Consider the following 69,507-nt stretch of genomic DNA (forward strand, 5'->3'; position numbering starts at 1 on the left):
ATTCATAAGTTAGATAAAACTTCAGGACAGAAGTACAAGAGAGATCATAAGGCAGGACAGGCTAAAGGCCAAGTCAAGAGCATGAGATATGTGTGTTTAGAGAACAGCGAGGATGTGGCCAGATGGGTCTGCGAATGCTTCCTGGAGGAAGTGGGCTTTGCATCAGAACTTGGAGGACACACAAGGAGAGGAGGGAGGACTCCATGCAGCAATGATGGCATAAACAAAAACTGGGGCAAGGAAATTAGATAAGAAACATAAGTTTGATCCAGACAGTGACCCTTTCTGTAAGATTCTGGATTTTTGGAGGGCAAATGAAGCATCAGTGAAAGTTCAAGATTTTCTAAATCTAAAACAAAATCAAGGGTAAGTACAGATGAAAATGTACTTAACCGTATCACAAGCATTTGCATTTCTTTCAATTTTGCTCCAACTTTGGTATCACTTTTTATGCAGGGCATTTCCCATAGGGAATAGTTCCATGTGTTTCTACTATGTATATTTAGATTGTCTGCTTTTCCTGTTCAATGTGGCTCCTGAAGGCAGGGGCTGTATTTTATCGCCAGTACATTGCTGGTGCTTGGCATATAGTGAGCACTCAGTAAGCATTTCATTGAATGAATTACTTTTATATTTCTATTTTACATAAAAGCATGAAATTTTGAATTTGTGCTAAAATTCTTAATCCTGGCCTAGGGCAAGTATAATATTGATATGTATAAGGAAAGCCAGGCAGGATTGTTTAGCTGGAGACAGCTTCTAGAATGACCAGCCCAGGATCCAGTAGGCCTTGCTGGAGCCACACAGAGGCCTTGCTAAACTAAAATTATGAATTCGCAGGCTGTGCTATGAACCCATTAGGCTATGTTGCTTTAAACTCGGGTCAGCCAACCAAAAGGTGGATGCAAAAGACTTTCTTTAAACAAGCCAGCAGCTTGAGGCTTGAAATAGAACAGAAAGGGAATTCACAGGACTCAACCTTGTCTTCTGTTTGGAGCTCTTGAGACCCAAGGATACTGGCCAGGCGAACCACACTGCGATAAGAAACAGCAGCTGAAAGTTTGTTTTTGGAGCCACCAGATCCAGTGGGTGGACTGTGTCTTGAAATAGAAGCATCTCAAAGGCCTGTGAATCATTTCTTAGTGCCGGCCTGCAAGGTTTCATATCCTGTTCTCAGAGCTACCTTGGGTGCTGTATGTATATGTATGTATGTGTGTGTATTGTTTTCAGGGTTGTTTGCCTAGGATTTGGTTTTGAAACTTTTACTTTCTTTTAATAGCTTTTTTTTTTTTTTTTTTTTTTTAAGCTGGAAGAATTTTTCAAATGGTTTTTGCGAGAAAGTTCAAACCCTGGAATGACTAAGTCGCTGGAAGAATTTGGACTTTGTGAGGGGAATTTGCACTTGGTATGAATCACCCAGTCACTGATTCCTGCAGCGAGAAGACCTTTCGGAAAGCTTCTGGGTCAGCCCCCTCGTACACATGGGGAAACCGAGGCTCAAGGAGGGGAAGGACTTCAGCCAAGGTCCCACAGCATGTCTGTGGAAATGACAGGACTGGAATCAGGTCTAGCTCCTGGAACAGCTTTGGATTTGCAAGAAGCTCTCAAGCACCCAGTCTCCATAGGTGGGCACATTTTCCAAACAGTAGAGGAACAGAAAGAACAAGAGGGTTCTGAGGAGTTAGAACTCACCATAGAGTTATGGAAGGAATGGGGAAGGGATTGCTGGAAGGTATTTTATATGAAATAGCTCATTTAATCCTCCCCAGGATCCTATTAGGCAGTGGTTCTAAACTAGGGTTGATTTTGCCCCCAGAGGACATTTGGCAAGATCAGGGGACATTTTAGGTTTGTCACAGCTTGAGTGGGAGTTGCTACTGGCATCTCTTGGCAGTGAATACCCTATGTGGTAGAGGCCAGGGATGCCGCTAAACATCCTGCAATGCACAGGACAGCCTCACAACAAAGAATTATCCAGCCCAAAATGTCAATAGTGTTGGGGCTGAGAAGCCCTGCTGTGCAGAGGGCGCTTGTATATACATATCAATTTAACAGCCAAGAAAGCCGAGGCTCAGAAAGTGTAGCCACTCGCTAGCCACGTGGTCTTGGGCAAATTAGCCTCTCTGTGTCTCAGTTTCCTTATCTGTAAAATGGAGGCAACAGTACCTCTGTTACCTAAATAAACATTTGTAAAGCACTTAGAACGGTGCCTGGCACATAGTGTTACATGAATGTTTGCTAAAAATATATAAACAAGCTTACCCAGGAAACACGGAAAGTAAAAGAATTGTAATGAAAGCCCAGGTGAAAAAAATCTAAGGAGACTTAAGGACATGGGGGCTGGAATATGAGAGACCTCCTGGGGATGTACGGCCCTGTGAGCAGGTAAGGCTGTCCACCGTGTGACATCCTATGTTCCCTGCCACCCCCCACCACCAGTAGCCATGAGGTTTTCCTTCTCAGACACTGCTACCTTAAATGCACTTCATCTTTTTAGGTTAAAATGATATGCACTTCAACATGAATCTCCTTGGCAAGTATCTGACACAGTAAGCCACTATCAGTCACTAAGAATAATTCAGGATAAACTAGTTTTTCAGTTGCCTCCCAACAAATAGGCCGAATGCAGGTTATACTGAGAGTGGAAGGTAAACAGAGGCTGACAGCTTAGTGTTCAGAGGCAGGCTTAGGACAGTGCTGGCAGGTGCACAGTTGTCCTCAGCAATCCTAGACCATCAGTCATTCCCCTACCAGCCAGCACCACCTAGAACAGGCCTCAAGTCTGGGCCCTGCCTAGCTTTGCACCCCCTTTCAGAACCTGCTCCTGACCCTCCCCCACCTTCAGCTCTCCTGGTCTTTTTACTCAGTCTGGGGCCTATTCCCTACTTTCCCACTTTGACCTCTAATCCTGTCCTCAGTCAGAGCCCAGATTCCTCCACCGGCTGCTGAGACCTGCCAACTTGCTAAGTGATTGCCCTACTCAATGCTGAAGGCCTGACATATCAGCCCAGCTCTCTCAGCAAGCCCCAGGGCTGTGAAGGAAACTGGGCAGAGGGTGTCACAAGAGTGGAGGGAGAAAAAACCAAAGCAAGGGTCACCCATATCTCTACTCTGCCCAGAACCCGCCTGCTACGCCTATTCATTAGAACATTCATGGCCATTTACGGAGCTCTTTAAGCTATGAGTCTTGCACACTTACAACAGCTCTCACAGCTGTGCCCCACTCCCCCATCCCTGGAGACCTACAAGGGCCCATATTAACTGTATTACTTCTCTATTGCTGCTATAACAAAATGACTACAAACTTAGTCACTTAAAACAACTTAAGTTTATGCTCTCAAACCAACCTGATCTCACTGGGCTAAAATCAGGGTGTTTGCAGGGACTTCCCTTTCGGAGAATCTGGAAGATAATTGATTTCCTTGCCTTTTCCAGCTTCTGGAGGCTGCCAACATTCCTTGGGTTGTGACCCCTTCCTTCATTTTCAAAGCCAGCAACATGGCATCTCTCTGACCTTGTTTTCGTGGCTGCCTCTCTTTCTCTGACTCTTTTCTGCTGCCCTCTCCCACTTTTAAAGACCCTTCTGACTCCATTGGACCCACCTAGATAATCCTGCATAGCAACCTTCATTCCATCTGCAAACTTAATTCCCACTTGCCGTGTAACAGTACATTCACAAATTATAGGGATTAGGACACAGACATCTTTGGAGGTGACTATGATCCTGCCTACCATGTTAACCAACACAGAGTGGCGGGGACCATACAACCCAGAGAGCTTGTGCTCCTTCTCAAGGGAGCAACTGCTGCTCAGCTCCAGCTGTCATCATCATGCATCAGTATGGGTTCAGTGTGGCTGAGTCTGCCAATATTTCAAGTGAAATCAGAAAACTGGACTTTCAGGTGAAGATTTCCAATTCTGACATCACTGTACAGACCAAAAAAGAACAAAAAATCTCATAGGCTAGATATAGCCTGAAGCCACCCAGGTGTGACCTCTGGGTCCACCTCTACCACATCAGCTGTGTGAGATGATGAGATTTCTCTGGCATTTACAGGCTCTGCAGGTTCTGGGGGATGGAGAACCAGTCAGGCCTAGAGGCCAGAGAGAATGTGGTCAGGAGCATAGCGGGTACTGAAGGGGGTGCCTCAGGGGAAAGTTCAGAGGGAGAAGGGACTGACCATCTCCCTAAGGGACTAACCATCACCTGCAGGAAGCAGCAGTGCCTCAAAGGGTACAGGAAATCAGGCTGAGGCCGACCTGAAGAAATCAACCAGAGTAAGGTGGGCTTTATGGCTTGTGACCTCAGAACAAATCAAGCACACTCTTTCTACTTTCAAAAAGTATCAGTTCTTCCCCTCCCCACAAAACTAGCAACATTGGCTGGCTGTGAGAAGAGGATGGCAGGGGCCGGGGTGAGAAGGAGGCCTTTCACTTTATGCCTCTCGAGCTTTTTGAGTTTTTAACCAGGTGAAAGTATTACCTACTTAAAACATTAAATTCAAAAGCTTTTATTCATTTAAAAATATTTTAAAATACAATCGATTACATTAGAGGTAAAAACACAAAAGTAGTTGTCATGGTGATGCTACTGCACTTCCATGAAGATGGTATGTGTGGTCATATAACAGGATGGTTTAGAAATGGTGAAATCTTCATACATTTGGCTAATTACTCCGGACCCATCGCCTGTCATTCAAACTGACGGCTGCTTTTCCTTATCCTTACATGCCAGCACTTGAATAAACCAGGTTGGTGTCTTTTGGAGTTCTTTTCCATTCTGACTGGCACAAAACTAAGGCTCTGGAGTCAGTCGGCTTGCCTCTTCCATGCTGTGTGACCTTGAACAACATGCTTAGCCTCTCTGAGCCTGTTTCCTCATCTGTATAATGGCTTCATAGGCTTTTTATGAAGATAAATGAGTTAATGTGTATAAAGCCCTTGAAACAGCACAAAATCAGTGCCCATAAATGTTGACACTTATTATTAACTATTTTCATTATTCTTTTAATCTTGTTTATTTTTGAGTGGGGGGATTATTAAAACCATAACTTAAGACATGTAACAAAACATAAGTAATGTAGGTGAACTAAAATGAAGTGAATTTAACCTCTGGTCCCCCAAATCCTTACAAGCGCCCTCTAACAGGAGTATCATTGTCTATTTCATAGATAGAAAAACTGAAGCTTGGGGAAAGTGAGTGAGTTGCTCTAGGACACTGAGTTTGGAAATAGAAAAGATAGGAGCTTGAACCGCGTTTTCAAGACTCCAGATCCCATGGCTTTCAACTCGAGGTTGTCCTACAGTATGATTATAAAGTAACAGGTGCTCCTTCCTTATTTGGTCCAAAAGAAAAAAAAATTGCAGGGCTGAGAGGGGAACTTGGCTTTTTGATTTGTTCAGTTTGGGGTCAGCCCTTCCCCGCTCCTGGCCCCAGATTCAGTAGATTCCAGGGTGGGGGGGGGGGGTCAGGTCAGCAGGTCTCTGGCTTATATTCTGGCCTCAGCTTTGGAGCCAAGTTATTCTCTCCCCTGGGAGGGAGTCAGGGTTGGGGAGGGGGTGTCAGAGCCTGGAGACTGCTGTGGATGACCCTGGCCCAGCTGTGGCCTGAGCTTTCTCACCAGGAGGCTTTCCCAGCATCCCCACTCTTCCCCAGGCCTTCTGCCATCTCTCCCAATTCTCACCATCCAAGAAGTAGTTGTTGCAGCTTGAAAACATGGCTGCTAGCAAACTTGTGGGTTAAATGCCCCAGGAAGATGGAGCGCACTGCCCAGGCAATTTCCAGGAAGCAGGACAGCCCAGAGGTCAGGAACACTTTGCAGTTTTGAAATTTGGCTCTTTTGCTTCTAGCTCTTCGGTCTTAGGCGGGTGGCTTCACCTTTCTGATGCTTCCACAACTGTGAAATGGGATGATAATAGTATCTGTCACAAAAGTTGTTTGGAAGCCTGGGCAGCATAGAGAGACCCTGTCTCTACAAATAAGTACAAAAAAATTGGGCCGGGTGCAGTGGCTCAAGCCTATAATCACAGCACTTTGGGAGGACCAGGCAGGCAGATCACGAGGTCAGGAAATCGAGACCATCCTAGCTAACATGGTGAAACCCCGTCTCTACTAAAAATACAAAAAAATTAGCTGGGTATGGTGGCAGGCGCCTGTAATCCCAGCTATTCAGGAGGCTGAGGCAGGAGAATGGTGTGAACCCAGGAGGTGGAGCTTGCAGTGAGCCGAGATTGCACCACTGCACTCCAGCCTGGGCGACAGAGTGAGACTTCATCTCAAAAAAAAAAAAAAAAATTTGCCAGCTGTGGTGGCATGTACCTGTGGTTCCAGCTACTCAGGAGGCTGAGGCAGGAGGATTGCCTAAGCATGGAAGGTTGAGGCTGCAGTGAGCCATGATCAGGCCACTGCACTCCAGCCTGGGCAACAGAGCAAGACCCTGTCTCCAAAAAAAAAAAAAAAAAGTTGTTGGGAGAATTTTTAAAAAGAGATTTATTGGTGTTTAATTTACATACTAGAAAATTCACCAATCTTTATGTATATAATTCAATGATTTTTAGCACATTTACAGAGTCGTGCAACCATCACATCAATTCCAGAATACTTTCATCACCCCCGCATAAAACCCTGTATCCATTAGCAGTCACTCCCCTTCTGTCCCCCAGTCCCAGGCAACCATTAATCTACTTTGTCTCTATAAATTTTTAGAAATTTATAGAAATTTCTTTTAGAAATTTCACATAAATGGAACTGCACAGTATGTGGTCCTTTGTGTCTTGCTCCTTTCATGTAAGCATATTTTTGAGGTCCATCTATTTATTGTGTAGATTAGTAGTTCATTCCTTTTTTATAGCTGAATAATATTCCACTGTATGAATACACCACATTTTGTTGATCCATTCATCAGCTGATGGCCATTTGAGTCATTTCCACTTTTTTGCTATCATGAACAATGCTGCTGTGAACATCCGTGTATGAGTTTCTGGGTAGACTTGTTTTCATTTCTCTTGGGTAGAGATCTAGGAGGAGAACTGCTAGGTCATGTGATAAATTGCTGTTTAACTTTTTTTTTTTTTTTTTTGAGACGGAGTTTTGCTCTTGTTGCTCAGGCTGGAGTGCAACGGAGCGATCTCAGCTCACTGCAACCTCTGCCTCCTGGGTTCAAGTGATTCTCCTGCCTCAGCCTCCCGAGTAGCTGGGATTACAGTGGGATTACAGGCATGTGCCACCATACCCGGCTAATTTTGTATTTTTAGTAGAGACGAGGTTTTTCCGTGTTGGTCAGCTGGTCTCGAACTCCTGACCTCAGGTGATCCGCCCGCCTCGGCCTCCCAAAGTGCTGGGATTACAGGCGTGAGCCACCACACCCAGCTGATATTTAACTTTTTAAAAATGGCCAAGCTGTTTTCCAAAGTTTTACCTTCCCATCAGCAGCATATGAGGGTTCGCTGAGATAATTAAACAGGATTATTAACACAAAGTGCTTGGCATAGCGCCTGGTCATAGTAAATCCTCAGTAAATGATAGTTAGCACTAACAGGTTTCAATAGAAACAGGAATAGTTACAGTACCCAGAGAACGGCTGCCTTCTTCCCTGAATAAAGTGGATCTCATAACCACAGTCACTCTGAAAAAACTGACCAAATTCTTTTTTTTTTCCCCTGGAAGTATGCTTACATTATTTGTGCTCTTTAGCCTGGCATTCAAAGCTCTCCAGATACCCCACCTCCATCTACTTCTGCAATCCTGGCCTGCACCTCTCCACCTCCTCGCTCCTGCCCAATCAAGTGATCTGCACCTGAGCAGCTTTGTTCATACCATTCTCTGCCCCCTTCCCTCCAGTCTTTCTCCTGCCCTGTCTTCACGTACCAAAATCTCATCTGGGCTGGGCATGGTGGCTCATGACTGTAATTCCTTTGGGAGGCTGAGATGATAGGACTGCTTGAGGCCAAGAGTTTGAGACCAGCCTGGGCAACATAGCAAGACCTCATCTCTACACAATTTTTTTAAAAAAAATTAGCCAGGTGTGGTGGCACACATCTGGAGTACCAGAGTTTTCCAATTGGTAACCACTAGCTATGTGTGGCTACAGGGCATTTGAAATGTATCTAGTCCAAACTGAGATGTGCTGAATTAAAGACACGAGATTTTGATGACTAAGTATAAAAAATAATGTAGGAATAATAGTTTTTCTGTGTTCATCACATGTTGAAATAATGTTTTGAATATATTGGATCAGGTAAAGTATATTACTGAAATTAATTTTAAGGCCAGATACAGTGGCTCACACCTGTAATCCCAACACTTTGAGAGGTTGAGGTGGGAGGATAGCTTGAGTCCAGGGTTTCGAGACCAGCCTGGGCAACATAGTGAGACCCTGTCTCTACAAATAATTTTAAAATGAGCCGGGCTTGGTGGCACGCATCTGTGGTTCCAGTTACTCAGGAGGCTGAGGTGGGAGGATCACTTGAACCCAGGACATCGAGGCTGCAGTTTGAACATGATCACACCACTGCACTCTAGCCTGGGCAACAAGCAAGACCCTATCTCAAAAAAAGATTAATTTCACTGTCCTTGCTTTTTTAACTATAGCTGCTGGAAAATTTAAAATTACATTTGTGGCTTGCATTATTGTTCTATTGGACAGCATTCGTATAAAGCATCAACATCCTAACTCTCATTGAGCACCTATTTCTTAAATTTTTGTATCTGTTATCTGATATAATACCACAATTCTGTGGGGGTGGATATCATGAATATTTCTTTTTTCCAGATATGAAAACTGAGGGAGGGTGTGTGTGACCTCCCCAAGGTCACAGCTGGACACTGGCAGAGTCAGGATTCAAACCCAAGCTGTCTGACTGCAAAGCCTGTGCTCTTCCTCCATGGGATTTTGCTGCACAGACTACTAAAACACCAAGAGCTTTTGGGGTCTGTCTGGGGTGTCTTTAGCTGGAATTGGGGTATCTCTGTTCGAGAGTCTGTCTAGGGTATCTTTGGCTGGGGTGTCTTTGTTCTTTGAATTAGACCAGTTCTGCATGGTAATGAAGCATGCTAATCAGAAAGCCTGACTGAATGCTTGTCTTTCATAAACACAAAATATGAAAGCAGATTCATTATATAAGCAATGCATTTGGAACAAATCAGACCTTAGAATCTGAGGGTGGAAAAAAAGGCTGAAGGCCACTGGTCCAAACATCTCATTTTACAGGTGGGGAAACTGATGCCCAGAGAGGAAGAAGGGATTCGCCCAGGTTGTCAGGGAGTGGCAGAGCCCAGGGGAAAGCTGGGATTCCAAGATCCGGGGCTGAGTTCCCCACTGTACCACGCTGTCTTCACATGGAAGGTCTCCTTCCTCAGCCACCTGGAAGCCCTTTGTCTTGAACCAGCCCCCTTCCTCCCACTAGCCTGTCCCAAGGACTAGAGAGGAGGGGGTCAGGAGACCCAACTCATTTCCCATAAGGGTCCCAAGGCCACCATCCGGTCCTGGGCCAGGAATTCCTTTCAGAGACTGAATTATACCGGGCCAAAAATAATTCCAAACCCTTGGAGGCTTCCACGAGTCCCCCCATCCCTGCTCCATCCTGGTCTAGCTGGCCAGGCCTCCCCACAGCTCCTCCCTGGGTGTTCCTGGGCTCCCCAGACTTCCCTGCCCAGCGCCCACCTGCACTCACACGTGTGTGGCGGGAGAGGGACATTTAAACAAACTGCCCACACCCTGGCTTGCTTTTCCCAGCCCTTCCAGATGGGCAGGAGAAAGGGCGACAGCGACGGTGCTAAATCCACCATCCCTGGGACCCAACCCAGGAAAGCCACCAAGAAATAGCAAGAGACACGGAAACAAAGAGGCACAGAGTGTGTCCCAGACAAAGAGAAAAAAAAAGAATGTATAGATCAAGATAAAGACCCGGGGAGGGAGACGAGGGGAACAGACTTGAGCAAAAGACAGAGAGAAAGAGGTGGAGGGCGAGAAAAGGGGACTCGCGAAAAGGAGAATTGGAAGGGAAAGTGAGAAGAAAGTAAGGAAATTAGAATGTGAGGAAATTGACTAGGGGAGGAAAAGCAGGGGGCGCGGGAGACGCTCAGCTGGCGGGAGGCGGCGTGCAGGGCGCTGGCGGCGTGGGGCGTGGGGACGCCGGGGCCGCGGGGGTCCGGGAGGTCCTGGGGGTCCCAGCGGGGGAGGTGCGGACCCTCCTCCCGGCGCCTGGCCCCGCCGCGGCGGTCCTAACAGCCACATTCCTTCGGGTTTCCCACACACTCGCTATCAAAGAGTCCCCAAAGCCCCAGCTTTTCCCGCGCCCCTCCCCCGCCAGTGGCCGGAGAAGCTATTTTTCACCCCCTCCTGGTCTTTAATCTGTTGTGGGGAAAGAAAGCGGCTTTTGTTGGACGAGGGGCTGCGCGGGGGGCGGAGAGGGGGCGCCGGCGATTGTGTGTCCCGCAGCTGCGCGTCCGGGACCGCCGGGGGTGGGGGCCGCCGGGCGCGGGGCGCGGGCGGGGAGGGCGGGGTAGGGCCAGGGTGGGGCCGCCGGGGCGCGGGCAGGGAGGGCCGCGGAAGGTCGGGCAGGGCCAGAGAGGGGGCAGTCAGGGCGCGGGGTGCAGGAGGGGAGGGTCGCGGTGGGTGAGGGAGTGGAGGAAAAGGCCACCCGGGCGCTCGAGCCTATTGTCCTCTTGGCCCTGTTCTGCACCTGGCCAGGAGATTGGGGGAAGATGGACATACACTGAAGCACGCACATAGAAAGCCGCACACCCAGGGAAGATCCTATACTAGACCCGGGGACACAACACACACAACAGGCTGAAACACCCAGGGAGGAAGACACATAGGCGCACCCCGCGCACAGCCCTCAAGGAGAGCCCCACACTCAGACAAGGGTGGACAGCATATTCTCCGGTAGGAATACACTCAGAAACTGAGGTCGGGCGCGGTGGCTCACGCCTGTGATCCCAGCACTTTTGGGAGGCTGAGGCGGGCGGATCACTTGAGGTCAGGAGTTTGAGACCAGCCTGGACAACATGGCGAAACACCGTCTTTACAAAAAATACAAAAATTAGCTGGGCGTGGTGGCGCACGCCTGTAATCCCAGCTACTCAGGAGGCTGAGGTAGGAGAATCCCTTGAATCCGGAAGTTGGAGTCTGCAGTGAGCCAATATTGCGCCACTAAAGTCCAGCCTGGGCAGCAGAGTGGGACTTCGTCTCAAAAAAAGAAAAAAAGAAAGAAACTGAGACACACACACACACACACTGCCTGACACCATAAAGTTCTGTGAAACAAAATCCATGTCAAATACATACTTCCTTTTTTTGAGACGGAGTCACTCTGTCACCCAGGCTGGAGTGCAGTGGCATGATCTCGGCTCACTGCAACCTCCGCTGCCCAGGTTCAAGCGATTCTCCTGCCTCAGTCTACTGAGTAGCTAGGATTTTAGGCATGAGCCACCACGTCCAGCGAACTTATGTTGTTGTTGTTGTTGTTTTGAGACAGAGTCTCGCTCTGTCGCCCAGGCTGGAGTTCAGTGGCTTGCGATCTCGGCTCACTGCAAGCTCCGCCTCCTGGGTTCACACCATTCTCCTGCCTCAGCCTCCCGAGTAGCTGGGACTACAGGCGCCCACCACCACACACGGCTAATTTTTTGTATTTTTAGTAGAGACGGGGTTTCACAGCGTTAGCCTGGATGGTCTCGATCTCCTGACCTCATGATCCACCCACCTCGGCCTCCCAAAGTGCTGCGATTAGAGGCGTGAGCCACCGCGCCCAGCCGAACTTACGTATTTTTAGTACAGATGGGGTTTCACCATGTTGGCCAGGCTGGTCTCAAACTCCTGACCTCAGGTGATCCGCCCACCTCGGCCTCCCAAAGTGCTAGGATTACAGGTCTGAGCCATGCCCAGCTCCCAGTTTCTTATTAAGACAGTTCCCATTCTCCAGCATTTGATTCCTTTCTCCCTCCAATTGGTGGCCTGGCTCATGCTGCAAACCATAAACTCTGGACTCTGTTCTGCCTCCCAGTTGCTGTGTGACCTTGGGCAAGTCACTTCACCTCTCTGAGCCTCAACTGATATGAGAATTGAGGGAGATAATACATGTAAAATGTCTGGTTCATGACTGGCACTTTGCAAAAGATCCTCCTAAGCCTGCTGATGCTTGGGCCACTTGATTACACTCAGGGATAGCTGTGGCCAGCAGGAGGCTCTCTCTGAGCTGCAGCCCCTACCTCTGCTTTCTGGCACCCCCGTATCTCTAGCTCACTGCAGAGCTCTGGCCCGGTTAGGGTCAGGGAAGCCCTTTCCTCTCAGGCAGGGTCAGCTCGGTCCCCAGGCCACATCCCTCCCTTCCCGACCTCTCTACTCTCTCAGCCATTGAACTACTGCTGAGACCTAGGCCAACACATTTGGGCAGGTGAATATTGCTTTTCAAGGCCTTTTTTGGACTTCATCTTTTCTTACCTTGGACCCCATCATTCTAAGGCCTTTCCTGAACCCTGATTAGTGGGGTCCCAAATCCAACCATCAGCATCTGTCTACAGCAAAGAACATTATGCCTGGGAGTCATAGAATCAGTCATCCAGCACAGCCTGCATTTGAGTCTCAAATCCCCCCTCTAAGTTGTCTCCCAAAAGCAATTAATGGGGTGGAACTTAATTCAGTACAACTTTACTAAGTGCCTACTTGGTGCCAGGCACCGTGAAGGATACTGACTCCAGGGAGACAAATAAGACTTGATTACGAAGCAGGTGAGCTGTGTGCCCCACAAGGTGGTGGGGAATGTTCAATGAAACTGAATGAAATTGCTTTGGAAGTAGTGAAACGCTGCATTATGAGTTCATAATTCTTTTTCTTTTGCTGTTTGTTAAGTCTGAGTTAAATTCCTACATAACCTATTGATGCTCTCCAAAGTCTAGAAGTTTCAAACTTTTCCCTTAACAGAGAAATGAGGCAAAGGCTGTCTCTGTACTCATTAGCCTAGAAGTGCAAGGATGAGGGAACCAGTCCTTTTGTGTCTGGTCACTGAGCAGCTTGAAGATCTCTGTTTTTGTGTGTATCAATGTTTGAGCCATAGGCCTGGATTCAAATCCTGATTGTTTTCTCCTTTTCCCCGTCAGCTGTGTGGATAAATCTCTTTGAACTTCAGTTTTTGTTTTGTTTCATTTTTGTTTTTGTTTTTTGTTTTTTTGAGACGGAGTCTCGCTCTGTTGCCCAGGCTGGAGTGCAGCGGTGTGATCTCGGCTCACTGCAACCTCCGCCTCCTGGGTTCAAGCGATTCTCCTGCCTCAGCCTCCTGAGTAGCTGGGATTACAGGCACCCGCCACCACACCCGGCTAAATTTTGTATTTTTAGTAGAGATGGGGTTTCATCATGTTGGCCAGGCTGGTCCCAAACTCCTGACCTCAGGTGATCCGCCCACCTCAGCCTCCCAAAGGGCTGGGATTACAGATGTGAGCCACCATGCCCAGCTGAATTTCAGTATTTTTGTGGAGAAAATGATCATGATAATACCTACCCAAAAAAAACTCGAGGGCCAATTATTAAAATTTATGAAACTTTGAACACATGACAGTTCCTCAGAAAATGAATTCCCTTCCTGCTTCCCTGTGGGTGCTCAGCCCTCAATCCCAGATGGTCTGTGGGCATTCTGTAGTTACTGCCTGCCTGCTGAAGTAAGGGGTTAATTAACTTCAGGGCGGTGTGGCTGACTGAAGCTAGGCTGACTCTGGGTTAGAAGAGGGAGCTCAACTCTAAAGCTGACTCCTCAAAACAGGAATAGTTACTGTGTACTTGCTTTAAGAATAATCTGGCCGGGCACAGTGGCTCACACCTGAAATCCCAGCACTTTGGGAGGCCTAGGTGGGTGGATCACTTGAGGTCAGGAATTTGAGACCAGCCTGGAATTAGCCCGAGAGTGTGGTGGCTCATGCCTGTAATCCCAGCTACTCCAGAGGCTGAGGCAGGAGAATAGCTTAGAACCCAGGAGGCGGAGATTGCAGTGAGCCGAGATCATGCCATTGCACTCCAGCCTGGGTGACAGAGTGAAACTCTGTCTCCAAAAAAAAAAAAAAAAAAAAAAAAAGAATAAACATCTCCTAAAACATAAGTATGGATAGGAAGGTCTTTGAGGGAGGAAAAGCTTTAGATTTCCAACAAATTCCAATGCTTTCTGAGTCTCTCTGCACAGAAAACAATGTTTTCCCCTAGTACCCCAACACTTCAGTGTGTCTCCCTACCTAATGGATTTACCTTTGCTTTTCCCTATCTGGTAGAATAAAACCCTCTCAGGTCCAAGCTACCTTCCCAGGAGGTCCTTTGTGAGGGCAGAAGGAAAAGCACAGGTGCAGGAGGATACAGGCTTTGGGAGACAGGCAGACCTGGGTGCAAATCTTGGACCTGCCACTTATCTAGCTATGTGACCTTGGGCAAACACATTCACCTTTCTGAGCCACTGTCTCTCTGTCTATAAAAGGGATCAGCGGGAAAATGTGTGAGAAGGCAAACAGGACTTGGCAAACAGAATTCAATGAATGATGCTGGTGGCGGTGGCGCTGAGTGCTTCTGAGCTAGAGAGTAGCCCATCCTGGAGGCCTTTGAAATCCCCACCCCTGTAAGGACTCATGCCTTAGATCCTGATGCTCCTCACCTTCCTGACAACAGCCTCAGCAGGAACCATTCAACTCACTTGGTACCACCTATCCCACTCAACAGGGGCTACATCACATTACAGCACATAAAAATAACTGTTTCCCACACCATTTTCCATCCCTTGTCCCCTTTGACTCTCCCAGCTGTGAGGTAGATGGATGCTATTTTCCTCCCAATTTAATAGAAGAGACAGCTGAGGCAGAGTGAAGGTAGGAGAAGTCTGGGCAAGGATTGAGCCTGGTCTTGATTCTGAATCCCCTGTGCTTTCCTTGTATCACCTGAATCTCAAGCAATCCTTTGGGCTCCAGACTCTCTGAGGGGAGGAGGAGAAGGAGAAGGGATGTTCTATGTGTGTGACTGCAAAGTCCTCACCACACCTTCTAGGCACTTATGAGCAAGGAGATACATATTATGAAATGTGGCATTTGGGAATGTTCTGAGACCACCCTAATGCTATTAAGAGTGCCGGGCGCGGTGGCTCACGCCTGTAATCCCAGCACTTTGGGAGACCAAGTCGGGCGGATCATGAGGTCAGGAGTTCGAGACCAGCCTCACCAATATGGTGAAACCCTGTCTCTACTAAAAATACAAAAATTAGCCGGGTGTGGTGGCGTGCACCTGTAGTCCCAGCTACTCAGGAGACTGAGGCAGAAGAATTGTTTGAACCCAGGAGGTGGAGGTTGCGGTGAGCCGAGATCACAACACTGCACTCCACCCTGGGCGATGGAGTGAGACTCCATCTCAAAAAAAAAAAAAAAAGACAGAGAGGGCAGAGTGGACAGAGAGTCAAATGAGAGGAGGTCTGGGTTCTGGCCACAGGCCAGCTACTGACATCCCAAGTAAACGTAAGCAAGTTTCTGAGGTCCCCATGATCCCCATGTCTGGAACATAAATGGGAAAAAGATGATAGATGATAGATAGATAATAAATAGAGGCTCAGTTTAGACAAAAAGGCATCTGCAATCCTTGTCATCATTACTTTGACTTTGAAATCAACAATTTAGAGCCCACTACCACGAAATTAAAAAATTCTAAAAATTTTTAAAAAACAAAACAGTATAACTTAAAGAGTTCTGCCAACTTTTCAAAAAAAAAAAAAATCAGAGAGCACAACATTGAATTTTTTTTCTTTTTTTTTATTTTGGCAGAGGAAGATTGAGTTCCTGGAAATGCTTACAAAATGATTCCTGACACTGGGAGGAGATAGTTAGAAAAAAGAAGAAGAAAAATTATACACATATATAGATAAAGGAAGAAGGTGGAAAGAAAGGGAATAGACAAAAGAAAATAAAGAACTAAAAGAGAAAGAAAAAAAAAGACTTTAAAGGGCCCCAATTGAAGCAACATTATCAAGTTCTCAGCATCTGCAATTCACAAGCCGCTCGCGGTTGGGGCGGTGCAGACCCCGCCCCTTTCTCGGGTGTCCTGCGCTCATTGGTGGGGGAGGCAGTCGCCGGCCGGTGACTGCCCGAGGAAAGGTTGCCTGGGACACGCATCCCTGTGTGAACGCATGACGTCCCACCCTGGCGCCAGGCTGTCTGGGGCTGAGTCTTAGATCAACACAGCTGTGGGACCGGGACCCACAGCTGGGCAAAGGAGCGGATTCCTCAACAAAAAATAGGATTGTGAGAAAAGTTCTGAAACAAAAACAGCGCAGACAAAAGCCTTAATGACATCCTTTCATAAAAATAAAAAATGCAAGAGGGGGGAAAAAGCTGGTAAAAGGAGCAGAACTGGGAACAGAAAGTTCAGAGGCATTTGGAATAAGAGGCTGAGGCCCCACCACTGCTAAACAAGTTGCAGAAGGCCTGAGCTAGCCTGTCCAGTCTGCTGTGGGGAAAAAGAAGTCTCTTGGGTTTAAACTCTATTCAGTGTTCCTAACCATAACCTGCTTCTTTCAGAATTAGAATCTGAGGCTAGAGAGAACCCTTAAAGGTAACTTGCTTCCTCCCAACCTCCTCCTACCTACTATCTTTTTTTTTAAAGAGAAAATGAAGCCCAGGAAGGGAGGAAATTCGTCCAAGGGCACACTGCAAATTATTGGCATGCACAGAACAGAATTTTGCTTGCTAATCCCACAGCATCCTTCTGCCTTATGTCACACAGCCCATGGGCATTTCAGCCTGGAAGCAACCTGGGAAATAATAAATGCGAAGGTGATTTGCAAACCTAAATCACTATACAAGCCTAAGGCATCAGCTGTAGTAGTAGAGGAAGGAAAAGAAGGGAGGAGAATCTGGGTAGACTGTACACCTTCCACACAACTGGCCCATGCTGGGTCCCCCAGGCAGTAAGAAGACTAAGATCAGATGGAGTGAGCACATCAAGTGCTTTGCAGAGAAGAGGCATTCAATAATGATCGAATGAATGAATGAGTAGACCCAATTAGTTCCATTTTACAGATGGGAAAATAGAAGCACCCAGGATAACTCAGCCAAAGTCTACACAGTTTAAAAAAAAAAAAAGGAAGAAGAAGAAGAATGGGCACTTGCACAGAAATCTGCCTGGCTCATGATTTTTCTAGAACCCTCTGGACTTGACCGTTTTGCCACAGAAGTCTGCAAGATAGGAAAAGAAGGATCTTCTCTTCGGTTATTCAGGAGTTCCTACAGCCCCTATTTTGCCTTTCCTGACCAAATAGCTGGCACTTGACTGCTGTAGCATATAAAGACTGACTTGCCCACTCACAGGTTTTCTTCCTCTTTTCTTACTGAAGAGCCTGTCCTTGAAAAAAACATTCCAGGAAGAAATCTTTCTTGGGCCACAGAGCCCTGTGGTTTGATGGAAAAGAACGAGGCTTCAAGACTGGCTCTGCTATTACTTGTAGTGTGACATTGGGCATGTCTTAAATGCCTTCCTTGGGCCCCTCAGCATCCTTCACCTACATATCCAAATTTCTCACAGCCTTGGACTTCTACAGTTGGAAAGGATTTTAAATAATCACTTAGTACCATCTTCTATTTTACTCACAAGGCAATTAAAGCCAGGGTACCTGGGCTTGTTCAAGATTACATGACAAATTATTGTCAGGGCTAGCATGATGAACCCAGGGCTCTCAATTCCCAGTCAGTGTCCTTTTTAACCGTTTTGAGACTCTTTGGCTCTGAGCCCCCCTTGTCCTGTTAATTAGTGCCACACATTATCAAACTCTTGTTTCCTGTGTTAATCTTGTCTCCCCAGATTTTGAGATTCTTGAAAGCAGGAGCCACTGTTTTATGTGGAGGGACTCCATAAATATTCACCAATGATTCATTAGGAAAGCAACTACTGGGGGAATCCCACTTGGTCATTTCCAAAATGGAAAGCAGCATCTTGGAAGTGCAGGTTCCCAAATGTCTAGGGAGGTGACAAGGAGGAAAGCAAAGAATCAAAGAATATTGAGCACAGTGTCCTGTTGCAATACAGGACTTAGTTTGCCGGCCCTCTGGTTTCTTTCCTGGTCTTTCAGATGGAGTTGGAGCTACTTCAGCAGGGCTAAGAATAATCAAGTCCAGGTGGCCTGCCCTTCCATAGCAGAAAGGGACAGACAATAGAGCAATGAAATTACCATTGTTTTCTGCACAGAGGTGTGTGGAAAGTGAGGAGAGGGGAAGTTAAGAAATTTGCTGACCCAATTGGGGGGGGGGGGCTCTTAAAAAGGTTTATATAGAAATTGTCTCATCTCTGCCTCCATATTTAAAACCTTGTCTAAAATTCTAATTGAACTCACAAAGCACAACTGTGCATATATTTAGTTCGTTATGGAGTTTATGGGGCAGAGAGTCCAGGCTCCTTTTTTCCCCATGCAAAAAGCATGGGCTCAAGCTTTCTTCTTTTCCCCTGTTGCTCAAATAAATAGTGTTCTTTGCTCAAACCCCCTTTCCCTCCTCCTTCTGCAATCTCAGCGCCTAGCGCAAATCTGTTTTCTTCATTGTAACCTCAGCTTCACCGCAATTAATTTTTTTTCCCTCTGGTCACAAGATAATTCCTGACGCCAGTGAGTCTGGAGGTCAGACGAACAGCAAATTGGGGAACAAGGCGGCACTAATTCCTTACAAGTTTCCCTTGAAAAATCTTTCGCTTAAAAAAAAAACGGGGGGTGGGGGGAGCTTCTTTGCTGTTCAGGGATTTATGACCTCGGAGGAGCTGTGGGCTCGAACCAGTGTTGGGCTAAAGGCGGACTGGCAGGGGGCCGGGAAGCTCAAAGATCTGGGGCGCTGCCAGGAAAAAGCAAATTCTGGAAGTTAATGGTTTTGAGTGATTTTTAAATCCTTGCTGGCGGAGAGGCCCGCCTCTCCCCAGTATCAGCGCTTCCTCATTCTTTGAATCTGCGGCTCCGCGGTCTTCGGCGTCAGACCAGCCGGAGGAAGCCTGTTTGCAATTTAAGCGGGCTGTGAACGCCCAGGGCCGGCGGGGGCGGGGCCGAGGCGGGCCATTTTGAATAAAGAGGCGTGCCTTCCAGGCAGGCTCTATAAGGGCCCGCGGCGGCGAGCGTGCGCGCGTTGCAGGTCACTGTAGCGGGACTTCTTTTAGTTTTTTTTCTTTTTGGGGCACCTCTGGACTCACTCCCCAGCATGAAGGCGCTGAGCCCGGTGCGCGGCTGCTACGAGGCGGTGTGCTGCCTGTCGGAACGCAGTCTGGCCATCGCCCGGGGCCGAGGGAAGGGCCCGGCAGCTGAGGAGCCGCTGAGCTTGCTGGACGACATGAACCACTGCTACTCCCGCCTGCGGGAACTGGTACCCGGAGTCCCGAGAGGCACTCAGCTTAGCCAGGTGGAAATCCTACAGCGCGTCATCGACTACATTCTCGACCTGCAGGTAGTCCTGGCCGAGCCAGCCCCTGGACCCCCTGATGGCCCCCACCTTCCCATCCAGGTAAGCCTCGAAGTCGGGGCAGGGCTGAACACCCAGGCAAGGATGCTGCGGGACCCTCGGAGCTCCCGATTGCCTCGCGTAACTCTTCCCTCTTTTCCTCTAATCAGACAGCCGAGCTCGCTCCGGAACTTGTCATCTCCAACGACAAAAGGAGCTTTTGCCACTGACTCGGCCGTGTCCTGACACCTCCAGGTGAGTATCTTCTCTCTTGGAGAGGGAGGTTTAAACGGCAAGTCCTGGAGTTGGCAGACGTTTTGAAAAATTGCCACTCACTCGGTTTAGGGAAACTGAGGCCAGAGAGGGACAAGTGACTTGCCCATGGTTGCATCAAATGAATGGCAGAGTCAGTTTCCATGTGATGTGCATTTCAGCCTTAAATGCGCCTGGCCCCTGCCTCCCGCAGTGGCCGAGGGTCTGGGAAAGTAGACATGGGTCCGACTAAATACAAGTCTTTCTGTTCCATGTTGTATAGGGAGCTGTCTTCGGCAGCCCCCTCCCAGCTAGTGTCAATTCCAAGTGGGAGGGGTAGCGCAAGCTGTGCCTGTGGTCTTTGGCGCCAACTGGGTGGGGGCAGCGTGGGGCGCGGAGTTATCAGCTGGAGGTAGAGACCAAGTTTCCTCCCTGGCGCCGGCCAGTCTGCGGACGGCCCCCGCCTCGGCGCGCTCGGCGGAAACTGACTGCTCCTTGGTCTTCTTTCCTCCCCCGCCCAGAACGCAGGTGCTGGCGCCCGTTCTGCCTGGGACCCCGGGCACCTCTCCTGCCGGAAGCCGGACGGCAGGGATGGGCCCCAACTTCGCCCTGCCCACTTGACTTCACCAAACCCCTTCCTGGAGACTGAACCTGGTGCTCAGGAGCGAAGGACTGTGAACTTGTGGCCTGAAGAGCCAGAGCTAGCTCTGGCCACCAGCTGGGCGACGTCACCCTGCTCCCACCCCACCCCCAAGTTCTAAGGTCTTTTCAGAGCGTGGAGGTGTGGAAGGAGTGGCTGCTCTCCAAACTATGCCAAGGCGGCGGCAGAGCTGGTCTTCTGGTCTCCTTGGAGAAAGGTTCTGTTGCCCTGATTTATGAACTCTATAATAGAGTATATAGGTTTTGTACCTTTTTTACAGGAAGGTGACTTTCTGTAACAATGCGATGTATATTAAACTTTTTATAAAAGTTAACATTTTGCATAATAAACGATTTTTAAACACTTGTGTATATGATGACACCCGTCTCCACTAAGTACTAATGATGCTTTCTCGCACATGGCCGAATTTTGGGAGCTTTGGGAAAGTGAACTTGCTTATTCCACGAGAGGGAAATGAAAAACTGCCCGGTTGAGAGGGGATGGGGTGGAGAGAGAAGGGTTCATGATGGGAGTCTCATGTCCATTGAAGGATGGGTGCAGAGAAAAGTTGTGGGCTCTGCCTCGTTATTTCAGAAATGAAGAAACCAGAGACTGGTGCAAGCTCGCCCAGCAAGTTGGTGGCTCAGGCAACTTGAGAACTGAGTTTTCATGTCCATGTCCCTTGAGATCTAGCAGTAGCTTTCCTCTTTATTGTTACTATTGACTATGCCTTTCTAGCAGGGGATGTGGTAAGAGGAGAGCCTCAAGTTTGCTTCACCTGGTGCCCAGACATGGGTGGTGGTTGATAGACCAATTCCAAAAATGAATAAACTGATAACTGGGCCTGGTTTCATTTCCTTCTTGCTCTCTGGGCGGGCTTCCAAAGTTGGAAAAAAGAGGGAGGTCTCCTGAAATGGATAAAGATTTGGATGCTGGTTGGGAAGTAGTGATAGTAATCCCTTCTCTAATGCTAGGTGGTTGTAGAGTCCAACCCTGAACAAGGAATGTGAGGCAGAGACTCCACAGTCCTCATTTCTGCTGGTATTTCTACACCACCTCCATTGGGAACCTATTCTGTAAGCATCCCTGTCCCTATTTCAGAAATGGGGAAAGGGAACCTCTGTGGGTAATGCTTCTGAACCAGGTTTTCACAGCCTTTGAGAGGTAGAGATGGGATTTGAACCGTAACTTCAGTGACTTGATTGTGGTGAACAGGAGCAGGGCTGGGGACTGGCCATTCCTTGAGGCCAGGCCTGGCAGTGGGGCAGAGAGCAAGATCCCAACCCATGCCTTCTCCCACACCCCTGGTGGCTCCCCAGGTGGGCTTCACCAGGTGCCTGGCCTTACTAGAGATTCCTGTTTATGGTATGATCTCATCTGTGTGTTGGTCCCTGGCATGAATTACTTCAATATTTCATAACAAACAGGTCACGTCATCACCTTTAGTGCCTTAACCCTGGTAAGCTTGCTGGGGTGAACAGGGGCATGGGGGAGGAGGAGAACCTCTGGCCTTGCCAACCAAACTCCCAGCCTGATCAGTGGTTCTTAACCTGTTCTGTGTCCTGGTCACTCTGATCTGAAGGAAGATACGAACACTCTCTTCAAAAAATACACACACAGTGCAGAGCAATAGCAGACTTCAATCCTCATGTGAGGAACCCTTGCCCCAAACCACATACAAGGCCTGGGTTGGGTCTATCTTGGATTGTTTTTTAGGTGTGCTGTGCTGGCTTTAGAGACGACCATAAAGGGACATAAATCCCTGCTCTGTCACCTCTTACCTGTATAACCTCAGGCTAGGGACTTTGCCTCTCTTGAGCCCCAGTTTCTGCATCTGTAAAGGAAGCTGATTCTAAGGCAGCGGTTCTGAGGTCCTAGGCCCCACATTACACCATGAACTGCAGTAGAGCCAGGCATTGAGCTCAACGTCTTATACCCTTTTCTGCCACAGCATGTTGCCTCCTGTTTGCTCGGAAGTTTCAGTACCGTGGAAGGCTAAAAAGGGCTGCGGTGGTCATCTGCCGAGTGACCTTGAGCAAGCATTCCACCTCTCTGAGCCATGCTCCTTCTGTGCCCTGCTGCCTCCCAGGACAGAAGATAATGGTGGGAAAGTTCTTTGAAATGCATCACACACCTACGAGGTATTATTAAGCTAATTCCAAGGAAATTGCCTGTCAGGACTCCCAGGACTGAGTTGTTCAGGTGGCCAGGACAAAAGAAAGACCAGCATGCCAATTCATTAGTCATTAGAGAGTGAAAGCAATTTGGCCCTAGGTCAGAAAACTCCCAGAGAGGATAGTGTCTTCTGTCATAATCACCTATGGAAGTGCCTGCCAGGTTCCAGACTATTTTATCTTCATTTTTGTTCTAATCCTCACAAACCACCGTGATGGGTAACATTCCCTGGTTTATAGAAAAAAGACTCAGGCTGAATAACTTGATCACCCAGCAAGAAAGTGGCACACAGCAAGAAACAGGTCACACAGCAAGAAAGTAGCAGAGCAGGGTTTAGGAACCCCAGCTTCCTCTAGCTTCAAAGCTCATGTTCTTGCCTTCTCTTCAGATTGGCTCTTTTCCCTCGCCATTCCCAAAACCTGGCACATGCTTGGTCCCCAGGGGGTGCTTGTCCCAGGGAGCGCTTGTCCCAGGGAGTGCTTGTGGAATGAAAGACCTAGGACTCCCCCTCATCTGTGAAAGGGGGATGTCGGTACCTCCTTTCCATGTGTGTTGTTCGGATAAACTATAAGGCGCATAAAGTATCCACAAGGCTTCCTTAACTACAAGATTCACTGCTGAGTGTCTTGTGCAAATTGTCGCATGCGATCGGATTCAGAGCTGATCGCATCGGCTGTGAAATACAGACATTTGGGAGGTGTCTTTATTTTGTAAATAAACTAGCTCAGAACAGGCGAAGTAACTTGCCGGTGGCCACACGGCTTCTAAGTAACAAAACCAGAATTCAAATTCATGTCTGTGACACCAGAAATGGTGCCCTTTTCAGAAAGCCAGTTATAGCTCTCTAGCTGTGGACGCGCCGGACAACCTTCAATTATCTGTCTTCCCGGCCTCATCACCCCTCGTGGCCACCACTCTTCCCCATGCCCCAGGCTAAACCTGAGAACCTCCTGCCGCGCTCTTTCCCGCAGCGCTGCTTCCAAGGGCTCCCCTCTGCCCACTTCCAGACCTCCCCGGAGACAGCCGCTCCCCACCGGCGGCGCTGCGGCGCCCGAGCTGGGGCAGAGCCTCGGCCCACGTGGCCTGGAGCCCGGCAGGGCGGAGCCGAGCCGGCCCCGCCTCCTCCCCGCCCCGCCCCTCCCGGCGCCCCACGCTCCCCCCGCGGGCCCTGGGGGCCGCTCGCAGGTGTTCGCTGGCGCCCGGATGTCTGAGCTCTGGCTCCGTTCTGGCTCCGGCTCCCTCCGCAGCCTGCGGGCGGGGCTCGCAGCCCATCCGGAGCCTCGCGGCGCCCCCGCCGCTCTGCCAGCAGCGCGGCCTCCCAGTTCCCAGCGTCGCGGCCTGGGGGGCCCCCCACCCAGCGGAGTCGCTGACCCCACTCCTCTCCCGCTGCCCCCAGCTGCGCTCGGGCCGCTGCAGCCTCGGCGCACCCCCACCCGCTTCCTGCCCCGGCCGCGAGGCCGCCCTGGATCGCACCCGGTTCCTTCCTTCCTTCGTTCTTTCAGGCAATTCGCATTCCTCGAGCGCCTGCGACGTGCCCTGCACAGGGCCTTCCCGGCCTTCCGAGTGTGGCCCCAGGCCCGCTGGGCTCCTCCGGGAAGCCTCTGCCCTCTCGAAGTCCTTCCCCACCTCCGCCCCTCTGTTCCATGAGGTGCTTCGCTGAGAGTCGAGCAATTTAATTGTTCTCTGATTAGTTCTCCTCTTAGGGGTCAGTCAGTGGCAAGGTCACGGAGTCTCTTTGTGGCTGAGATCAGGGGTCAGAGCGTGGCCGGATTTGGGGTTTCGCCAGCCTGGGGCAGGCTTTAGGGATAAATGTGGGTAGTCAGGCTGTGGGGGTCCGTCTGTGGGCAGTGTCAAAAGCCAAGGTTAGTGAGTCCGTGTTTGGGTAGGGTCGGTGGGCAGTCGGGATCAGGGTAGTGAGACACCTTGAGACCGGGACTCGGGGGTTGCCTTTGACAAACCAGATTAAGGAGGGAGGAGTTCTCTGAAGTCCCCTGAACTCATATTCACCTCTCGCCGTGGCTGGGGGCTGACCATAGGCGCCCCCCCGCCTCCGCCTTCTGAGCTGTGGAGCTGTGCTTCCATCGGGGGACGCCTCTCCTCACTGCTACCCTGCTTCTACTTTGTGCCCGATGCTGCAGGCAGAAGCTCTCACCAGGCCAGATTTGTCAAAGGGAGCCTGGGCTTAGAGTGAGGGTGGCCAGGGTAGGGAGGCCTTAGGCTTCCTGGGGACCCCTACCCTGAAGCCACCCAGGAAAACAGATGTTCTTCCTTGCTGTTTAAGTCATTTGTTGTAATTCTGAAGCTTGTCAGGGATGGAAGGGCGGGCCCTTAGAGGTCACAAATGTAGCCCAGAGAGGGTCAGGAACCTGCTCAGGGACACACAGCAAGTTAGTGTTCACGTCGGGATTGGAACACCAGCCTCCCACTTTACTATCCAGGGCTTTTTTCGTGATGCTCTCCCTACCCTGAGTAAGGGTTGTTTTTCCCACTATAGAGATGGGGCAGCAGAAGCCTGGAGAGGCCGAGAGACTGCCTCTTAGCTTGAGGATCTGCAAAAATGAAGTCAGGGAAGGGTGACTTCCCAAAGCATTGTCTCATGGCATTGCCCACCTAGCCCCCTCCCTGCCACCCTCGTTAGGAGCAAATAGAACAAGGGTGGCCAAGCATCGAGATGAGGCAGGGAGGGAGAGAACACTGTTAAGAACTGCTGGGGAAAAGCTTAGCTGGGCTCTTATGGAAACATATGGAACTCATTACCCGGAGTTGAGGTGGTCGCTGGCCAGCTGGCAGTTGGTCCCTTTGGGGCTAAAAATGTGCCTTGTGTGGCAATGAGGGTACCCAAGGCACGGCAGACTCCCCAGAATAACCTCCCCACTCACCGATCCAAGTTATTTCTGAATACTGGTTTGTTTCCTATGCCTGTGCCATTTCTTTTTTTCGTCTTTTTTTTTTTTTAACCGAGTCTCGTACTGTCGCCCAGGCTGTAGTGCAGTGGCGCGATCTCAGCTCACTGCAACCTCCGCCTCCCTGGTTCACGCCATTCTCCTGCCTCAGCCTCCCGAGTAGCTGAGACCACAGGCACCCACCACCACGCCTGGCTATTTTTTTTTTGTATTTTTAGTAGAGATGGGGTTTTGCCATGTTAGCCAGGATGGTCTCGATCTCCTGACCTCGTGATCCGCCCTCCTCGGCCTCCCAAAGAGCTGGGATTACAGGCGTGAGCCACCGCGCCCGGCCTCCTATACCTATGCCATTTCTAGCATCAAAAAAAGGGTTTCAAGGCCGGGCGCGGTGGCTCACACCTGTAATTCCAGCACTTTGGGAGGCCAAGGGGGGCACATCACCTGAGGTCAGGAGTTCAAGACGAGCCTGGCCAACATGATAAACCTCGTCTCTACTAAAAATACAAACATTAGCTGGACATGGTGCCACGTGCCTGTAATCCCAGCTACTGGGAAGGGAAGGCTGAGGCAGGAGAATCACTTGAACCCAGGAGGCAGAGGTTACAGTGAGCCAAGCATCTGGGCAACAGAGTGAGATTCCATCTCCAAAAAAAAAAAAAAGGGTTTCAAGACATGCCACTGTAGGTTATGCAGGGAAGAGATGAGAGATTCAGGACCATCAGGACAGACAACCATATTGCTCCATTCCCCACTCCACATACACCCTGACTCTCTTCATCAGGGCCAGGGGCCACCTGGTCTTACAGTGGTTCCATATCCACTGTTCATGATCCCAGCTTCCACTGAGGGTTCATCCAGGTGGGCCCCAAGGGGCCTAGATGTTAATCCCTGTCAATCACATTTTCCACTGCAGGTTCAACTCCATATACAAAGAGAACAGCAAGAAAGTGTTTCAAAAGAGGTCATTCACTAGTGGGCGGCATTTTACAGTCTATGTGGTAACGTGGACTGGTTGGGGGGTGCTTCCATTTCACCCCCCTCAGGGCTCATAGGTGTTAGGGGACCTGCTAAAGGTCACCCTGGAGTAACTGTCAGAGCCACAGTCTACAGGATGGCCTCCTTACCCAGTGCTTTGGATGTCTGCAGCTGCTTTGAAACTTCATGCAAACGGATGGGTGCTGCAGAATTGGCCTCTTCCAGCCACAGCAGTAATCCTGTTACGTTCTCTCTGTGAGTCTGGGAAACATACAGACACTGGTTGAAACTTCAGCTTTGTCATTTACCAGCTGTGCTATCACAGGTAAGTTTTTTGTTTTCTTTTTGTTTTTTTGAGACAGGGTCTCAATCTGTTTCCCATGCAGGACTGCAGTGGCATGATCGCTGCTCTTACTGCAGCCCTGACCTCCCGGGCTCGAGTGATCCTTCTACCTCAGCCTCCTAAGTAATTGGGACTACAGGTGTGCGCCAGCATGCCTGGCTAATTTTTTTTTTTTTTTTTTTTTTTTGTATGTTGCCTAGGCTGGTCTGAAACTCCTGGGCTCAAGCAGTCCTCCCACATTGGCTTCCCAAAGTGCTGGGATTACAGGTCTGAACCACCGAACCGGGCCACAGGTAAGTTATTTGTCGTCTCTGAGCCTCACATGGTTGAATTGATGATTAAATTAGATGACATATGTAAAGCATCTGGTACTTGGTAGGCTCCAGATGACCCCCACCACAGAGTTTGCTGGGCTTGGTGTCAGATTCCTAGCCTTATTCCTTCTTCTTCTTTCCAGAGTGGCAATGTGGTTGGCATGACCCAGTCACAGCACCCCGGGACTCTTGTCCAGCATTGGCGCTCTATATGCAGAGCCCTTTCACTCAGCCTGGCAGCATCTGATCAGCGTCGAAGCCCAGTGGCTTGAGGAATAAATATAAACAGTGCAGAGACTAAAAGCAGAGCTCTGGTCCAGCACATCTACTCCCAAGCTCTGCCACCCTGGACAAGCTCCTTCCCCTCTCTGAGCCTCAGTCTCCTCCCTGTAATACTGTAAGAACCCTGTCCACAGTTGTGTGCCGATATACTGAACGTAAAGCACCTAAAAGCCTGCCAGGACGTGGCAGGCACTCAAGAAGCATTACTAGATTCATTTCACACATGGAGAAACTGAGTCCCAGAGTGGGAAAGTGACTCAGGCAAAGATTCCCTCACAGAACTGGGGATAAAAATCCAGATCTTCAAGCTCCCAGTCAGTGCCTAATTACTACTTTCTCATTCTTGGAATTTGTAATTATTTCATGACAAGTGTGCTTTTGGCTGCTGGAGGGACAGAGCTTCAGAGGTTGTGAGCCTCCCCTGGCTCAGCCTGACCCAGAACCAGCTCACTCATGAAACTACCCTCTCTTGAAGAGAACAGGAGTTGTGGGGAGGAAGAACATAACCCAGAGGCCAGAGAACGTGGAGGCCAGGGTTGGTGTAACTGTGTAGGTAAGAGCAGCAGCTTCGTGATCAGCCAGACCTGCATTTAAATCCTTTTCTGCCACTTCTTAGCTGTGTGACCAGCTACATGACACCACCTCCCTGAGCCTCAGGTTTTCATCTGTAAACTTTCAATGCTACCTCTCCCATAGGGTTGTTGTAGGAATTAAATAAGACAACAGAGGTAGAGTACCTGCTCCCAACTGGCAGCCCTTATAATTTCACGAAGAGGAAGCAAAAGGGGAGCCAGCTACCTTTTTTTTTTTTTTTTTTTTTTTTTTGAGACAGAGCCTCTTTCTGTCACTCAGGCTGGAGGGTGGTAGTGCGATCTCGGCTTGCTGCAACCTCTGCCTCCTGGGTTCAAGCGATTCTTGTGCTTCAGCCTCCTGAATAGCTGGGATTACAGGTGGACACCACCATGCCAGGCTAATTTTTGTATTTTTAGTAGAGACGGGGTTTCACCATGTTGGCCAGGCTGATCTTGAACTCCTGACCTCAAGTGATCCACCTGCCTCGGCCTCCCAAAGTGCTGGGATTATGGGTGTGAGCCACCGTGCCTGGCCGGAGCCAGCTACTTCTTATCCTCATTCTTGTGTATAAATCTTGTTGTAAACTTTTAAACAATTTTTTGTTTTATTTTTATTTTTTATATTCGAGACAGGGTCTCTCTCTGTCATCCAGGCTAGAATGCAGTGGCATGATCACAACTCACTGTGACCTCAGCCTTCCAGGCTCAAGTGATCCTCCCACCTCAGCCTCCCAAGTAGCTGGGACTACAGGTACCCATCATCACACCTGGCTAATTTTTATATTTTTAATGGAGACAAGGTTTTGCCATATTGCCCAGGCTGGTCTCTAACTCCTGGGCTGAAGCAATCCACTTGCCTTGGCCTCCCAAAGTTGCTAGGATTACAGGTATGAGCCACCTCACCCGTCCTTGTAAACTTTTTTTTTTTTGAGGTGGTGTCTTGCTCTGTCGTCCAGGCTGAAGTGCAGTGGCGCGATCTCAGCTCACTGCAACCTCCACCTCTGAGGTTCAAGCAATTCTCCTGCCTCAGCCTCCCAAGTAGCTGGGATTACAGGCACCCATCACCATGATTTGTATTTTTAGTAGAGATGGGGTTTTGTATTTTTAATAGAGACAGGGTTTCTCCATGTTGTCCAGGCTAGTCTTGAACTCCTGACCTCAAGTGATCCACCCACCTTGGTCTCCCAAAGTGCTGGGATTACAGGAGTATGAGCCACTGCGCCTGACCCTTGTTACAAACTTTTAATTGAACAAACAATGGATAATAGAGATGTTCTAAGATTTGTCTAATGAAATGCTTTGTGTTCCCAGGCTCTTCCACATACTAGCTGTGTGAACTTGGACAAGTGACTTAACTTCTCTTCTCCGTGTCTGCTAACAGTCCCTACACAGATAGTTGTTGTGAGGCTTAGTTACCATACAAAATTCTTAGATTAGTGCCTGGCACATAATAAGAACCACAGCCCCCAAATGCTAGTTGTCATTCATTATCTTAACATACCATGTGAAGGTTGTGTTCTCTTACATTCTATAGCCCTCTGTGTTTTAATATAAAATTGTGGTGTCTCTCTTTCTTTTATTTGTATTTTTTGAGTAAAACGGACATTTCAGAAAGATGTACCAGATTTTTATCACATGGCTTTGTGAGACCCGACAGCCAGCCAACATCACACACAGTCACATGTGTGCATGCATGAGCACACATGCATGCAGACACACATACTTTGAGAAGGCCATGCTACGCCGGGCTGCTTCCCAAATGGGCTGAAACAAGTCCTCTTGCCCTGAAGAACCGCCTGTCCCCTCTCCCGCCCACTCATCGCGCTCCGTGGAGTGAGGCAGGAAAGGGTGATTGGCTCACAGCAGCAGCATAGCTCTTAGTAAACCTGACTTGGGAGAAAGGCCTGGCTCCAGCTCCTAGCCCAAGTGTCAGAGCCTGGGTCCCAGCACTGGCTCGATGCCCTCTTTTGCTGTGCAACCGTGGCCATGTAACTTCACCTCTCTGAGCCCCAGCTTTGTCATTTGTGAAAGGGAGCTAACTGTTTCTACCTCTCAGGGTTATGAGGATTTGACAGACACATGGAAAGTGCCTGGCACTTCATTCTTGCTCCATAAATGAGAGCTCTCAAAAGTCTGGCTCATTTTTTAGCTCAGTAAAAGCTATCTTTTATAGTCTTTAATAAAATGGGGCTGGCCGGGTGTGGTGGCTCACGCCTGTAATCCCAGCACTTTGGGAGGCTGAGGCGGGTGGATCACGAGGTCAGGAGATCGAGACCATCCTGGATAACATGGTGAAACCCCATCTCTACTAAAAAAAATACAAAAAAATTAGCTGGGTGTGGTGGCAGGCACCTGTAGTCCCAGCTACTCAGGAAGCTGAAGCAGGAGAATGGCGTGAACCCAGGAGGCGGAGATTGCAGTGAGCCAAGATCACACCACTGCACTCCAGCCTGGGCGACAGAGTGAGACTCTTGTCTCAAAAAATAATAATAATAAATAAAATGGGCTATGGTCTATGTGCCTTACGTAATTAATAGACTTTATTGCTTTTTGATGTATCTGTTAATCCAATAAAGGTGTTTGTCTTCTAACACTATTTTATTTCATATTTTATTCATATTTTACAATGTCTGGGCAAGTCAATGAAGCCCACTGAACCTCAGTTTCCTTATTTCTAAAATGAGAAAGAAAAAACCTTCCTCACAAGGTTGTTTGGAGAATTTAACGAGATGGTATATGTGTGTCCAGGAAGTAAGAGATCATTTTTTTTGCAGCCTGTTTTCTCTCACTAGGCTGAATTTCTCAAAGACAGAAGGGAGTTATTTTTATTATTATTATCATTATTTTTAAGACAGGGTCTCACTCTGTCATCCAGGCTGTAGTGCAGTGACACCATCTCAGCTCACTGCAACCTCCACCAACAGGGCTCAGTCGATCCTCTCATGTCAGCCTCCAGAGTAGCTGGGACTACAGGGAGAGAGTTTTATTGACCTCTGTATCCCCAGCATTGAATATGTAGTAATACATTTAATAATAGCAGTGACAGTGACAACAACTTTCATTTACTTAACACTTACCATGTTTGAGGCTCTGTGCTAAGTGCCTCTTAATAGAAGGACAAGTAATAGACATGTAAACAATTTGATTTTCTCTGCTGATGATTTAAACATGAAGGAATTGTTTTACGTTTCCCTTGGGGAAGTTTTGTATTCCATACTGGAGACAAAGTTTATTCTTGGGCCATGTACATTGTTTCGCCAAATCAGTTGGATAAAAATTAGAGCAATCCTTAGTTTACTTATCTATAAAATGGGGCTAATGATTAACTTGACTCATGTAAAGGTGTCCCATAAATTGGACATAAATGACAATGTTTTTTGCTTACTCCTTCCTTTCCTCCCCACGTACACACACCCTTCCTTGGGGAAAAGGCAGTGACTAGGAAGGATTTGAAACTGAGTGGCAGAGAACTGAGTCCCTTCGCCCTTCTGGGATTCTGTTTCTCCTTGGCATAGCGTGGGAGATTTTTCTGGAATATTTTCCTGATTCTGAGACTCTCGAAGGCCTAACTTAAGTCCTGCCTCCCTCAGAAAAATCTCCCTTAATTGCCACAGCACAGAGTCTACTTACACAAATACCACATGCCCCTGTGATCACATGTTGCATATTCCAACTGGATTTAAGTCCTGGAAGATGGGGTTGTTGTGTTAGTGTTTTGATTTCTGTTTTCCCAAGCTCGCACTTTTCTTTTCTCCCCTCACCTCCCGTTCCCTCCCCTCTTTTCTTTCTGAGACAGGGTCTCAATCTGTCACCCAGGCTGGAGTGCAGTGGTGCAGTCATAGCTTACTGTAGCTTCAAACCCCTGGGCTCAAGAGATCCTCCCACCTCAGCCTCCTAAGTCTGAGACTGCAGGTGCACACCACCATACCCAGCTACTTTAAAAAAAAATTTGTAGAGATTGGGAGGTCTTGCTGTGTTACCCAGGCTGGTCTTGAGCTCCTGACCTTGTGATCCTCCTGCCTCAGCCTCCTACAGTGCTTGGATTACAGGTATGAGCCACTGTGCTCGGCCAAGTACTTTTTTTTTTTTTTGAGACAGAGTCTTGCTCTGTCACCAGGCTAGACTGCAGTGGCGTGATCTCAGCTTACTCCAACCTCTACCTCCCAGGTTCAAGCAATTCTCCTGCCTCAGCATCCGGAGTAGCTGGGACTATAGGCACCTGCCACCACGCCCAGGAAATTTATTTATTTATTTTTTAAATGGAGTCTCTCTCTGTTGCCTAGGCTGGAGTGTAGTGGCGGAATCTCAACTCACTGCAAGCTCTGCCTCCTGGGTTCACACCATTCTCCTGCCTCAGCCTCCCGAGTAGCTGGGACTACAGGCACCTGCCACCACGCCTGGCTATTTTTTTTTTGTATTTTTAGTACAGACGGGGTTTCACCGTGTTAGCCAGGATGGTCTCGATCTCCTGGCCTTGTGATCTGCCTGCCTTGGCCTCCCAAGGTGCTGGGATTACAGGTGTGAGCCACCACGCCTGGCCATGCCCAGTAATGTTTTTTGTATTTTTAGTTAGGGTTTCACCACATTGGCCAGGCTAGTCTCAAACTCTTGACCTCATGATCTGCCCACCTCGGTCTCCCAAAGTGCTGGGATTACAGACATGAGCCACCGCGCCTGGCCAGGTACTTCCTTTTCTTTGGAGGCAGGGCGGGTCTCACTATGTTGCCCAAGCGGGTCTTGAATCCAGGACTCAAGGGATCCTCCCACCTCAGCTTCCTGAGTAGCTTTCATCCTTTATAAGCCTTTCAAAGTCTCCAAGTCATAGATGGAGCAGCTGAGACCCAGAAATAAGAAGGGCCTTGTCTAAGGCCACAGAGTGGGTACAGAGCCAGTCCCACATCCCAGGACCCCATCAACCCACCTGAGCTTAGGAACTCTCTGAGCATTTTCTTGGCACTAGGCTTTGTGCTCATTGCTTCCTCACACCAATTTTATAAAGTGGGTGTTGTCCCACTTTCGCGATAAGGACACGGGGACTCAGGAAGGTAAAATAACTTGCCCAAGTCACACAGCTAGCAAGGGACAGAATCATGACATGACTATCTGACTCCAAAATGCATGCTTTTTAAATACCTGGAGGCCTCTGCAGTTTGGCTGTTTTGGAGCCTCAGATTTGCTTGAGTTGCTCAGCGGACAGCCTCTCTTGAGTTGCTGTAGCAGTAGTGTTGTACCCCAAAGCAAGCAGTCGGTTACCAAGGCTGATCCCTGTGCCCAACTCCTTCTGTCCCAGCAGCTGGGGTCCAGGGGTTCACAGAGCAGGCACTCATGGCCCCTGCTCTAGAAATGATCTGCGTGGCATGCCGCCCCATCCCCAAAGCCCATTGTCTCCCCAGGAGACAATATGGAGAAAGGACCCAGCCTAGTGGGCTGCCTGTATCCATCTGTAACCATGGAAACCCCTTAGGGAGACAATTCCAAAACCCTCCTTGCCACCTCCCACCTTGCAGCTGTGGCTCCAGGAGCCCAGCCTCCAGCAGGAGAGGAATTACTGATAATTGCTGCTCCCCCAGCACTGCCACCACCAAATGGGACACAGCTGGGCCTCCCTCCACAGGGATCTCCCCCACCCTCCCAGTCCTAGAATTGGTGTTGGTAAAGGGGCCTTAGATGGGTTTAAGGCCTAAGCTGTATTTCTTTTGCAAGAGTCAAAAGATCCTTGTAGTTCCGTACTGGTGAGATCTGTCCTTGATCCCACATTTGGGCACAGAGATAAAAGGGCCCAGCACAATTCTTAACCGTTGAATGGTCAACCAGTCACCTGGGAAGGGCTTAGGTCTTCAGTGCATGACTCCCCTCTGGCGGCCAGTTGCTGCATTTGTCAGAGAGGAACAAAAATGATGACCTCTTTTCCTGGGTATTTACTGTGATCCAGATACACACACATATTAGATCTAATCCTTACTACCTCTCGGTGAGGGGGGGGTCTTCTTGTCCTACTTGCACATGCTAAAGCCAAGGTGTCCAGAGAATATCCAGAGGAAGGATGACAAAGTGGTTGAGAGGGTGTACCTGGACAGCCCTGGCTCAAAACCACCTCTACTGTCACCAGCCCTGTGGCCTTGGGCAAGTTACGTAAATGCTCAGAGTCTCAGTTTCTTCATCTATAAAATGGGGGTGATGATATTACACATCTCATGGGGATGATATGAGGATCATATGCATGAAAGTTTATGAGCCTTCAGAAAGGTGACCCACACATAGTAAATAAAATTCAGGGCCCTGACACACAAGCTGTCCTTCAGGCATAATCATCGAACTACTCCTGGGCTCAGTTCCTTCATCTGTTCTGTGGGGCTAATGGTGGCTTCCTCATAGGGCTGTTGTGATAATTAAGCAGATCGGGCATGAATGTGCTTGCTTTGCAACTATTAGCTTTTTTTTTTTTTTTTTTTTTTTTAGACAGGGTTTCCCTCTGTCATCCAGGCTGGAATGCAGTGACACAATCACAGCTCATTGAAGCCATGACCTCCTGGGCTCAAGAGATCCTCCAGTCTCAGCCTCTTGAGGAGCTGTGACTACAGGCATATACCACTACGCCCAGCTAATTTTTAAATATTTTTGTAAAGACAGAGTCTCGCCATGTAGCCTAGGCTGGCCTTGAACTCCTGGACTCAAGCCATCCTCCCGCCTTGGCCTCTCAAAGTGCAGGGATTATAGGAGTGAGCCACTGTGCCCGACTTCTTAGCATCACTTTTGATCTGCTTGTTTGGGGAGGAATAATCACAGGGGTGGGGCAGTGTATGGGGCAGGGGGTGGGGGAGAGCAGTGGTGGGGGAGGTGGGTTAGAAAGTGAATTATAGGCTAGGTATGGTGGCTCACTCTTGTAATCCCAGCATTTTGGGAGGCTGAGGTGGGAGGATTGCTTGAATGTAGGAGTTCAAGACCAGCCTGGGCAACATAGCAAGACTCTATCTCTAAAAAAAGAAAAATAAAGGAAAGAGAATAGGGAGAGATGGAGGGGAGGGAGTGGGAGGAAAAAAGTGAGTAATGTCTCTCTTCATGAGCCTGGAGGAGGTACATGAGAATTCTGGCTCCTGTGACTACCTCTTTGGCCTCATAAGGCCCCCAACTCACCATTTCCCCCCAAGCAGAGTTACAGAGGGACTCTGACAGTGGCCAGAGACTTTCTTGGAAAGTCTCTTGGAAAGGGATTGTGAGTGATCTTGCACCTATTCCAAAAAACCTTTCATTGGCCAGGCCGCATGGCTCACGCCTGTAATCCCAGCACTTTGGAAGGCCGAGGCAGGCGGATCACCTGAGGTCAAGAGTTCAAGACCAGCCTGGCCAATGTGGTGAAACTGTCTCTACTAAAAATACAAATTAGCCAGGCGCACTGGCTCATGCCTGTAATTCCAGCACTTTGGGAGGCCGAGGTGGGCAGATCACCTGAGATCGGGAGTTTGAGACCAGCCTGACCAACATGGAGAAACCCCATCTCCACTAAAAATACAAAATTAACCAGGTGTGGTGGTGCGTGACTGTAATCCCAGCTACTCGGGAGGCTGCAGCAGGAGAATCACTTGAACCTGTGGGAGGCGGAGGTTGCAGTGAGCCAAGATTGGACCACTGCATTCCAGTCTGGGCGACAGAGCAAGACTCCATCTCAAAACAAACAAAAAAACCTTTTGTTGAGTTTAGTTCAATAAGCAATTCTTGTGCTTGTACTCTGCAGTGGGTACCATGCTGGATATTGGGGTGTGAAAATTAAAAAGACAAGGAGAAGCTTAAATCTGGGGGTGGGGTGGGGAGGAAGAACATGAAAACAACTGTAATTACAATTGCAAAACGATGATAGAAGGCCGGCGTGGTGGCTCACCCCTGTGATCCCAGCGCCTTGGGAGGCCAAGGCAGATCACTTGATTCCAGGAGTTCAAGACCAGTCTGGGCCACATGGTGAAACCCCTTCTCTACAAAAACAAACAAACGGGTCGGGCGCGGTGTCTCACGCCTGTAATCCCAGCACTTTGGGAGGCTGAGGCGGGCAGATCACGAGTCAGGAGATCGAGACCATCCTGGCCAACATGGTGAAACCCCATCTCTACTAAAAATACAAAAAATTAGCTGGGCATGGTGGCGGGCACCTGTAGTTCCAGCTACTCGGGAGGCTGAGGCAGGAGAATGGCGTGAACCTGGGAGGCGGAGCTTGCAGTGAGCTGAGATCGCGCCACTGCATTCAAGCCCGGGTGACAGAGCAAGACTCCGCCTCAAACAAACATACAGACAAAAACAATGATAGATTGAGATTCCTAACAAGACGTGGGGTGCAGGGCTCAGGGTCAGCTTCCAAAAGATGGCTGGCATAATCTACCACCACCCCAACTGTGGCCAACACCAAAACCACCTCGATTTCAAAACTGAATGTCTTGCTTATTTCAAAAGAGATCTGGGCTGGGTGTGGTGGCTCACGCCTGTAATCTCAGCATGTTGGGAGGTTGAGGCAGGTGGATCACTTAAGGTCAGGAGTTCAAGACCAGCCTGGCCAACATGGTGAAACCCTGTTTCTACTAAAAAGAAAAAAAAAAACCACAAAAATTAGCTGGGCGTAGCGGTGGATGCCTGTAGTCCCAGCTACTCAGGAGGCTGAAGCACAAGAATTGCTTGAACCCAGCAGGTGGAGGTTGCAGTGAGCCAAGATCACTCCACTGCATTCCAGCCTGGGTGACAGAGCGAGACCCTGTCTCAAAAAAAAAAAAAAAAAAAAAAAAAGAGTTCTGGCCGGGCACGGTGGCTCACGCCTGTAATCCCAGCACTTTAGGAGGCCGAGGCGGGTGGATCATTTGAGGTCAGGAGTTCGAGACCAGCCTGGCTAACACGGTGAAACCCCGTCACTACTAAAAAATAAAAAATAAAAAATAAATTAGCCAGGCGTGGTGGCAGGCACCTGTAGTCCCAGCTACTCGGGAGGCTGAGGCAGGAGAATGGCGTGAACCCGGGAGGCAGAGCTTGCAGCGAGCTGAGATTGCGCCACTGCACTCCAGCCTGGGCTGCAGAGTGAGACTCCATCTCAAAACAAAAAAAAGAGTTCTGAGTCATTTTTCAATGTTAGCAATTGAGCTGGCTTCATTTTTTTTTTTTTTGAGACGGAGTTTCGCTCTGTCGCCCAGGCTGGAGTGCAGTGGCACGATCTCGGCTCACTGCAAGCTCCGCCTCCCGGATTCACGCCATTCTCCTACCTCAGCCTCCTGAGTAGCTGGGACTACATGCGCCCGCTACCACGCCCAGCTAATTTTTTGTAATTTTAGTAGAGACGGGGTTTCACCGTGTTAGCCAGGATGGTCTCGATCTCCTGACCTCGTGATCCGCCCGCCTTGGCCTCCCAAAGTGCTAGGATTACAGGCATGTGAGCTGGATTCCTAATTTTGTCCCAGGTTTCTGTTCTCTTAGCCTGAGGAGTTAAAAATGCACCCTTTTAAAATTGAGTGCTGTTTAAGATCACGTGGGGGATATGGGGGTACACAGCATTCTCAATGATTTATTTATCTGGTTTAAGAAAGAAAAGAAGGAAGAAACTTCTATCTGAGAGCAGAACAGTTTTTTCTGGTGGAAGAGATGGAGAGAGACATGTCAAGCAGGGAGAACAGCATGGGCAATAGAGAGAGCTGAGAGGTCAGAGGGGGAGTTAGGAAGAGTGTGTTGGATTAGAACGTAAGGGGGCCGGGTGCAGTGGCTCACGCCTGTAATCCTAGCACTTTGAGAGGCCAAGGCAAGTGGATCATTTGAGGTCAGGAGTTTGAGACCAGCCTGGCCAACATGGTAAAACTCGTCTCTACTAAGAATATAAAATTAGCTGGGCAGTAGTGGTGCGTGCCTGTAATCCCAGCTACTTGGGAGGCTGAGGCAGGAGAATCGCTTGAGCCTGGGAGGCAGAGGTTGCAATAAGCAGAGATTGTGCCACTGCACTTCAGCCGGGGTGAGAGGGTGAGAGCCTGTCTCAAAAAAAAACAAAAACAAAAACAAAAAAACAACCTAAGGCCCATGTGTGAAGGGTCTGAAGATCGGAGGGACCTGGTGGTGGGGGTGGCTGGGCCGTGGTGGGGAGCTAGTTGCCAGACCTTGAGCTAGAGAGAGACAAGGTCAGGTGTGTGTGTTAAAGGGATCCCTCAGGAAAAGGAGGGAATAAACTGACAATTACAGGAATTATAGGGGCGGATCACGAGGTCAGGAGATCGAGACCATCCTGGCTAACATGGTGAAACCCCGTCTCTACTAAAAATGCAAAAGAAATTAGCCGGGCGTGGTGGCGGGCGCCTGTAGTCCCAGCTACACGGGAGGCTGAGGCAAGAGAATGCCGTGAACCCGGGAGGCGGAGCTTGCAGTGAGCCGAGATCGCGCCACGGGACTCCAGCCTGGGCGACAGAACGAGACTCCGTCTCAAAAAAAAAAAAAAAAAAAAAGAAAGAAATTATAGGTGGCATTTCCCCAAGAGGCGCTAAGCAGCTCTGCTGGGACCTGACTCCCGCATGGGATGTCCCTCTTCCCGCATGGGATCACCTCCACGGGACCCAACATCTGTGAAAAGCATTCCCAGGGCCTACAAACATCTGGAAAGAATCTGGCCAGTCTAGTAGCCCTGTCCTCAGCGGGGCTGCTTCTTTCACATCCTGTTTCTCCTCCCCAAGCCCATAGCGGGTGAGTTACCTTGATGAGAAGATAAGACGCCTCGCAGGCTTTGGCAGGTGCCAGAGTTCACCTCTAGGTGGCAGCCTTCACCTTTCAGCCCCACCAGCTTCCAGCCAAAGGTCTCAGAGAAGGAAAAGGAACTAACGAAGACGCAGGGGGACCCACCAGGCGCCGCAGGCACATTTACTGAGCTGCAGAGCCACCATCTCAGGCGCACTTCATTCTCTCCACGTCACAACTGAGAGACGTGAAGTCACTGGTCCAAAGTCACACAGATGGGTGGCAATTGGCTTCTCTGAGCCTCATGTTCTTCATCTGTACAGAGACTGACCCATTCCCAGCAATCACTAATCTACTTTTTTTTTTTTCCTGAGACAGAGTCTTGCTCTGTCACCCAGGCTGGAGTGCAGTGGCGTGATCTCGGCTCACTGCAGCCTCTACCTCCCGGGTTCATACAATTCTCCTGCCTCAGCCTCCCAAGTAGCTGGGATTACAGGCATGCGCTACCATGCCTGGCTAATTATTGTATTTTTAGTAGAGACATGGTTTCACCATGTTGGCCAGGCTGGTCTCGAACTCTTGACCTCAAGTGATCCACCCACCTCAGCCTTCCAAGGTGCTGGGATTACAGGTGGTGGGATTGAGCCACTGTGCCTGGCCTTTTTTTTTTTTTTTTTTTTTTGAGACAAAGTCTCACTCTCGCCCAGGCTGGAGTGCAGTAGCACGATCTCGGCTCACTGCAACCTCCACCTCCCGGTTCAAGCGATTCTCCTGCCTCAGCCTCCCAAAGTGCTGGGATTACAGGTGCCTGCCACCACGCCCAGCTAATTTTTGTATTTTTAGTAGGGACGGAGTTTCACCATGTTGGCCAGGGTAGTCTCAAACTCCTGACCTCAGGTGATCTGCCTGCCTCGGCCTCCCAAAGGGCTGGGATTACAGGCGTGAACCACCACGCCCAGCCCCACTAATCTACTTTTTGTTTCTATAGATTTATCTATTCTAGTCTGTAATCCCAGTACTTTGGGAGGCCGAGGTGGGCGGATCACCTGAGGTCAAGAGTTCAAGACCAGCCTGGCCAACAGGGTGAAACCCCATCTCTACTAAAAATACAAAAATTAGCCAGGCGTGGTAGTGCACAACTGTAGTCCCAGCTACTTGGGAGGCTGAGGCAGGAGAATCCCTTGAACCTGGGAGGTGAAGGTTGCAGTGAGCCAAGATCATGCCACTGCACTCCAGCCTGGGTGACAGAGCAAGACTCTGTCTCAAAAAAAAAAAAAAAAAGATTTATCTATTCTAGACATTTCACTAAATGGGATCATACAAACACGGCCTTTTGTGTCTGGTTTCTTTCACTTAGCATAATGTCTTGAAGAGTCTTCCATGTCATAGCATGTATCAGTACCTCATTCCTTTTTATGGGGTCAGGCGTGGTGGCTCATGCCTATAATCCCAATGCTTTGGGAGCTGAGGCAGGAGGATTACTTGAGCCCAGGAGTCCAAGACCAGACCACGGGATATAGTGAGACCCTTGTCACTAGTAAGAAAAAAAAGGCTGGGCACGGTGGCTCACACCTGTAATCCCAGCACTTTGGGAGGCCGAGGTGGGTGGATCACCATCACCTGAGGTCAGGAGTTTGAGACCAGCCTGGCCAGCATGGTGAAACTCTGTCTCTACTAAAAATACAAAAATTCACCGGGCGTGGTGGCATGCACCTGTAGTCCCAGCTACTCAGGAGGCTGAGGCAGGAGAATGGTGTGAACCCGGGAGGCAGAGCTTGCAGTGAGCCGAGATCGCACCACTGCACTCCAGCCTGGATGACAGAGTGAGACTCCATCTCAAAAAAAAAAAAAAAAATTTTTTTTTCCTTTTTTTGGCTGAATAATATTCTATTATATAAATATACCACTTTTTTTTTGAGGCAGGGTCTTGCTCTGTCATCCAGGCTGGGATGCAGTGGCATGACTTCTGCCTCCCAGGTTCAAGCAATTCTCCCACCTCAGCCTCCCAAGTAGCTGGAACTACAGGTGCACGCCACCACACCCAGCTGATTTTTGTATTTTTTTTGTAGAGATGGGGTCTCACTATGCTACCCAAGCTGGTCTCAAACTTCTGGGCTCAATTGATGCACCCGCCTTGGTCTCCCAAAGTGCTGGGATTACAGGCATGTGCCACTGTGCCTGGACTCCACATTTTGCTTATCCAATCATCAGTTAATGGGCATTTGGGTTGTTTCTACTTTCTAGTTATTATGGATAATGCTGCTATGAACATCTGTGTACACATTTTTGTGTGAACATATGTTTTCAATTCTCTTGGGTATATGGGAGTAGAATTGCTGAGTCATGTGGTTAACTCTGTATAACTTTTTAAAAAACTGCTGAACTATTTTCCAAAGCAGTTATACCCATTTACAATCCCACCAGCAATGAATGAGGGTTCCAATGTATGAGGGTTCTCCACATCCTGGACGGCACTAGTTATTGTCTCTCTTTTCTATTATAACCATTCTAGTGGGTTAGTGAAGTGTCATCTCATTGTAGTTTTGATTTGCATTTCCCTAATGACTAATGATGTTGAGCATCTTTTCACGTGCTTATTGGCCTCTGTATATTTCCTGTTTTTTTTGAGACGGACTTTGGCTCTTGTCTCCCAGGCTGGAGTGCAATAGCACAATCTCAGCCCACTGCAACCTTTGCCTCCTGGGTTCAAGCGATTCTCCTGCATCAGCCTCCCGAGTAGCTGGTACTACAGGCACCCGCCATCACGCCCAGCTAATTTTTGTATTTTTAGTAGAGTCAGGGTTTCACCATGTTAGCCAGGCTGGTCTCGAACGCCTGACCTCAGGTGATCCACCTGCCTCAGGCTCCCAAAGTGCTGGGATTACAAGTGTGTGAGCCACTGCGTCCGGCCTGGCCTCTGTATATTTTCTTTGAAGAGTTGTCCAACCAAATTGTTTGCCTTCTTAATAAATTTTGGTACACACACACACACACACACACACAGCACATTCACATCCCATCCCAGATTCACTTCAACGCAATAAACCCGAGACAGCTGTGATTAGCCCTGTTTATCAGATGAAGGAACAGAGGCCCAGAGTAATGCAATGATATGTCCAAGAGCACATAGCTTATGAAGTGCCAAGATTTAGAATTTTATGGTTTTTTCTTTATTTTTCTTTATTTTTTTTTTTTGAGACGGGTTCTCACTCTGTCTCCCAAGCTGGAGTGCAGTGGTGCAATCTTGGCTCACTGCAACCTCCGCTTCCTGGGTTCAAGCGATTCTCCTGCCTTAGCCTTCCGAGTAGCTGGAATTACAGGTGTGCACCACCGCACCTAGCTAATTTTTATATTTTCAGTAGAGACAGGGTTTTGCCATGTTGGCCAGGCTGGTGTCGAACTCCTGGCCTCAACTGATCCACCCACCTCGGGCTCCCAAAGTGTTGGGATTACAGGCACGAACCGCTGCACCTAGATTTTTTTTTTTTTTTTTTTTTGAGACAGAGTCTTACTGTCGCCCAGGCTGGAGTGCAGTGTCGAGATCTCGGCTCACTGCAGGCTCCGCCCCTGGGTTCACGCCATTCTCCTGCCTCAGCCTCCCGAGTAGCTGGGACTACAGGCGCCTGCCACCTCGCCCGGCTAATTTTTTGTATTTTTAGTAGAGACGGGGTTTCACCGTGTTAGCCAGGATGGTCTCGATCTCCTGACCTCATGATCCGCCCGCCTCAGCCTCCCAAAGTGCTGAGATTACAGGCGTGAGCCACCGTGCCCGGCCTGCACCTAGAATTTTGTGTATTTAACAAACATTCATATAGTGTTTACTACATGCCAGTCACTGTTAGAAAAGCCCACGAACCCATCTTCCAACAATGTTCCAGTAAAAAGGTTACCACTAGCAGAACTTCCTTAAAGCAACACCTTGTTTCTCTTTTTAAAAAACAACTTTTTTTTCTCCAATCACCAAAGTAATACATGTTTATTGTAGAATAGGAGAAGCACAAAGAAGATGGACCAGGGATTTTTCTCCCTTGTTTCCCATAGCTCTGATCTGGTTTCTCTGTGATTTGGGATTCGTGTGAACAGGTGATGTGCTGAGGAGCCTGGGACAGGGAATATGTACCTTCAGGAAGCGTCTGTCAAGCAGTTTGTATTCTGATTAATAGGACTTTGAGCACAGGGAATCTGTGGAATTTTTCAGGAGAAGATACACCAGCTGGAATGGAAGTTTGCTTTAGTTTGGGGATTTTTCCAGGACTATCTGGGGTTGCCTGGAACAGGAACTTCCTCACTTACCTGCTCTGTGGCCTCAGGCAAGTCATGGCTTCCTCATCTGGAAAATAGTACTAAGCATCCCCAACTCATCCAGTTGTGGGACATAGTCTTTCCACTTCCAGCAATGTGTGCAGCACTGGAACCCCTGGTTCATTAGCAGAATGTACCCTCCTTCACATGGGGTTTTGGGGCTGAGTTCACTGTTCACAACAGCGCAGTGCCTTGGGAGAGAGATCTGAGTTCAGATCCTGATTTCATCGTCAAACGGTTGTCAAGTTCCTTTACATATTTCAGCCTCAATTTCTTCATCTGTCCAAAATGTACCTGTGTTACAGGGTAGTTGGAAGGTTTCAACAAAATAATGTATGTAAAATACCTAGCTGGGTGTTTACGCCTAGGAAGTTCTCAGGAAATGTGAACTATTATCATTTATTTCAGGCCTACTTTGCGCCTGGCATCTCAGGGGAGGAAGGCACAAAAGTGAAAACAAAGCCTGGATCCTGCCCCCAAGGAGTCTGAAGATTTGTTGATAGGTAGATTAGAGTAAAAGGGTCTTATGCACTGGAGATAGGATCAGAGACGTAAGAAAACTGCCAATTCTTGAGGCTCCTTATGCATTATCTATGAGATTTCTTCACAATCCTATGAGGTAAGTGCTATTAGGATTAGAAAATCAAGGATCAAAAATCAGAGAATTTAGGAAATTTTGCCTGGGTCACACAGCTAATAAAGTGTCAGGGCCTGGGTTTGAACCCTGGGATGTCTGACTTCAGATTCTTTGCTCCTTCCACTCCATTTGAGTTGGACCTTGAAGGATGAGTCAGATTTGGGCACATGGGGATGGAGGGGAGGAGGGGCCTGGAGGGGAGGAGGGGCCTGGAGAATAGGAGGATATGGAGCCAGGTAAGCAAAGCCTGGGAGATGGGAAAGTGTAGGGCGTGTACGGCAGAAACTCTGAGGGTTTTGTGTGTGTGTGTGTATGTGTGTGTGTGTATGTGTGTGTGTGTGTGTGTGTGTTTGAGACAGGGTCTCGCTCTGTGGCCCAGGCTGGAGTGCAGTGGCACGATCTTGGCTCATTGCAACCTCCACCTCCTGGGTTCAAGCGATTCTCCTGCCTCAGCCTCCCAAGTAGCTGGGATTACAAGCACACACCACTACGCCTGGCTAATTTTTTTTTTTTTTTTGTATTTTTAGTAGAGACAGGTTTTTGCCATGTTGGCCATGCTGATCTCGAGCTCCTGGTCTCAAGTGATCCACCCACCTCGGCCTCCCAAAGTGCTGGGATTACAGGCATGAGCCACTGTGCCCGGCCTGTTCGTTTATTTTGAGACAGTCTTACTGTGTCGCCCAGGCTGGAGTGCAGTGACATGATCATGGCTCACTGCAGCCTTGACCTCCCTGGGCTCAGGTGATCCTCCCACCTCAGCCTCCCAAGCAGCTGGGATTACAGGCATGTGCCACCACGCCCAGCTAATTTTTCTATATTTTGGAGAGGCAGAGTTTTGCCATGTTGCCCAGGCTGGTCTCAAACTCCTGGGCTCAACAGATCTGTCCACCTTGGCCTCCCAAAGTGCTGGGTTCACAGGCATGAACCACTGTGCCCGGCCTGAAACTGCAAGTATTTAGTCTGGTTCCATGTGAGGGCCTCTTCGGGTCCATTTCACATAAACCTTAGCCAAAATATATTAAGTACCTACCATGCACCTGACATTTCTCTAAGGACTTTATAACCAACACCTTACTAAGGCCTCACAGTAAATGGAGAGGTCACTTGTGCCGCCTCCATTTCAAAGATGAGGAAATTGAGACTCAGAATGGTCCAGCAACCTGACCATGATCACAATGCTAGGAATGAATGGGGCAGGAATTCAAGCTCAGGGAGGCAGATTTCAGATCTGTGCCCCACACCTATTGCAAGAATTAGTCAGTTCCCAGGCAGTGAAACTCTAAAGCCAGCCCCAGCTGCCCGAAACTCAACCACAGAGAGCTGGCTCTTAGCCCCTCACTGGCTCCCTTCTTTTCTCCCAGCTCCACCCTGCCACCCCCATTTCCCTCCCTGGCCCTGGGGCCCTGCTCCTTCCCCAAACCTGCTCTGCCACAATTCCTTCCAGGTTCCCTCATCTGTAAAATGGGGATAATAATAGTGTCCGTCTAAGAGCAGTGTTGTGAGGATCAGAGGAGGGGCTCAAGGTGCTTAGAGCCCAGTGTATAGTAGGTTCTCAATAAAAATCAGTGATCATCACCACCACTGTCATTTAAGTAGTGTCTCTGAAGTAATGTGAAATTGACTGAGTGATAGCATTATCCACATTTGATGGTTGAGGAAATTGTGGTTAAGAGAAGTGAAGCAGCGGCTGTCCAGTGTCACTTAACTAGGAAGTAGAGAGCGGGACTTACTTAATCTGGGCCTCCTGACTTTCTGACTTCAGGTCTCATTAACTTCTCCTATTCTTTGCAGCCAGGCAGATGAGTGAATCATAATCAGTATTTATTACCTGCCTTCTGCACTCCAAGCCAGGCCCTAGATGCTAAGGGGCATTCTAGAGAGATCTGACCTAGATTCTTGAAGGAGCATAGAACCTAACTGATAAACAAGGTATGAAAACGAAGCCTTGTTTTGTTGAGGTAGAACACACTAAGGGTCCCAAGAGGGTAAGAGCCATTCTGGCTGAGAGGAAGCAGGCAGGGGAGGCTTCTTGGAGGAGGTGAGATTTAAGCTGGCCCTCAAAGGACCAATGAGATACGTAGACTAGAGTAAAAGGGTCTTATGCACTGGAGATAAGGTCAGAGATGTGACCGGGAGCAGTGACTCACACCTGTAATCCCAGCACTTTGGGAGGCCGAGTAGGGCGGATCGCCTGCGGTCAGGAGTTCGAGACCAGTGTAGCCAACATGGTGAAACCCTGTCTGTACTGAAAATACAAAAATTAGCCAGGCATGGTGGCTGGCGCCTGTAATCCCAGCTACTCGGGAGGCTGAGGCAGGAGACTCACTTGAACCTGAGGCAGGAGAATTGCACCGCTGCACTCCAACCTGGTGACAGAGTGAGACTCTGTCTAAAAAAAAAAAAAAGTCAGAGATATAACAACAGCTGCCAATTCTTGAGGCTCCTTATGATCCAGGTTCTGTGCTGAAAGCTTTATATGCATTATCTCATGAGATTTCCTCATGATCATATGAGGTAAGTGCTATTAGGAGGAGAAAATCAAGGATCAAGGATCAGAGAATTTACAAAATTTGCCTTGGTCACACAATGAATAATAAAGTGTCTGGGCCTGGGTTTGAATTCGGGGCTGTTGGCTACAAAGCCTGGGCTCTTAATCATCATGGGTTATTGCCACCTTGGCCTCAACCATCTAATGAGGAATTAAGCTGTGGACTGTCTCTGGAGGGTTTTGAATGCCAAGGCTCAGACTTGCATAAAAATCACACAGCACCAGGCAAGAAATCAGACCTGAAATCTAGCAGCAGCTTCTAGCAGCTTTTTACCACTCACTACCCAAGTTTGCTTCTCCGAGCCTCTCTCAACCGGAGTGATGAGGAATGTATTATCAGCAATGAAGGTTTTTGAATGAGGCAGAGAGGCTCTTGTGACAAAAGGATTGTTTAAAAGAAACCTAGAGATGTTCAAGCATTTACTGAGTGTTGGGTCCTAATAATACAACTGTGAAAAAGACAAAGCTCTGCAGTGGGACTCTGACCCTGCTGTGCCCCCAGGCAGCTTGGGAGGGTAGAAGAACCCCTTAACTGGAAAAACAAGGGCTCCAGAGCTGGGACCTGTCCCAGATTCTGTCGCCAGCTCTCAAATCAGGGAATCTCTCTGTATGACCTTGGGCAAGTTACCCAGCCTTTCAGACTGTCAGTCTTTATCATGGGGATCACCATTCCTCTTCCCAGGATTGTTGGAATAAATTAACTAAAACAACGCTTTTAAGGATCTAGCATGGTGCTTGGCATCCTGTAGGCGCTGAATAGATGTTAGTTTTCCCTACAAAGAAGTAGACTAGTTTGCCTCCGTCCCTCACCCCTCTGCCATTAAAGGGAACAGGTTCCTGGCCTTCATTTTAGCAGGAAAGGGGATATGAATGCACATGTGCTAGCTAAGCAACAATGCAAACTAACAAAAGGGCCTGTGGCCTGGGGAATACACTGCTGGATCTGGGCTCAGGCTGGGACCCCGCGCCAAAATGTTTCCCTTCAATCCCACGGAATCCGGGCCCATTTCTCGGGGCGCTGTGCACTGCTCTGGCCGCCTCTGCACTGTGCATCCCGGAACCACCCTGTGTCTCCGTCTCGCCGGCTGCTAACTAGCGCGGCCGGCGGCTGGCGGCACCAACAGCAGGTGTGGCTGCCCCTTTAAGCAGCGAAGCTAGTGTTGCAATCGCCGCCTCGAGGACGCGTTCTTTCCGGGGGGGTGGAGCCTGTACTGTTGCAGCAGCCAACCGGAGCGCGGCATTTTCCGCGGGAGATCCGAATTTCGCGGCACGACGTTTGGCGCTAAAAAAAAAAAAAAGAAGAAAAAAAAAGAGGCAGAGAAAGACTCAGGGACTAGAGAGCGAGCCGCAAGGAAGTCGGTGCAGTCGAGACCCCCCTCCCCATCCCAGCGCATCGCGTCTCCGCCGAGCTTGAGTCAGGCACGCCGGGGACCCCTCCCCAGAGCCGGCCGGACCCCAGGTGCCGAGGCCTTGGGGAGCGCGGGGCGTCCCGGGTCGCGGTGCCCTCGGGACGAGACAGCCCCTGGCAGTGCCACCACCGCAGCCGCCGGGCGATCTCCAAGCGGCGATCTCTAAGCGCTGCTCTGCTCGGCCGCGGGCCAGGAGGGGAGGGTCCGGCCTTGCCCCGCAGGCGTCCATTGGCGGCTTCCCCCGGCCTCCGCGCCATGCCGCGGGCCGTGTGAAAGGCGGCAGCACCGGAACCCGCAGGTGTCCGCGGGCGCGCCAAGCCCTTTTGGGTAGGGGGCGCCTTACTCGCTATGCTGCAAGGGCCCCGGGCCTTGGCTTCGGCCGCTGGGCAGACCCCGAAGGTGGTGCCCGCGATGAGCCCCACAGAGCTGTGGCCATCCGGCCTCAGCAGCCCCCAGCTCTGCCCAGCTACTGCTACCTACTACACACCGCTGTACCCGCAGACGGCGCCTCCCGCAGCGGCGCCAGGCACCTGCCTCGACGCCACTCCCCACGGACCCGAGGGCCAAGTTGTGCGATGCCTGCCGGCAGGCCGGCTGCCGGTAATACTGGGGGCCCCCACCGCTTCCCCCTATGCTTTTCCAGGTGTGGGAAAGGAGGGAGGGGTGCCTGAGATCCAGTTTGAGTGGAGCAGGTAGAGTTTTGGGAAGAGGGAAGATGAGCTTTCAGTTTCCAGGACCCAGTGCCCCCAATATCTGAGTAGAAGACCCCTTCATTTTCAGACTTTGGATGAAATAATCTCATCCATTCTAGTGGAGTGGAATGAGCACTGGATTGCGAGTCTGGAGGGAGACCCAACTCACTACTTCCAGTGCACTGTGTGACCTTGGGGAAGTCCATGCAGCCAGCGTTGCCGCCATTCATTCATTACTTCATTGTTTGGCCAGAAACCAGTACTGGGTGCCTGCTATTGTCCAGGCAAAGAGTATGGCCTGGGGACACTGTGGGACTTTGGTAAGACAGAGGGATAGGTCTAGTGGGTCTCTCACATCCAATCTGCCATGGACAGACTCCAAATTGTCCAGGCAGCTCCTGATATGGCCCCAAGTATCTGCCCTAGGTCCTCCCCCAGGCCCAGTCTTCCCTCCCAGACAGCCATGTAGCAGATACAAGTGTGGGCAGCCCCCTTGGGTTCTGTTCAGATTGGCTGCTCTCTCCTCAAGCTCCCAGGCTCGTTGCCAGAGAGGGCCCAAAGTGTAGTGGCACCAGGCTGCCTGCCGACCTGGGCTCAGGGTGTGTTTTGTGGGAGTGGAATTCCTGGAGCCCGTGTGAATCAAAACAACTTTAGGGTGGGGGGTGGAGTGGGAAAAGCCTGGGGGAGTGGAGGTGGTGGTGGTTGAGGAGCCTGGTTTCTGGTGTGACTCTGCCACTAACTCTCTGTGTGTCCTTGGACAAGTCTTGGCCCCAGTCTGGGCCTCAGTGTCCTCTCCTTCACAATGCGTGTGTGCACAGGGTGGCTGTGGGGCTAGCTCTTCTCAGCCACATTCAGCTCCAGGTACTAGGTTTTGGAAGCAGGCTCCAGGGAGAGGAAGGGGGTGTTGTAGGTTTGCTTAGTTGTGAGTGTGGTGAATAAGTTCAGGTACAGGGATAAGACCACTCCCCACTGCCCCAGAGGCATCTGGTCAGACCTGTGCTAGTCAGCAAGCACGGATGCCCAGCCAGCTCTGGATGCAGGCAGAGCTACCACTCCCTGCCAGTGGACTCAGGCTTTGCCCATGTTCAAAACGTTAACCTTCCTGGAGACCCTTCCTGCACATGATTTCTAACTAGGAGGGCAGTGGGCAGGAATGGTATTATCCCCATTTTACAGGTTAAGCAACCAAGGATAACTGGGATTGGGTATCTTGTGTTCAGTGTTTTATAGCCTAAAACATCTTTGTAGTTTGTGAAATAGATGGCATTAATAGCTCCATGTTACAGGGGGAAACTGAGGCTCAGAGAGGGGATGTGACCTAAGGTCAGAGATGGGGATGGGGTAGAGTGATGGGACTCACAAGGCAGTCAGCTCTTCTGTCTTTTATTTTTTATTTTTTGTAGAGACGGGGGTCTCCCTATGTTCCCCAGGCTGGTCTCAAACTCCTGGGCTCAAGCAATCCTCTTGCCTCAGCCTCCCAAAGTGCTGGGATTACAGGCATGAGCTACTCTACTGCACCTGGTCAGGCAGCAGGCTCTTCTCTATGTAGCCTTGACTTTTTTTAATACTGCCTGACTTAGGAGCTGAGTTCCCCCCAGGGAAGGGAGTTTTGCGGCAGGCCCACTCTCCTCTGGCCAGCTGCTTTCAGACTGGAAGTTTCAGTAACAGCTGTGGTTTTACACTGCTTTGAACCCTCCCAGAGGAGCCCAAGTACATCTGTCTGTACCTCCCTCCCAGAAGGGCTCAGTGATCTTAGCAAGAAGGTCTCTCTTTTACTGAGTGCCTCTCGTGTGCCAGACACTGCTTGGCACTCTTCACGTTCATTATCTTGGTCAGGATGTCCAGAATGAGGCACCTTGCAGATAAGGAAACTGAGCAAAGAAAGGAAGTCACTTGCCTGGGTCACAAGTGAAGAAGCAGGGGAGTCTCCTTGCAGCAGACCACCCTAAAGCCCTGCCAGGCCCAGAGCTGCCGCTCCTGTCAATCCCCAGATGCCCGGGGCCCAGCCCCGTGGGCAGGCCTGCCCTCTGCTTACTCATTTTACAAGGGTGTGACCTGGAACAGCTCCAAACCCAACCCTGGGTGTGGCCGCTTGCTTTGTGGCCGGGCTGCAAAGTGCAGGGTGAGCAGGATTTGTTGTGGAGCTTCTGTTTAAAGGGACCTCAGGCACTGTCCAAGGATGGCAACCAAGTTCAATGGCAGAATGAAGGCCACAACCCAGATCTCCTGGCTCCCTGTCCAGAGCTCTTTCCAAGTCCTCTGAGGAAGTCTCAGGGAATGCCCCTTTATCGCATGCCTCCTCTGGCCAGGCGCATGGCATCATTCTCTTTCACGCCTGCAGGAAGCTCTGCCCAGGCTGGCTTGCAATAGCGCCATCTCTGCCCACTGCAAACTCTGCCTCCCAGGTTCAAATGATTCTCCTGTCTCAGCCTCCCAAGTAGCTGGGATTACTTTTTGTATTTTTAGTAGAGATGGGGTTTCACCATGTTGGCCAGGCTAGTCTCGAACTCCTGACCTCAGGTGATCCACCCGCCTTGGCCTCCCAAAGTGCTGGGATTACAAGCGTGAGCCACCACGCCCGGTCCTCCTTTTCTTTCAATTTGTCTACATTTTCCAGATTTCCTCTTGTGAGGCATGAAAAAAAATAAACATTTTAACACACAACTCTACAAGGCAGGTCAGGTGAGGAGGTGTAGGCTCAGAGAGGCAAGACAGTGAATCCCAGGCTGTTCAGCTACCAAGTGGCAGAGCTGGGATCTGAAAGCAAGGTTCGACCCCTTACATTTGCTCCTACCCCCACCATCTGACTTAGGGCTTAGGAGAGACCAGGCTCCACTCTGCGTGACCTTGGGCAAGTCAATTCCTCTTCCCCAAGTCCCAGTTTCCTCACCGTGGTGCCCGTAAGGGGGTTGTGCCTGGTGATCTCTGACCCTCTGCACTTCTGCAGCTGCCTGAGGAAGGAGCTGTACTCTTCTCCATAGGGGTTGGCAGGGTGGGCTTGAGTCCTGACCAGGCCTTGAAGATCCAGCCAAAGGGGCTGCCTAAGAGCGTCCAGGATAGGGCTAAGCTGGCCTCTGGCTGTGGCCATAGCCTTTGCTTTCCTCCCCTCATCGCAGTCTCTTTTCAGCTCACCCTTGAACTTTCCCCTTTTCCCACTGGTGCTCCCCATACATCAGTGCTAGCAGCTCCCTGGTGGGGGCACTCCCTATGGGCAAAGCGCTTTGCTGCACTATGTCACTGAATCCTCAGCATAGGTGGAGACAATGGTGCCCATTTTATAGGTGACTTGACGTCAGCTGATTTCCCAGCTAAGAAGGGGAAGGCCTAGATGCAAAGCCAGGCCAGTCTGACTCCAAGACCTGTGCTCAGCCTCACCTTGATCCTGATCCTCCTGGGCTTGTCCTCTGCCACCTGTGTTCTGCAGGTTCAGCCCAAGCCATAGGCTGACTTTCCTCTGGGCACTGTCCAAAGGTGTCAGGGAGGTATCCTTAGGGGGACACTTGCCGCATTGGGACCCTGGGAGTGCAGAATAAGGGTGAAGGAGAGTGAGAAAAGAGAGAAGGCTCTGTGTGTGTGTGTGTGTGTGTGTGTGCGTGCAAGTACATGCAGTGATGGGGGCAGGTGGGCATAGCCCAGGACTTGGCCCAAATTATAGCAAATCCTGGGGCAGCGTGTGTGGGATGCAGCTGAGGCAGGCTGGTACATGGCTTTGCAGTCAGACAGGCCTGGGTTCAAACCCTGGCTCCGGCCTTTGTGTGACTTTGGGCATGTGCTTACTCTCAGTAAGTCTCCATTTCTTGGCTTCCGAGAGCCAGTGCCACTACTGATGTGGTAGGACTGTTATGAGCATGTAACAGGCTCAGCATAGATATTCCGTTCAAGGTCTTCCTGGGATTCTTTCTGGTTTGTTCTGGCGGGGGAGGCAGGTGTGGCTGGGGAGGCTCTGGGCTGCCCCACCTCTGCCTCAGGTAGAACTCCACCTGAGCTTCCCTTCCTCTCCCGGCCCTTGGTGCTCCTGCTGGAGGATATATGAAGAATACTAGGATGTGCAGCCTTGGTCAGGATTGATGGAGGCCTCGGAGCTCCCCAAGCCTCAATTACTTCAGCTGTACAATGGGTATTAGTGGTATGGGAAGATTCAGTGAAGTGATGAATGTTGGGGCGTGGTTCAGGGCATGTGGAAGGTCTCAGCCAGTGACTGGCCCTTTCTCTAGTGACAGCGTGGGGCTAAATCTCTAGAATATAGGATTTCACCAGTTAGGAAGGTAGAAAAGGAATATTCAAGAGACTCATTCAAGAATGAGCAGTAAAGTGTTTGGATGGTTTCCAGGTCTTGGTAGTGGTGGAAAGCAAGAGTGTTATATCCAGGCTCCTCAAACCAAGGAGCAGGGCTCCTCACATCAGCCCAGGAAGACTTCCTGGAGGGGGCAGGAGTGGGGGGAGGGGAACTGACAGCAGGAAGAGCTGTCACCACCTCCAACACCTGTCAGCCCAGCTGTGCTCAGCAGCAGTTAGAAGTCAGCCCTGCTGAGCATGACCTCACCACTAAATGTTAAAATAGGCCTCTCTGTCCAAGCCAGGGTAGGGGTGTCTGGAGGATCCAGAGTTAGAAAGAGGAAAGAAATGGGCTCGATGACCCCCAGAAGGATGTATGAAAGAAGAGGTCGAGATTAGATTTTAGGGAAGGGACTCTGTGTTTCCTGAACACCTACTGTGTGCTGAGACACAGGCTGAGAACTTTACAGAAGTTAAAGGAGCAGGAGCTAACCAGGGTCTTTCTCCCACATGCAGACAGGGAGCTAAATAAGTGCTTCAAAGGGAAGCCACGCGGGGATTAATTCAGCCTGTTCCAGGGTTTTTAAGATGCAGAGGCTGCCCAGGTAGTGCCTTCCTTGAATCCTTACAATAGCCCCTTGAGGTAGGCATTTTTACCCCATTTACAGAGGAAGAAACTGAGGCTCCTAGATGTGTAACATTTCCCCCAACTCGTACCGTGAGCCTGCGAAGGAGCTGGAGATTCAAGCATGGGTCTCTGACCTATGTCCCAGTGTCCCAGTGCCCCAGCCCTGCCCCTGCCCAGCCCTAACCAGGAGAGAGGCCCTTTCCGGGCCAGTGCAGCTCTGGGCCTAATTGGGGCCCGGGTGGCAACAGGGTGGAGAGGAGCAGATGGGTCTGTGGTTTGATTTCCCCAGCAGGTGTTTCCCAAGCTTGGCGGGAACAGAGAGGGGGAGCTGGAGGGGGCGGTGGCCTCAGCTGCTTGTCCTTAAGACACGGGAAGGATTCATTGTCTGCCCCTCTCGGCAAATAAAGAATGGCAAATGCAGTCTATTCAGGAGGCCCTGGGGCCCTCAAGCTGGAGCCCAAACATGGGGGTGGGGATGTTTGCACTGCTTCCCACTGTGGGCACCTCCCTGGGTTGTGGCACTGAGCCAGGAAGTCCCCTGGGTCTGGGCGGATGCCCAGCCCCGCCCTGATAAGGACCAGCTGTGGGACTGTGATGGGCACTCAGTCTAGCTGGGCCAGCTGCTTCTGTAGGGGGGCCCTTTCCCCACCCTGATGTGGTTTAGGCCCCACCCACTGCTTCCTCCTGGTATCATCCTCTGGGTGTGGTGGGGTGAGGAGCGGGTATAGGAGCCGGCTTAGGGCCCGTGGTTAAGGAGCTCTGAGCCCTTGGCCAGACTGGCTTTGGTAGGGTCTCAAGTGCCTGGGCCTCAGAGGATGGGAGTTTTATTTGCCCTTCAGAAAACAAGACTTCCCCTGAAAGCTCACTTCTCAGGTCACTGATGTTTTCCTATCAAGTACAGCAGTGCTTCACCAGGACTGGTGGTAAACTGAGGCACAGAGGTGGCTGCTAAGTGGCTTCATCGCTTTGGCCCCACATCAGGGAAAGGCTAAAGGAGGAATGATTCTCAAACTCTGCCTCTCTCTCCCCCTTTTCTCCAAGGCCAAAAGGAAGCTGGATCTGGAGGGGATTGGGAGGCCCGTCGTCCCTGAGTTCCCAACCCCCAAGGGGAAGTGCATCAGAGTGGATGGCCTCCCCAGCCCCAAAAGTAAGCAGTGCTGATGGGGCCTCTGGGGTGGGGTGGGGCAGGGGCAGAGGGCAGTGCCCTGCCCAATCACTGGTAGTCATATTTGGATCACTTTCCAGTTTACAAAAGCTTCCTGTGTATTTTATTATTTGATCCTGCCAGGTAGGTAGGCTTGTCTGTCTTTACTAATCAGGCAACTTGAGACTCAGAGAGCTTGAGTGACTTGCCCATAGTCTCAGAGTGGAGTCAGGACTAGAGCCTGGACATGTAAATCTTGCACTACTTCTGTGTTTTTTGTTTTTGGTTTTTTTTTGTTGTTGTTGTTGTGAGACAGGTCTCGCTCTGTCACCAAGCGTGGATTGCAGTGGTGCCATCTTGGCTCCCTGCAACCTCCACCTCTGGGGTTCAAGCAACTCTCTCACCTCAGCCTCCCAGGTAGCTGGGACTACAGGTACATGCCACCATCCCTGGCTAATTTTTGTATTTTTAGTAGAGACACAGTTTCACCATGTTGGCCAGGCTGGTCTTGAACTCCTGACCTCAAATGATCCACCCGCCTTGGCCTCCCAAAGTGGTGGGATTACAGGCGTGAGCTACCATGCCCGGCCAGTCTCGCACTACTTCTACCACACCATGTACTGCTCTCATGATCTAAACTCAATGACCAGTGTTTTATTTGGGAATTTATTATTTTTAAAATGTTTTAATGTTTAGGTCAATGTAAATTTTTCTAAATCAGAGGAGCAGGGGCTAACCAGGGTCTTTCTCCCACATGCAGACAAGGAGCTGAATAAGTGATTCAAAGGGAAGGGAAGCACAGATTAATCCAGTCTCTGCCACCCCAGAGGTTTTTAAGATCCAGAGGCTGCCCAGGTGGTGCCTTCCTAAAGCTAAGTTGGAGGGGGTTGCTGCCTCTTGATATTTTCAGTCAATATCCTGGATAGGCTGAGTGCGGTGGCTCACACCTATAATCCCAGCACTTTGGGAGGCCAAGGTGGGCAAATAACCTGAGGTCAGGAGTTCCAGACCAGCCTGGCCAACGTGGTGAAACCCCGTCTATACTAAAAATACAAAAATTAGCTGGGTGTGGTGGCGCATGCCTGTAATCCCAGCTACTCAGGAGGCTGAGGCAGGAGAATCACTTGAACCTGGGAGGCAGGTTGCAGTGAGCTGAGATCGCACCACTGCACTCCACTCCAGCCTGGGAGAGAGAGTGAGACTCCATCTCCAAAAAAAAAAATCCTGGTTAGAGCAGGAGTTTAAGCAACTGTGTTTGGGAGGAACACTAGTTTTGGGGGTCCAGGTAGGACTCTGCCCCGACCTGACAGGTCACTCCTGTGAACCTTAGTTGTCTCGTGTAAAAGAAGACACAGCTAGATCAGGAATGGCAAGAAAGTTTCCTCTACATTTGATTGGTCAAGGCTACCCAGAGCACTGTCTTGAAGGATCCTGAGGCTCATGATAACTGGTCTTCCTAACCTAAGACTCTAAAATTCAGGTTCCGGAATTACTAGATTGGCCACTAACTTGCTATATGACTTGGAAGTCACTCGATTACAAAAGTCCCCTCGTGGTTTAAGATGCTGTAGCTGAGATGTGGTCTTGCAACATCAACCTCATTGAGAAAGGGACCTTTTTCATGAACCTCCCCCACTTGATGTTACAGGACCGATTTTTCTCAGATAATCATTGTGATTCACATGGGAAGAAAAAGCAAGTGTGTGTCTATAAAAATGCTCTTAAATCCAGGCTTATCATTTCTACCCTATTCTAATTCCAAACTCCGGACATTTAAGTGGCAGGATAGGGTAATGGTTAAGAAGGAAAACTCCGGAGTCAGACTGCCTGGATTTGAATTCCAGCTTTGCCACTTTCTAGCTGAGTGAGCTGAGCAAATTACTTAAACTGTGCCTCAGTATTCTCATCTATAAAATGGGGATGATTGTACAGCAACCCTTACAGGGTGTTGTAGGGCTTAAATGTGTTCGTACATGGAAAGCACTTAGAACAGTGACAGTAGTTGTGGGTGGTGGTCTGGCAGCCCTAAGCTGTGGTGGAAATGTGCATTTAACCAGGAGTCAGGACACTAGGCTTCCAACACTGCCCACTGGCCGTGAGACCTTAAGCAAGTCACCTTCCCTCTTAGGTATCAGGTTCCCTGTCTGGACAGTGGTGGTGATGGATGCCCTGGCTCACACTGCTTTGTAAACTGGAAAGTGGGTGGTGAAAGGTGGTACTTAATGAGCCTAGGTCAATGGTCGAGGGTCCTGGGCGGGCCCTCCCCTCCCTGAGCTGTGACTGGGTCCCTTTCTTCCTCAGCCCCCAAATCCCCCGGGGAGAAGACTCGGTATGACACTTCGCTAGGGCTGCTCACCAAGAAGTTCATTTACCTCCTGAGCGAGTCAGAGGATGGGGTCCTGGACCTGAACTGGGCCGCTGAGGTGCTGGACGTGCAGAAGCGGCGCATCTATGACATCACCAACGTGCTGGAAGGCATCCAGCTCATCCGCAAGAAGGCCAAGAACAACATCCAGTGGGTGTGAGTGCCTGGGCGGCCAGTGGTACCCTCCAATGGGTACTTGTGCTGTGGGCGGAGCCAGAGGCAATAGCCAGTGGGTGTGAGTGGCAGGGGCGGGGCTGAGAGCAACATCCAATGGGCACAAGGGCTGAGGCGGACCAAGAGCAACATCCAATAGGCTTATTGCTGGGGGTAGAGCCAATGTATGGTGAGGAAGAGCGCCGTGTACCTGCTGAAGTAATCGGAGAACGTGATGCGGGGCAGAGTGGAGAATGACATCTGGGAGGTGTAAAGGCCAAAGGGAACCCCAGATTCTTCCTCTTGAGTCAGAGATCCCAATATCCACTTCTTCTAGCTTAGGGCAGTCCCCTGGGAGCTGAGTAGGGGGATCCTGGACTCCTTCCAGATCTGAGATAGGAGTACTCCAGCCTCCTCTCTCCATTTCTACAGGGTTTAAAGAGCTGACCTATAGCCCTTGGCATAAATCCTAAGAGAACCCAGGCAGGGGAGTCAGGACTGACGCTACTCCAGTTGGAGGAGGCTGGGGCATAGGGATGAACAGAGTCGAGAGCCCCTCAGAAATGGGGTTCAGGTCTTGACTTGTTTCTTCTCCCAAGCCCAACCCCCAAACCTCTGGTTCCAATCCCTGGTAGCTCCCTGAGAGACAGGCATGACCACTGATTTCCACAACCCAGGGAAGCACCCTCATAGACTATTTTTTGAATGACCTTGTTCTGGAGTTTCACCCACAGACTGACACTGGGGGGCTGCTCTGTTCCCAGAGGCAGGGGAATGTTTGAAGACCCCACCAGACCTGGGAAGCAGCAACAGCTGGGGCAGGAGCTGAAGGAGCTGATGAACATGGAGCAGGCCTTGGACCAGCTCATCCAGAGCTGCTCTCTGAGCTTCAAGCACCTGACTGAGGACAAGGCCAACAAGAGATATCCTCCTTGGTTGGGGGAAGGTGTCAGGGAGCAGGAACCTGTTGCATGTTTATATCTATCCTGAGTTGATTCAGTAACTTACCCTAAGGGTCTGGCATCTGTTTCTTCCTTCCTGGGTGGCTTTTCTTCTCAAGTCTATTTTTAAAATTATTTATTTATTTTTTTTAGAGACAAGGACTCATTCCGTCATCCAGGCTGTAGTACAATGGCATGATCATAGCTCGCTATAGCCTCGCCCTCCTGGGTTCAAGTGATCCTCCCACCGCAGTCTCCTGAATAGCTGGAACTACAGTCATGTGCCACCATGCCTGGCTAATTCTTTATTTTTTGTATAGACAGGGTCTCGCTTTGTTGCCCAGGCTGGTCTCTAACTCTTGGCTTCAGTTGATCCTCCTGCCTCAGTCTCCCAAAGTGCTGAGATTACAGGCATGAGTCACTGTGCCTGGCCTCAAGTTTATTAAAGGTATTTTTTCATTATTGAAAATAAGCCAAGTAAATTTCTTTAAATCTGGAAAATGGAGAAAAAGAATGATGAGCTGCCACCTTAACATAGCCATTGTTCTTGAACTGCACACAGAATGTGTTTTATTTCAATATAGTTGTAATGTAGTTGTGTGCCTGCTGAACATAGCTTTTTTTTTTTTTTTTTTTTTTTTTTTTTTTTTTTGAGACAGAGTCTCACTCTTGCCCAGGATGGAGTGCAGTGGCACAATCTCGGCTCGCTGCAACCTCCACCTCCTGGGTTCTAGTGACTCTCCTGCCTCAGCCTCCTAAGTAGCTGGGATTACAGGTGCCCGCCACCATGCCTGGCTAATTTTTTTTTTTTTTTTTGAGATGGAGTCTCACTATTGCTGCCCAGGCTGGAGTGCAGTGCCATGATCTTGGCTCACTGCAACCTCTGCCCCCTGGGTTCAAGCGATTCTCCTGCCTCAGCCTTCCAAGTAGCTGAGATTACAGGCGCCTGCCACCACACCCGGCTAATTTTTGTATTTTATGTAGAGGCGGGGTTTCACCATGTTGGTCAGGCTGGTCTCGAACTCCTGACCTCAGGTGATCCACCCACCTCAGCCTTCGTAAGTGCTAGGATTACAGGAGTGAGATACCGCACCCGGCCTTCACACCCAGCTGATTTTTGTATTTTTAGTGGAGATGGAGTTTCACCATGTTGGCCAGGCTGGTCTTGAATTCCTGACCTCAAGTTATCCACCCGCCTCGGCCTCCCAAAGTGCTAGGATTACAGGCATGAGACGCCGCGTTCGGCCGAATATCTTTATACATAGAATGCTTTCCCATATTTTTACTTGTTTCCTAGGTCAGATCCCTAGGATTGAAATGATGAGGTCAAAGAGCATGGACTTTGCTAAGGCTCTTTCATACATTTTCCAAAATCATTTCATATCTAATTGGTTTTGGATCTGACCTTGTATTTTTGGAAGGATGCTAGGCATTGTGAGAAATATAAAGAAATAAAACACATCTTCCTGCCTTCTCAGAGCTAATGATCTAGTTTGAGAGATGAAGCCTTTACATAAGGCAACATTTTTTATGATTTATAATGTAAGGCAACATTATATGATTTATAATGTAAGGCAACATTTTTTATGATTTATATTCCCATTTGCTTTCCAAAGGGATCTAAGGTAGCTTATGAGATTAACAGGTTACAGATTGTATTATTTCTAAGTTGTACAAGGAGTGAGAAAGTAATGTTCAGAGGCTTAGGAGAGGTGGGTGAAGGTGCTCCCTGGCAGGTTTGGGGTTTGAATTTTGACCAGACAGTCACTTTTCTTGACTCTCCTGCCCTACGCTGGCCTATGTGACTTACCAGGATATCCGTGCTGTTGGCAACTTTAAGGAGCAGACAGTGATTGCCGTCAAGGCCCCTCCGCAGACGAGACTGGAAGTGCCCGACAGGACTGAGGTGAGAGGGGAAATATTTGGTGGAGAGCAGGGTTGAGACCCTGCCAGGGAGGGTTCCAGGCGGCTCTGCAGACTCTGTCCCTGGCATTGCCTAGCCCCATGCTTCGCAGGCCCGTTCTGGTGTCCATGGCAATATTGGTAGCCTTCAAGCTTGGGCAGAAATGGCAGAAGCTGGAAAGGGCAACAGAGACTGAGTAGTGGCCTGAGAAAATCTCTGTTCCTGGTTTCTTTCTGCATCCCACCAGCCCTGGGTTCCTGCGCACATGCACACTCATGCCCACGTATGACGGTGTCAATACTCATGAAAATCCTTTCATGCTGACCGTGCTTTCCCAGGTTAAAGACCAAAATTCCTGACACTCCCTATGAGGCTTCGGTGCTCTGAGACCCCAGCTGACCTCGCCAACCTCCTTTTCCCCGCTGCCCCATCTGTCTTTGTTTTGGCCACACTGACCTGTCTGCAGTTTCCCCATTGCACTAAGCTCATTCCTAGTATGAGATCTTCTGTTTTGTTTGATTTATTTATTTATTTATTTTTGAGACAGAGTCTCACTCTGTCGCCCAGGCTGGAGTGCAGTGACACAATCTTGGCTGACTGCAACCTCCGCCTCCTGGGTTGAAGCGATTCTCCTGCCTCAGCCTCCCAAGTAGCTGAGATTACAGACGCCCGCCACTACTCCCCGCTAAGTTTTGTATTTTTTTTTTAGTAGAGATGGGGTTTCACCATGTTGGTCAGGCTGGTCTTGAACTCCTGACCTCATGATCCACCTGCCTCGGCCTCCCAAAGTGCTGGGATTACAGGCATGAGCCACCACACTCAACCTATTTGATTTTTTTTAAGACAGCGTCTTGCTCTGTCACCCAGGCTGGAGTGCAGTGGCATGATCTCAGCTCACTGCAACCTCTGCCTCCCGGGTTCAAGCCATCCTCCCACCTCACCCTCCTGAGTAGCTGGGACCACAGGTGCATGCCACCATGCCTAGCACATTTTTTGTTTTTTTTGTAGAGACGAGGTTTTGCCACGTTGTGCAGGCTGGTCTTGAACTTCGGCATAGAAGTGATTTGCCCGCCTTGGCCTCCCAAAATGCTGGGATTACAGGCGTGAACCACCGCACCTAGCCGTGCAAGACCCTCATACATGCTCTTCCCCTCGAGCTGAAATGTTCTTCCCTCTCTGCCTGATTTACTGCTATTCATCCTACAGGTCTCAACTCAAATGTCACTTCCTCAAGGAAGCCTTCTCTGATTACCTCCAGACTTCACAAACACCTGTGCTTTTCCGCTGCCTTTAATTTAATCTCCATTTGCTGAGGTATATTTGGCATGATTACACGATTGCATTCTGCTTCATCTATTAGGGTGTAAGCTTCACAAGAGAATGTTCTACTCACCTTGTATCCCTTGCCCAGAGCCTGGCATATTATAAGGACTCAAGAAATAATTTATTTAAAGGAAGAACTGGGGCTGCAGAGACAATTAAGGTCCTGCCCCCACCCTTGGAGGAGTTCAGGACTTAGTGGGAAAAAGACGCTGTCATTTATAGACTGAAGATGTGCTTTGCGAGCATAGAGAAAGGGTAGTTAGAGGAGGTATCCCAGGTGGGGACAGTTAAACTAGGTCTTAAAGAATGAATAGGGTTTTTGCTAGGTGCAGTTCTGTGTGAGTACAGGCATGGAGACCTGGACATGTGCCTGGATGGCATGCATGTCATCAGTTGTGGCTTAAGTTGCGGTTATGTGGTAGGGAAGGGACAGGGTGGGAAGACCAAATACTAGGACTCTTGGTTACAGGTAACAGAAAGCCAAGTCCAGCTGGCTTCAGCGGGAGGTATGGATAGGGGTGGTGGGAACCAAATGACAAGTCCTGGGGGAGATTCAGAGATTGCTGGCAAGGTTGGATGTAGATGCTCAAACTATGACTTCAGGTCTGTCTCACGCTTTTCATCTCTCTGCTTTTCTCTGTGCTGACTCCATTCCCAGGTGGGCTCTCTCCTTGTGGTGGCAGAGGTAGCTTTTATGATACCAGCTCAGCAACCCCAGTGGGAAGGGGGCTTCCATTTCCCACAAGTCCAGCAAAAGTCCTGGGCCTAGTGCTGGTTGGATCCACCTGAGCCATGGGCCATCCAGAACCAATCATGTCACACTAACTTTCCTGGCTGCGTCACAAGCTCACCCACTGGCATTGGGGAAGGGTGCTGCCCCCCCCCCCCCCCGCCCCAAAACTAGATGACCTGAGAGTGGGGGGAAGAGTGATTTCCCACAGGAAAAATCAAGGTGTTCCCCCTAAAAGAAGTGGGCTTCAGGGCCAGACAGCAGAAACAGCGGAAGTCCACCTTAGGCCAGATGGAGTTGGTCTCAGTGCCAGCCCAGGGTTTGAGCTTGCACCCATGGATGGCAGCAGCCACGTGCGTCTGTCCATACACACTAAGTGTAAGTGTCCAGCTGCCCAGAGCAATGACCTGGCTTCTCTTCCTCCTCCAGGACAACCTGCAGATATATCTCAAGAGCACCCAAGGGCCCATCGAAGTCTACCTGTGCCCAGAGGAGGTGCAGGAGCCGGACAGTCCTTCCGAGGAGCCTCTCCCCTCTACCTCCACCCTCTGCCCCAGCCCTGACTCTGCCCAGCCCAGCAGCAGCACCGACCCTAGCATCATGGAGCCCACAGCATCCTCAGGTAGGTCCCTTGTCCAGAGGGACAGGAGGTGGGGGGAGAGACCGGCCTTAGTTTTCTCTTCTATATCAATGTTTGTTGAAAACCTCCTGTTTTATCCAGCAGCTGGGGATGTAGTCATCCTACCCCACACATGTGCATTGTACTTAATGCTTTATAAAGCCTCACTAGGAAGGCTGGTGCTGCTCCAGGGCAGAGGAAGGCCTGGATTTGAATCCCAGCCCATCCACTTACCAGCTATGTGACCTTGGACAAGTTACTTAACCTCTCTTGGCCTCAATTTTTCTCATCTGTGAGTTGGGCGCAGTAATTAATACTGTCTAACTCATAGGTTGTTGTGAGATTATATAGCTCACGCATATAATCCCAGCAGTTTGGGAGACTGAGGCAGGAGAATCATTTGAGACCAGGAGTTCAAGAGCAGCCCGGGCAACATAGGGATACCCTGTCTCTATAAAAAAATTTACAAATTAGCCGAGTGTGGTGGCACACGCCTGTAGTCCAGCTACTCGGGAAGCTGAGGTGGGAGGATCACTTGAGCCATGGAGGTTGAGGCTACAGTGAGCTCTGATCATGCCACCGCACTCCAGCGTGGGCAACAGAGGGAGACCCTGTCTCAAAAATAAAAATAAGAATAAAATTTTAAAAAATAGGCCAGGCGCTGTGGTTCCCACCTATAATCCCAGCACTCTGGGAAGCTGAGGTGGGAGGATCACTTGAGCCCAGGAGTTCAAGACCAGCCTGGGCAACATAATGAGACTCCATCTCTAATAAAAATAAAATAATAAAATTTGCCCATTAAAAAAAAAATAAGACATAGAGGCGATGTGTCTTACCTAAGGTCTCCCAGCTGGGAGGCAACAGAGCTGTGTCTTGAACCTTGGTCTACATACTCCCAGCCCAGTGCTCTCTCCACAAGGCATAGATCAAATCAAAGAAGGGGCTTCTGGCTGGGAGGTGGACAGTATGGTTAAGAGCTGGCTACCCCTGATGGAAGGTAGTACAGGTAAGTTGCCAGGGAGCAAAGTTCCTGAGAGCTTCCCAAGGAGGGTGGGAGTCCAGAAGGAGTACAAATGGAAGCCTGTAAAGGCCCCTCTCCAGAACAGTTTTTGCCTTTTCCTGGATCACACATCCGGCTAGACTGGCAGGATTCTTCAAGGCTATGTAGGCCAGTGTTCCACTTTTTGTCTTCTTAGCAGCAGAATTCTCTTAAGTAGAACCCTAGTGTTTAGACCAAGGTAGAGCTAGAGCTGGGCTGATGGAAGAGGCTTGCTGGAAGGGCTCTGCAGTACACTGGTTGTGTCCATTTCTCTAACTCAGAGGTTAATAAACTATTGCCTGCAGGTCAAATCTGACCTGCTTTTAATGACCCATGAGCTAAGAATGGTTTTACATTTTTAAAGAGTTGTGGGAGAAAGAAAAAGAAGGCAACTATGTGACAGAGACCACAAGTGTCCCACAAAGCCTAAAATACTCTCCAGCTTTTTTTTTTTTTTTTTTTTTTTTTTTTTGAGACAGAGTCTCGCTCCGTCACCAGGCTGGAGTGCAATGGTATGATCTTGGCTCACAGCAACCTCTGCCTCCTGGGTTCAATCAATTCTCCTGCCTCAGCCTCCCAAGTAGCTGGGATTACAGGTGCCCGCCATCACACCCAGCTAATTTTTTTTTTTTTTTTTTTTGTATTTTTAGTAGAGACAGGGTTTCCCCATGTTGGCCAGCCTGGTCTTGAACCCTTGACCTCAGGTGATCCACCTGCCTCGGCTTCCCAAAGTGCTGGGATTACAGGCTCCAGCTCTTTATAGAAGTTTGCTGTCCCCAACTAACTCAACCCTTCTTTTTACACATGAATGAACACAGGCCCAGAGAGGGCAAGTGGCTTCCCTAAGGTCACACAGCAAGTTGATGGCAGAGCTGGGACCAGAGCCCAGCCTCCCAACTCTTCTCTAATGATCTCTCCTGTGTCTGTCAGGCCTCATCAGGGACCAGAGCTTCTCCCTGTGCCAGCCATCTGTCCCTCGGGACACCTCCCCAGTGCCTATCTCCCATCCCAGACCTGTGCCCCACCCTCTGGTCCATCCTCCTCCTGCTGTGCCTCCTCACTGAAGTGTCAGCATGCGCATAGCCCTCCGAAGCTGGAACCACCTTCGCTTCAGTTGTCCTCTGAGACCTTGGGTGGAGGTGGCAGATCCCAAAGCATAAACAAGGGTGTGAAGTTGTTTTTTTTTTTTTTAAGACAGAGTCTCACTCTATCACCCAGGCTGGAGTGCAGTGGCACGATCTTGGCTCACTGCAACCTCCGCCTCCCAGGTTCAAGCAATTCTCCTGCCTCAGCCTCCCGAGTAGCTAGGAGTACAGGTACATGCCACCATGCCCGGCTAATTTTTGTATTTTCAGTAGAGACAGGGTTTCACCATGTTGGCCAGGCTGGTCTCGAACTCCTGATCTCAGGTGATCCACCCACTTCAGCTTCCCAAAGTGCTGGGATTACAGGTGTGAGCCACCGAGCCCAGCCGGGTGTGAAGTTTTTACCTGAGTTTTACAAATCAAGATCCTGAAGCCCAGAGAGGAGCAGAGGCTTACACAGCAGTCTGGTGGGGCCAGCTCTCATGTCATGGCTGTCCCCCCGACCCTTGTCACATGGCCTCATAGTGTTATCCCTGCTGAAGGGAGGAGGAAGTTTTCCTGGTCTCGGCTCACTGCAACCTCCGCCTCCCAGGTTCAAGGGATTCTCCTGCACAGACACACACACACACACACACACACACTCACACACACACACACACACACACACGTTCCGTGCTGTGTTCTGAAATAGTATCGTTTTGAGGTCTGAGTGCCAGAAGCCATGTAAGAGAGGAAGCCACTACAGTCTTGGGACCTGGGTCCTGGCCCTGGTTCTGCATTACCAGGAGAAGTGTTCTCTGCAGCCTCAGTTTCCCTCATCTGTAATGGAAGGGGTTTGAACAACATCATCTCTGACATTTCTCCAGGCTCTGACATTCTGAGATACACCTAAATGTAGCTGATGTCACAGGATTTGAAATTCGGAGACCTGGGTTCAAGCCTGTATCTCACCTCTTAGTGACTTGGTGACTGTGAGTGAATCACTTTAACCCCCCGAAGCCCCAGTTCCCACATCTCTCAAATGGGGACACTTGAAATTTTCTCATGAATATTGAGTGGGTTATAGAAGATGACATGGCATAAATGTGATTTAAAAAAAAAAAAAAGCTTATGTGGCCGGCCGCGGTGGCACACACCTGTAATGCAGCACTTGGAGAGGCCGAGGGAGGTGGATCACTTGAGGCCAGAAGTTCCAGACCAGCCTGGCCAACACGATGAAACCCCGTCTCTACTACAAATACAAAAATTAGCCGGAGCTGGTGATGATGCCTATAATCCCAGTTACTCAGGAGGCTGAGGCACAATAGTCACTTGAACCAGGGAAGCAGAGGTTGCAGTGAGCTGAGATTACACCACTGCACTCCAGCCTGACCGACAGAGTGGGACTCTGTCTCAAAAAAAAAAAAAAAAAAAAAAGCTTGTGTGAAGAGCATCTACTGAGCTGGGCCTGGTGCTGTTTTAGAGACAGAAAAGCAGTAAGAGCCATTCAGAGTGTGGTGGAGAGACACATATTACAAAAGGCGATTCTATTTCTGGACGTGATCAACAGCAGGAGACAGCAAGGTCTGACCTATAACAGAGATTTTCACATGTGTTTTATCAGTTACTGCTTCTAATACTCATCCCTGTTTTTCCACATGAGGAAACACAGTTCTGGGGTTCCATGGCTGGTGAGAGGAGGCGCTAGAGTCTGAGCCCACATGCTCCCCGCTCCCAAGCCAGGCCTCTGACTGTAACATCAGCAGCATGCCAAACAAACCTTAGATTTTTTTTTTTTAATTAATATACGTTTAATGGACTTCTTTGGGCCCTAGTTTTCTCATCTGTAAATAGGGGTAACAGCATGGACTCCCTCAGGGCTGTTTGAGTGTGCAAGGAGGCTGAACCGCGCCTCGCCTCAAGGGCAGTGCCACCACCTCCCCCATTAGCCTTGGTAAATTGGAGCAATTTTTAACAGGAGCAAGGGCAGCATGCAGACCCAACAAACCAGTGCTTATTTATTTGTTTGTTTGTTTATTTATTTATTTTTATTTTGAGACACGAGTCTTGCTCTTGTTGCCCAGGCTGGAGTGCAGTGGCGTGATCTTGCCTCACTACAACCTCCACCTCCTGAGTTCAAATGATTCTCCTTCCTCAGCCTCCCTATTAGCTGTGATTACAGATGCCTGCCACCATACCCAGCGAATTTCTGTATTTTTAGTAGAGACGGTGTTTCACCATGTTGGCCAGGCTGGTCTCGAACTCCTGACCTCAGGTGATCTGCCTGCCTCGCCCTCCCAAAGTGCTGGTATTATAGGCATGAGCCACCGCGCCAGGCCAAACCAGTGCTTCATATGCACTTACCATGCGGTCCTCTGAGCAACCCTTTGAGGTAGGTAGTGCTATCCTGCCCCATGCAGAGGGGAGAAAATGGATGCTCTAAAACGTGAAGTCCAGAGCAAGACTCCATCTCAAAATAAATTAAATAAATAAATAAATAAAATGTGAAATCACATGCCTATGGGTGCACCACCAGTCTCAACAGGCAGCCTAGCATCCCAGCGCAGTTGTATCTTCAAAATAATACTTGGCTGGGACTTAAGGAGTGACTGCAATGTGGGGGATTCCGAGCATCAGGATATATGTGGCAGGCAATTTCCAGTGCCTCATTGCATGTCCCTGTATGGGAAATCACCGCCTTAACATCTAAGTGGAAATGAGCAGGTTGGGTGTGGTGGCTCATGTCTGTAATCCCAGCACTTTGGGAGGCTGAGGCAGGAGGATTGCTCGAGCCTGGGAGTTCGAGACCAGCCTGGGCAACAGAGTGAGACCCTGTCTCTACAAAAAAGTTTAAAAATTGGATGGGCATGGTGGCATGCACCAGTGGTCCCAGCTACTCAGGAGGCTGAGGCAAGAGGATTGCTTGAGCCCAGAAGGTTGAGGCTGCAGTGAGCCGTGTTCACCCTACTGCACTCTGTACTCTAGCCTGGGCAAGACCCTGTTTCAAAAAAAAAAAAAAGAAGGCGGCGAGAAAGAAATGAGCATAGAGTGCTGGAGAATGGCTACTGAAAGGTCAAATAAGATGAAGCCAGAGAAATGACCATTGGGTTTAGCAGCATGGACGTCACTGGCTCAGGTACATGGTGGGGAGAGACCCCAGACTGGAGTGAGTTGAAGAGAGAATAGTAATAGGGAAGTGGAGACAAGCTGAGGCTACTCTGGAGAAAGTTTACTGTGCAAAGGAGCAGAAAAATGGGCCAGTAATTGGAGAGGGTGATGAGGTCAGGTATAGTTGTGTGTGGTGGAGAGTAGAGGCAACATAACAAAAATTTACCATCATAACTATTTTTAAATGTACAGTTCAGTGGTAATTAATACATTCATAATGTTGTGTAACCATCACTACCATTCATCTCCATAACTCCTTTCACCTTGTAAAACTGAAACTCTGTACCTATTCCCCATTCCCCTCTCTGCCCAGCCCCTGACAACCACCCTTCTACTCTCTGTCCCTGCGATTTTGACTAAGTATCTCATGTAAGTGGAATCACACAGTATTTGTTTTTTTGTGATTGGCTTATTTCACATAGCTTAATGTCCTCAGGGTTCATCTATGTTGTAGCATGTGTCAGAATTTCTTTCCTTTTTGGCCGGGCACAGTGGCTCAGGCCTGTAATCCCAACACTTTGGGAGGCCGATCACTTGAGGTCAGGAGTTCAAGACCAGCCTGGCCAACATGGTGAAACCCCATCTCTACTAAAAATACACAAATTAGCTGGGTGTGGTGGTGCATGCCTGTAGTCCAGCTACTCGGGAGGCTCAGGTGGGAGAATCGCTTGAACCTGGGAGGCGGAGGTTGCAGTGAACCAAGATCACAACACTGCACTCTAGCCTGGGTGATAGAGTGAGACCCGGTCTCAAAAAAATAAAAAATACATGAAAAGTTGTAGGGTTGGGTGTAGACTCTGGAAGGTCGATTTTGAGAGCACGACAGTCCACCCAGGCTAAGGAGAGAGGAGAAGGGTGCAGTCATCCAGAAAACCGGAAGTCTGTCCTCGCGTGCTGAGGAGTTGGATGCTAGGGCCAGGCGTAACCTTTGTCTGTTTGTCTCCAGTGCCAGCACCAGCGCCAACCCCCCAGCAGGCCCCACCGCCTCCATCCCTGGTCCCCTTGGAGGCTACTGACAGCATGCTGGAGCTGCCGCACCCACTCCTGCAGCAGACTGAGGACCAGTTCCTGTCCCCGACCCTGGCATGCAGCTCCCCTCTGATCAGCTTCTCCCCATCCTTGGACCAGGACGACTACCTGTGGGGCTTGGAGGCGGGTGAGGGCATCAGCGACCTCTTCGACTCCTACGACCTTGGGGACCTGTTGATTAATTGAGTGGCCCTGCCTGCCCCCAGCAGCCTGCCCCCGACTCTACCTCCTCACAGACAGGCTGACAGCCCCTCTGCCTGCACAGGGACATTGGACACTAGGTGCTGCCCTCAGGGCATGGGGTCTCCTCGCCTTTCCCGCCCCAGCCGGCAGAAGCTGTGTGGGGAGATATGAATGGTACGGGTGAGGAGTGGATAAGGGGTGGGTCCTCACCTTCCTAATGGAAGCTGGGCCTAGGGAGGCCCATCCAGTCTTCTGACTTCTGACCTCTCACAAGAAGGCTGCAGGTGAGGTGGCCAAGTCCAGGGAAAGGCCCTGCTACCTCCTTTTGAGGGGTAATTAGGACCCTCGACGTACCAAGAAGCACGTAATGCCTTTGTATTTATTTCAGGTTGAGTTGTTTGTTTGTCCTCCCTGAGTTTTAGCAGGGAGGTTGTTCTAGTTTTTAGTGAGACCTCTGCAGACAGGCCCATCAGGGCCCATCACTGTCCACGTTCCAGGGCAGGTCTGGGTTTCCAAGGGAGGGGCCCAGGCTACATCCCTGGTTTCCCCACCGTGGTGGGGGCTGGGACTCTGAGGGGCTGTCCAGTCTGCCAGAATGCTAATTGCACTTAGGCCTCACGGTTCTAGTAAACGGCAGCTGTGGGCCCTTTTGCCTCTTCCCCTGTTCTTGGCCTCACATCTCCAGCTGAGCTGCCGGTCTTGGCTTCCTGGTCGTCTCTGTCCCAGAGATGGTCCCAGGGAGCCATCCTAGGGCAGGTAGCACTGAGGCTCCTGTGGAAACAGGAGCCACCTGCTCAGG

At 49.7% G+C, this 69,507-nt stretch overlaps 2 protein-coding genes and 2 long non-coding RNA genes across 10 annotated transcripts in view; 2 read left to right on the forward strand and 2 right to left on the reverse strand.

The window, feature by feature from the left end:
- Positions 1-4,496: 4,496 nt before the first annotated feature.
- LOC134809315 (uncharacterized) lies at positions 4,497-38,781 on the reverse strand. Of its 3 annotated transcripts, XR_010154731.1 has the most exons (4): positions 38,575-38,781; positions 26,515-26,626; positions 5,685-5,897; positions 4,497-4,902 (listed from the first exon to the last, which is right to left on the reverse strand). It is a non-coding gene; the product is annotated as an uncharacterized LOC134809315 (long non-coding RNA). The 3 variants fall into 3 exon arrangements; XR_010154730.1 differs by having other exon boundaries at positions 4,498-5,897; XR_010154732.1 differs by lacking the exon at positions 38,575-38,781 and adding an exon at positions 33,010-33,340 and having other exon boundaries at positions 4,498-5,897.
- ID3 (inhibitor of DNA binding 3) lies at positions 16,619-20,675 on the forward strand. Its single transcript, XM_003307870.6, has 3 exons — positions 16,619-19,483; positions 19,591-19,675; positions 20,194-20,675. Exons 1-2 carry the CDS (start codon positions 19,184-19,186, stop codon positions 19,648-19,650), a joined length of 360 nt encoding a protein of 119 aa, XP_003307918.1. The 5' UTR covers positions 16,619-19,183; the 3' UTR covers positions 19,651-19,675; positions 20,194-20,675.
- A 7,667-nt stretch (positions 38,782-46,448) lies between the features above and the next one.
- On the reverse strand, positions 46,449-56,645 carry LOC129136568 (uncharacterized). 3 transcript variants are annotated; one of them, XR_008538406.2, is made up of 3 exons: positions 56,548-56,632; positions 51,520-51,660; positions 46,449-47,325 (listed from the first exon to the last, which is right to left on the reverse strand). It is a non-coding gene; the product is annotated as an uncharacterized LOC129136568 (long non-coding RNA). The 3 variants fall into 3 exon arrangements; XR_008538405.2 differs by having other exon boundaries at positions 46,451-47,325; positions 56,564-56,645; XR_010154746.1 differs by lacking the exon at positions 46,449-47,325 and adding an exon at positions 49,519-51,185 and having other exon boundaries at positions 56,564-56,645.
- Positions 47,269-69,507, forward strand: part of E2F2 (E2F transcription factor 2) — a 26,517-nt gene continuing 4,278 nt past the window's right edge. The window contains exons 1-7 of one of the 3 annotated variants that reach the window (XM_524538.8): positions 47,269-48,052; positions 54,089-54,194; positions 56,493-56,712; positions 57,474-57,632; positions 59,442-59,556; positions 62,036-62,228; positions 68,443-69,507. The exon at positions 68,443-69,507 is cut by the window's right edge and continues 2,672 nt beyond it. In XM_524538.8, coding sequence (XP_524538.2) covers positions 47,801-48,052; positions 54,089-54,194; positions 56,493-56,712; positions 57,474-57,632; positions 59,442-59,556; positions 62,036-62,228; positions 68,443-68,711 — 1,314 coding nt within the window. In that variant the 5' untranslated portion in view covers positions 47,269-47,800 and the 3' untranslated portion in view covers positions 68,712-69,507. The remainder of the gene's footprint in view (positions 48,053-54,088; positions 54,195-56,492; positions 56,713-57,473; positions 57,633-59,441; positions 59,557-62,035; positions 62,229-68,442) is intronic. The other 2 variants (XM_009450626.5, XM_063804340.1) reach the window with 2 other exon arrangements.

The sequence above is a fragment of the Pan troglodytes genome, chromosome 1 (assembly GCF_028858775.2).
Source record: "Pan troglodytes isolate AG18354 chromosome 1, NHGRI_mPanTro3-v2.0_pri, whole genome shotgun sequence".
Lineage (NCBI taxonomy): Eukaryota > Metazoa > Chordata > Mammalia > Primates > Hominidae > Pan > Pan troglodytes.

Bases quoted from the DNA above. Each gene is read 5' to 3' on its own strand.
- ID3 (XM_003307870.6), top strand. From the start codon at position 19,184: ATGAAGGCGCTGAGCCCGGTGCGCGGCTGCTACGAGGCGGTGTGCTGC. The intron at 19,484-19,590 runs GTAAGCCTCGAA...TCCTCTAATCAG, and splicing joins GCCCCCACCTTCCCATCCAG to ACAGCCGAGCTCGCTCCGGA.